This window comes from Oryctolagus cuniculus, chromosome 20 (assembly GCF_051225735.1).
Source record: "Oryctolagus cuniculus isolate XC-2025 breed Fujian yellow rabbit chromosome 20, ASM5122573v1, whole genome shotgun sequence".
In the NCBI taxonomy this organism is placed as follows: domain Eukaryota; kingdom Metazoa; phylum Chordata; class Mammalia; order Lagomorpha; family Leporidae; genus Oryctolagus; species Oryctolagus cuniculus.
In genome coordinates, this window is record NC_142886.1 from 54,345,760 (window position 1) to 54,417,848 (window position 72,089).

General features: G+C 46.4%; 2 pseudogenes and 1 gene segment (V, D, J or C); all 3 read right to left on the reverse strand.

Annotated features, from left to right (window-relative positions):
* Window positions 1-23,074: 23,074 nt before the first annotated feature.
* Window positions 23,075-23,617, reverse strand: LOC103345984 (immunoglobulin heavy variable 3-11 pseudogene; annotated as a pseudogene).
* Window positions 23,618-29,126: 5,509 nt separating this feature from the next.
* On the reverse strand, window positions 29,127-34,175 carry LOC138843116 (immunoglobulin heavy variable 3-66 pseudogene; annotated as a pseudogene).
* Window positions 34,176-60,972: 26,797 nt separating this feature from the next.
* LOC149120234 (immunoglobulin heavy variable 3-66-like) lies at window positions 60,973-70,221 on the reverse strand. The segment is given in 4 exon segments: window positions 60,973-61,086; window positions 64,484-64,666; window positions 69,750-70,072; window positions 70,176-70,221. Coding segments are annotated over 4 exon segments (666 nt in total).
* Window positions 70,222-72,089: the final 1,868 nt, after the last annotated feature.

Here is a 72,089-nt window from a genome sequence, read left to right on the forward strand (position 1 = left end):
GAGTGTGGATCACCCACATGTAAAGTCAAAGGTTGGTTCAGTGCACACTTGCTGGTTGTGGCAGGAGAGGGCTGAGTGGAATAGTTGCTGTTTAACAGATCAACGGCCCTGTCTCAGCTGTCCCTGGTTATACAGGGAAAACTGAAACTGTCCAAAGCTTTCAGTGCACTGAGGGTGCTGTCCGGAGTCAGGTTGGAAGAGATTCAATAGTGTCCTCAATATTCCCACATCTCTGATCCTGGTGAGCACAGTTGCTGTCCAGGTACTAAATCGTTCAATTAGGACTTCTTCCTTTTACATCAAAGTTTCTCCCCGTCATTGAAGTTGGGAGGGACAGAATCAAAAAGTAGAATTCTTCCCTCAAAACTGTTACAGGAGAGCAAACCCCAATTCCTGACAGGAAACCAGGACTTCATCTCCCTCTGCGCCTGTGCAGGACCAGAATCTGCGCTCAGTGCGTCTTGTGCGCCCCTGGTGGAGCCGCGCGCCCTGCAGGAGTTTGGTGTTTTGGCTCAGTGTGAGGGCCCCTCACTGTGTTTCTTGCACAGAAATAGGTGGCCGTGTCCGAGGCTGTCAGACTGGTCATTTTCAGATCCACCGTGCTCGAGGTTTTGGAGATGGTGAATCGACCATTCACCCAGCTCGCGTAGTATGCGCTACCACTACTACTAATGTATCCGCTCCATTCCAGCCCCTTCCCTGCAGCCTGGCGGACCCAGCTCACTCCATAGCTACTGAGGGAGAATCCAGAGACTGTGCAGGTGAGTGTCAGGGTTCCTCCAGGCGTGACCAGGCCTCCCCCGGACTCCTCCAGCTGCTCCTGACACTGGACACCAGCAAACACAGACGTCCTGGTCAGGAAGCTGTCACTCACACTCTCTGTGTTTCTCACTCATGTCCTCTCCCAGACTCAGTGCCCCGCGTTCTCCATCATTACCTTTGAGCACAGTGACCAGGAGAAGCCAGCACAGCCCAGTCTCCATGGTGAGTGTCTGTGTTCAGTGTGATCACTGAGTCCTGGGGCTGGAGCTCCTGTGCCAGAGCTGCAGGGTGAGGGCTGGGCTGGTTTTCATGGGCAGAGGGAGCCCTATTTGCATGTGCTGCCCCTAGATAGCAGGCATGGGGTCAGATGCCTCAGATAGGACAGGGCCCAGGGCAGACGTCGTGTCCTAGGTTTGTAGGCTGATGGCTATGATATGATTCAGATCATATGAATGTTTATGTTATCATAATTTTAAAAGATTGAAGGCAATGACCTTGTCTCATTCTAATATGTGTGTACCCTTAATATCCAGTGCTAGCAATATCATGTCCCTCATTTATTTAAATAACCATTAGTTCTTTATCATCTATATGAAAGACATTGGTACAGTGATAGAGAGAGAAGGGGTGAGAGAGACAGAAATGTAGAGATGGACAGAAAAGGTGACAATGGGAGATTTCTGCCTTTGGGTTGACAGCCCCAGACATCCCAAATACCTATGACCCCTAGGAGTTAGTCTTTCTGAACCCTGAAGCAAGAAACTGTGTTTGTAATTCAAACATCAGTGGTAGGGGCTCCTTTGCTTGTAGCATCATCTACAGTTTCCCATGATGCATTATCAGGAAAAAGTGTGGGAAGCCGTGAGGCTGGGCTCAGTCAGTTCTCTGATGGGAACACGGGTGACCCTAGTGGGGACTTAGCCAATTTTGTCCTAATGCCTGTCACCCACTTTTAAACAGATGAAGGACTTCAAGTGTATTTTTTTAATGTTAACTGTGTTTTGTTTCCTTATTCATCCATTGCCTTAAAGTTTAAAAACTATTTAAACTGTTTAAAACTGTTCCTGAACACAGAACACTGTACATGGTAGTGGGGTTTGTGTGCTATTGGAATGTGCATGGTAGAAATGGGCACAGATGAACTCACTGTCATTCACATTTCCACCTCCTTTCCATGACTATGTTGGGAGGCCTGGAGACCTCAGTTCTAGTTATTTGTGGAACCTGTCATGGGTTGTGGTGAACTGAGTCAGCCCACTGTGGTGTGGGCAGAATTTTTCCTGCCTTTGGTGGTGTTTGTGTCCTAGTATCAGCCGTACCCTGTTCCCCCCTCTTCCCTGTGTCTAGTAATAATGACTCTGGTTGAGGCCAAGCACTGGGTAGAAGTCACTATGTCACAATTCACCCCCAGTCCTGTGTTCAGGTTGCAGCTTTGTTCCCAATAGTTCAGTTTACAAAGAACAAGTGTGCATAAAACAGTGAATGGATTCTTTCCCATTTGGACATGGAATATTATTCAGTATTAAGAAGGAGGTTGTTCTGTCATTAGGAAATGTGGGTCAACCTGGAGCATACATACTAAAAGAAATGATCCAGGTACATGTGGACACACAGTATGTGACATTAGTTATATATGCAGTCCACACGCTTGAACTCACAGAGGTAGGAAGTGCAATGGTGATCACTGTCAACCATGACCCAGGGGTTTGCCACCTTCCAGCCATGTGGGAATCTGGAGGAAGTTCCAGGCTCCTGATTTAGGCTGAGCCATCTCCAGTCTTAGAGACATTCATGAAGGAAACCTGTGGAAGGAAGATTCTCCCTCTATCTGTTTGTCTCTTCTTCTGTTGCTATAACACTGTCTTTAAAATAAAATAAATAGATACTTAAAATACATTGAAGATTAATTATACATATGATTAGGGGCCTATTTCCTAATGTTCAAAGATCTCAAGCAGCTGAATCCCAAGGGAAGAAATCAATTGTTTAAATGCAGTGATGATAAGGTGGTGACAGGAGCAGCACTGGAGTTAGCCAGAGGGATTCCTGCTCCTGTATCAGGATGCTTAGTGCTGCGTCCTACTTTGGTTCCAGTTTCAGATTCCTGCCTAAGCACACCTGGGTGGCTGTAGATGAGGTTCCAAGTAGTCCGACGTGGGAGACCTGGACAGAATTCCAAGCACCTGGCCGTCACCTGACTCAGCTGAATCTTTTGTAGCCATCGGGGAAGTGACGCAGGAATTAGAAGATCACTGTCAGTCTCAGTCTCTCTGTGGTTTCGGACAAATACATAAAGACAAGTTCTCAAATAAAATGATAAATTTTAAAATTTATATCATTTCTATAAATTATTAAAAGAAGATATATAAACAGACATATAAAATGCTATCAATTTGGGACCATCATGTATGTCCATGTTAGAAGCACATTGAGACATCGCATCGCTCCTGTTAGAATGGCTATTATCAGACATACCAGAGCTGACATGTTTTATGGAGGTAGAGAGAGATGATAACCCTGGTACAAGTCTGTGTCAGGTTAATTAGTAAAACCATATGGAAAAGCATCAAAAACGAGAACAATTATTACATGATCTTCAAACACCATTGGATGGTACAATGAATATGAAATCCCAGGGAGGTGTCCACGGAATCTGCAGTCAGTCGGAAACAAAAAAAAAGTAGAATTATTCCCTAAAAGTGTTAAAGGAGAGGAAACCTCAATTCCCTGACCTGAAACCAGGGCTTCATCTCCTTCTGCACCTGTGCAGGACCCAAATCTTGGTTCACTGCATCTTGTGCGCCCCCTGGTGGAGCCTCACGTCCCTGCAGGGAGGTTTTTGTCTGGGCTCAGCCTGAGGACCCTCACTGTGTCCCTTTCACAGAAATAGACTGTTCATTTGCAGAGAAACCGTGTTCTGGGCGTGTTGCTGGAAATGGTGGATCGGCTTCTCGCCCAGCTCGCGTAGTATGTGTTACCACCACTACTAATGATTCTGATATATTCCAGCTCCTTCCCTGTAGCCTGGCGGACCCAGCCCATGCTATAGCTACTGAGGGAGAATCCAGAGGCTGTGCAGGTGAGTGTCAGGGTTCCTCCAGGGTTGACCAGGCCTCCTGCGGACTCCTCCAGCTGCTCCTGACACTGGACACCAGCAAACACAGACGTCCTGGTCAGGGCACTGTCACTCACACTCTCTGTGTCTCTCACTCACGCCCTCTCCCAGACTCAGTGCCCCGCATTCTCCATCATTACCTTTGAGCACAGCGACCAGGAGAAGCCAGCGCAGCCCAGTCTCCATGGTGAGCGTCTGTGTTGAGTGCGATCACTGAGTGGACACCTGGGAGTGCTGGGGCTGGAGCTCCTGTGCCAGAGCTGCAGGGTGAGGGCTGGGCAGGTTTTCATGGGCAGAGGGAGGCCCTATTTGCATGTGCTGCCCCTAGATAGCAGGCATGGGGTCAGATGCCTCAGACAGGACAGGGCCCAGGGCAGACGAGGGTGTCTGGCGTCTTAAGTAGCCGATTAATGCCATGAGACCTGGAAATTGTTGTGAGATAATGGACAGAAAAGCATTTCATTCATCTTTTTAAAATTTTTATAAATATATATTTCTTTATTTGGAGGTAGAGTTATAGACAGTGAGAGAGAGACACAGAGAGAAAGCTCTTCCTTCTGTTTATTCCCTCCCCAAATGGCAGCTACAGCCAGTGCTGTTCCAATCCGAAGAGATGAGCCAGGTGCTTCTTCCTGGTCTCCCATGTGGGTGCAGGGGCACAAGAACCTGGGCCATCCTCCACTGCCCTCCTGGGCCACAGCTCAGAGCTGGACTGGAAGAGGAGCAACTGGGACTAGAACCTGGCACCTGTATGGGATGCCGGCACCCCAGAGAGAGGATTAGCCAAGTGAGCCCTGGCTTGGGCCCTTAATTTATATTTTGAACATTTATTTATTTATTTGAAAGTCAAAGTTACACACAGAGAGAACTAGAGGCAGAGAGAGAGAGAGAGAAAATGAGAGAGAGAGAGAGAGAGAGAGAGAGAGAGATGGAGAGAGACACAGAGTGAGAAAGTGCAATCGTCTTTCCTCTGGTTCACTTTCCAATTAGTCACAACAGCTAGACCTTAGCGACTTGGAAGCTTGGAGCCAGGAGCTTCTTCCAGATCCCCATGCGGGTACAAGGAACCAAGGACTTGGGCTGTCTTCTACTGCTTTCCCTGGCTGTAGCAGTGAGCTGGAATGGAAGTAGAGAAGCTGGGACTTGAACCGGTGCACATGTGGGACGCCAGTACTGCAGATTTGGTCTGCAACATACTATGTCCCAGCACCGGCCCCACCTTTACGTTTTTACCCTCCGGACACAGGGCCTGAAGTGGAGAGGCTGGTTCTTGAGCCATCACTCCAACACAGTGTGTGGGCTCCCAACAAGGGCTCAGCTCACTGCACAACAGTGCCTGCCCCTGTGTTGTGTCTGCACAAGCACAGAAATGTGATATTGGCATGAGTGATACCTCCCTTGAACACGTGCAGAGTTACTGAAGGAATCACAGACAGGCTGTGCTGTGTCCAGGGGCTCTAGTCTGGTAGGAGGCACCTCCACACTCTACACCTCTGTTCCTCACACAGGACTTCCTACTCCACCTAACAGCTCCAGGAGCGATGTGCGCTCTGTACCGTCATTGGTTGTGGTTGTCCAGTTTACCTAATGAATTTGTTAATGTGCTGTGAAGGGTTGAAATAGTGAGTTATTCGTGTATATGATGTTAAATTGTGACTGGGTAGGATTTATGTAAGAGCAGTCTTTGAAGATAGTGGCACATGAATGTGTTTCTTCCAAATTTGAAGTCGAATGTCATTGAAATATCTTTTTTTTAAAAAAAGCAATGCATGGCTTTTTAGGTTTTTGTGTGTGTGTTAAGAATTGAGTACACATCAAAACACCTGTGTGCTGGATATTAACACCAATGAAATATCAGTTATGGACAAAAAAGTGCCAGTCCGTGAACTCCCACCCCAAAAGTTCACCAGTCTCATACTTTAGCTGGTGTGTGGCACATTGGGTGAAAGCCCTGGCCTGAAGTGCCGGCATCTCAAATGAGTGCCGGTCTAGTCCTGGCTGCTCCTCTTCCCATCCAGCTCTCTGCTATGGCCTGGGAAGCAGTAGAAGATGGCCCAAGTCTTTGGGCCCCTGAATCTACATGGGAGACCCCAAGAAGCTCCTGGCCCTTGCCTTCGGATCGAAACAATTTTGGCCATTGTGACCAACTGGGGAGAGAACCAGTGGATGGAAGACCTCTCTCTGTGTGTTTCTACCTCTCTCTGTAACTCTGTCATTTAAATAAATGAAGTAAATAAAATAAATCTTTTTTTTAAAAATTGCCAAATCCTGCTTTTGCTTACAGGGAATACGAAGTCTGAGGGATGTGCCCAAGCGATCTGAGGGCGCCATGTCTAGACATTTGCAGTCCCATCTCCAACTACAGTGACCTCATTCACAAGTTAGTTCATGAACATGGAGCACTTTTGCTGGATTCTGTTTTTGACAGAGAGTTGCACAGGGGACCAGGTTTCATGCAGGTGTATATCAGTGTGGTGTTCCACGTGCTGGTGTCTGTCTGTCTGTTCTTCACAATTTCTCTGCTGGGCAATTTGCTTCCCAATGCTGTCGAGTTGTGATAGATACAGAGGCAGCCCCACATGTTGAAAGTGTGTGGTGAGTGCGACTCACCTGTGCCTCTCTCACTCTTCATCACAACTATGCCAAGAGCAAATATCACATCCCACGGTGCTGCCCACTGTCCCTGTGTCACCCTGCCCTGGCCCACCTCCTCCAGTCACATTAAGGCCTGAGCCCCTTTGGGCTCCTTCACAACAGATTTCATCCAGTTCAGCTCTGAGCGACATGCAGGTTTGCCAGGGGCAGAAGTTGAAGGCACTGAGTTTGCAGGTCCTGTAGGGCACAGGTGAATGAGGGTTTCTTAGTTTTTAACCAAAATATCTGAAAATCTGATAAGAGTAAAACTGAAATAAATTAGAGTAAGTATATTGTATTTTGCACAAATGTGCAGCACATTAATCTTACCTCTGTTAGCAAATTTCATGGATATAAGGTTAATAATAAAATGAAAGTTGCATTGTTTAAGATGTGCACCTCCCCCAAGGGAGTAAAAGGGTCTCACATGTGACTCTGGCACCCAATACCAGATTCCTGTTCCTGCAGCCCCAGGAACCACAAATGTATGGGAGGGTCTCTCTAAGGTTCATAGTCCCTTCAATGCAGGCAGAACCTTCATGGACTTGTCCCCTCCCTAGAGCCCCTCTCAATGGGATCACTGGGTGGTGAGGTCCCCACATGCATTATGGGAGGCTCCATGCATCAAGTATGGAGGGTAAGTTCCACCTAACATGCAGCCTTCAGCTGCTCAGTTGGAGAGACCACACACACACACACACCAAGCAGTGCTGGCTCTGCTCACGGCTCTGCAGGAACAGCATCCTCAGCCTCAATACCCCAGACCCTGCTCCTCTGTGTCCACTGAGTAGGAAAGTGATTCACCTGCAGGAGGAAACCATCATGACCCATGTCCTGGTGGGATCCTGTAGAAATCTTAGTGAGCAGAGTCCACCCCAGACACTGTGCCAGCACTGATCCCCCAAGACACAGAAGTCTGCATCTTCAGGGGATGGCTCCACCCCCAAAGCTGAGGACTGGGGAGAAGAAGCATGGCATGTGGGGAAGTGACAGTTGGGGACGGGGTCCAGCAGCATAGAGAGAGAGGACCTGGTGGAGGGTTGGGCTCTTCCTCTGCAGGAGGGTAAGGACAGGTGGAAGGGCCACACTGCTGGGACCCAGTGCCTGCAGCAGAACACTGAGTCAGGAGTTCTGTTCAGGTCTCTTTGCCCCAGGGAGCCCCACACTGACCACCACTGAGTAAAACTAGCACAGGTGCCTGGGAGATGTGGAATGGTGTCGCCTCTGGGGAGTGCATCCAGTGATGACTCCCACCATGAGTAGATTCAACGTCAGGGCCTCATGGAGGAAGCTGAGGTCTCCAGTGCCCTGAACAGAACCACACGGCATGCTGGGAGCAGCTTGCTGGGGGTGGATGTGGTTTGTCCTCACAGCATCAGTGCTGAGCATGGCCCCAAAGTAACAGCACTGGCAGGGGGTGCACAATCTGGATGTTTACATGGAAAGCATGGAATAACCAGGATCTGACATCAGATGCAAAGTCCATTGTACAGCTACTGGAAGGAAACCTGGGCAGAATCTCCCTGATAGTGGTCTGTCCATAATTTCCCTTTTAGATCTCCAGAGTTCAGGCAACGTAAGAAAAACTTTTCAGAAGATGCTGCATAAACTACAGAGCTTCTCTACTGCAAGTGGACCGATGAGAAGTGAGCAGCCTACACACACATGGAAGTAACTATTTTCATATAGAACATATGATCAGTAGCCTGTATCCCAAAGGAACAAAAGGATTGTCTGCATGAGCTGTGTTTAAAACTGGCCCTGAGTCTTCTAAAGTCTCAAAATACCTGTTTTACACAACTGGCTTCATCCTGAACAACAGGTTCTGTGTCATCAGGCCTACAATGCGTGTGGAAGGAAACCTCCCTCCTCTGCCTGTGGCAGAGTGTGTCCTCAAAGGTGTGTGTGTTTTGGAGTGATTCCAGGGTGACCGTGGGAGAAGTGGGGGAGCTCTGCGAGTGAGGCCTTGTGGGATTTGTTCACTTCTGGGGAATCTGCTCTTGGAGGAGATCACAGTAGATCTCCTGGGTCCCCAGCTTCAGCACAGAGCACAGTGCTGCTAGAGTCAGCCCTGGTCTCGTCTGATGTCCTGTGTGGGGATGGGGTCCCTCCCATCCCTGTTCACAATATTAGGATGCCTGAACACTGTATGATGTTCACAATATTAGGATGCCTGAACATTGTATGATGTTCACAATATTAGCATGCCTGATGGCACAACATTCTCACTGTCTGATCCTGGATGTCAGCCTCTACGGCTGTGAGCTCCACACGCCTCCCCTCTGGGGTACTACATTTGGAACCAACATGTGGAAAAAAAAAACAGGTGCATAGCAACATACTAGCCACTCATCTGTTCCCACCTGAAACAGAGACTCTCCTTTGTCTCCAAATTTAGACAGAGCCACTCCAAATTAGTCATTTCTACTTCAGCTGAGAGAATTGCTTCAGTTTCTGTAAGAATCCTACATGAGAGAACAATTGCATTTTTGCAGGAGACATTTTGTAAACACATGGGGATGATGCAGTTATCCTGGTGAAGAGCAGAAAATTTGTTCATTCCTGATGATGATAAAGTTGAGAGTTGAAGGACAATTTTGCTTCCACAGAAGGAGGAGCATGGCTGAGAACAGGTGCGGGCAGTCCCTGGAGGAAGGAGTCGGGGTCTCTGGACACACAGTCTCTGAGGCAGGCCCTTCATGCAGCAGGGATGCAGCTCCAGGGTTGGATCATTGGTGGGCTCACAGGGACACAGTCCAGAACCACCTGGACTCTAGTGCAGACTTCACTGGGCTGTCCCACCTGCTGGTCTCCCTGAGATGGAGACAAGGCCAGCAGAGTGTGGGGAACAAGACCTCTCCACACCCAGTGTTTTCCATGAGTCTGACCCCTTGCACTACCAACGGCCACCTCTGCTTGCAAATGAGAGCAGGTCCGGGGATCCCAGGAGACGTGAGTGAGGAAGAGCAAGCAGGATTACTAGGAGCCACAGCCTGAGCCACCCCTGAGCTGCAGGTTAATCCCTGACCTGGGGTTTGGACCACGTGGACCTCAACCTGTGAATTCAGGGTGAGGAAGTGAAAGGGAGACGAGGGCACAGCTGCAGAGAATGGACATGGGAGCCCCAGGGACCAGGACCACGGGGTCAGCTCTGTCCCTCGGGGGCCCAGCTGTGCAGGAGGGAGGGCATGGATGTGAAACACTGCAGCATCCATAGCCCCTGACTGGCTCTACACTGCCCCTGGGCTCTCAGCAGGGTCCCAGATGACGTCATCAGAGAATTCCACGGAGAGCTCCTCTTTGATTTGGACAGGAAAAGACTCCCCGGGTGCCCAGAGCTTAGTCAGGTCTCAGATGCTGGGGACCCCAAAGATGTCATTCATTCTTCCAGAAACGACTCCATTTTCTTCATGTGACGTCTTCCCGTGATACCAAAACTTCTGCTCAGTGATCGGTTTTAGGGACAGAATCATCCTTCCAGATCGGAACGTAGGAAACAGTTACAGGACCACAAACCCCAATTTCCTCAGGAGGACCAGGGATTCACCTCCCACCACATCTGGGAATGGGTCTGAGTCTGCTCAGTGCGTCTTGTGCGCCCCCTGGTGGAGTTGCGCGCCCCTGCAGGCAGGTTTGTGTCTGGGCTCATCCTGAGGGCCCTCACTGTGTCTCTGGCACAGAAATAGGTGGCCATGTCCGCTGTTGTTGGACTGTTCATTTGCAGATTCACCGTGTTCTGGGCGTGGTGAATTGGCCATTCACGCAGCTCGCGTAGTAAGTGCTACCACTACCAGCATAAATGCATCCAATCCACTCCAGCCCCTTCCCTGGAGCCTGGCGGACCAAGCTTACTCCAAAGCTACTGAGGGAGAACCCAGAGGCTTTGCAGGTGAGTATCAGGGATCCCCCAGGCTTGAACAGGCCTCCCCCGGATTCCTCCTGTTGCTCCTGACATTGGACACCTGCAAACACAGATGTCCTGGTCAGGACACTGTCACTCACACTCTCTGTGTCTCTCACTCATGTTCTCTCCCAGACTCAGTGCCTCGCATTCCTCATCATTACCTTTGAGCACAGCGACCAGGAGAAGCCAGCGCAGCCCAGTCTCCATGGTGAGCGTCTGTGTTGAGTGCGATCACTGAGTGGACACCTGGGAGTCCTGGGGCTGGAGCCCCTGTGCCAGATCTGCAGGGTGAGGGCTGGGCTGGTTTTCATGGGCATAGGGAGGACCTATTTGCATGAGCTGCCCCTCTATAGCCAGCCCTGGAGTAGACGTCTCAGACAGGACAGGGCCCAGGGCAGATGTGCATGTCCTGTGGGTGTAGGCTATGATAGGATTCAGATCATATGAATTTTTTATGTTTTATTGTTTTTTTCATTTTAGTATGTGTGTACCCTTAGTATCCAGTGTTAGCAATATCATGTCCTTCATTTTTAAATAACAATTGTTTCATATCATCTATTGACCTCTCTATCATCTATATGAAAGACATTGGAATAGTGATAGAGAGAAGGGGTGAGAGAAACACAAGTGTAGTGATGGACAGAAAAGATGAAAATGGGAGATTTTTGCCTTTGGATTAACAGCCCCAAACTCCCCAAATGCCTACAACATCTAGGAGTTAGCTTTTCTAAAACCTGGAGCCCAGAACTGCATCTGTGTTTCCTTTGTCCGTTGTAGGGGCTCTATCGCTATAGCGTCATCTGTAGTTTACCACGTTGTGTTATCAGGAAAAAGTGTGGGAAGCCGTGTGGCTGGGCTCAAGCAGCACTCTGATGGGAACACGGGTGTCCCTAGTGGGGACTTTGCCAATTTTGTCCTAATGCCTGCTGCCCATATTTTCACAGATGAAAGACTGCAAGTGGATTCATTTAAGGATACTATGTCTTGTTTCCTTATTCATCCATTACCTTATTTTAAAACTGTTCATTAACACAGAACACTGTATGTGTTAGTGGGGTGTAGTGTGCTATTGGAATCTGTGTGTTGTAGAAATGGGCACAGATCAACTCACTGTCATTCACATTTCTACCTCCGTTCCATCACTCTGTATTGGGAGACCGGGTGTCCTCAGTACTGCTTATTTGTGGAACATGTCGTGGGTTGTAGTGAACTGAGTCAGCCCACTGTGGTGGGGGCAGAATTATTCCTTGCTTTGAGTGGTGCTTTGTGTCCTCGTATCAGCCATCCCCTGTGTTCCCCCTCTTCCCTGTTCTGTAACCATGACTCTGAGTTCAGCTCAAGCATTGGATAGAAGTCACTGTGTCACAATTCACCCACAGTCCTGGGTTCAGGTAATGCAGCTGTGTTCACAATAGTTCAGTCTACAATAAAGCCAAATGTGCATAAAATGGTGAATGCAGTCTGTTACATTTGACATGGAATATTACTCAGTGTTAAGAAGGAGGTTGCTCTGTCATTAGGAAATCATGGGTCAGCCTTGAGCATAATATGCTAACAGAAATAATGCAGGTACATGTGGACACATAGTATGTGACATTAGTTATATATGCAGTCCACAAGCTTGAACTCACAGAGGGAGGAAGTGCAATGGAGATCATTGTGTACCATGACCCAAGTGTTTGTCTCCTTCCAGCCCTGTGGGAAACTGCAGGAAGTTCCAGGCTCCTGACTTCATGCTTTTGCAGCCCCAACATTGTAACTATTCAGGAAGTGAAGCAACGGATTGAGATTCTCTATCTGTTGGTCTCTTCCTCTCTTGCTATAACACTGACTTTAAAATAAAATAGATACTTAAAATAATTGAAGATTAATTATACATATGATTAGGAGCCTATTTGCTAATGTTGAATGATCTCAAGCAACTGAATCCCAAGGGAAGAAATCAATTGTTTAAATGCAGTGATGATAAGGTAGTGACAGGAGCAGCACTGGAGTGAGCCTGTGGGATTCCTGCCTCCCCTGTCAGGATGCTGAGTGCTGTGTCCTAGTTTGGTTCCAGTTTCAGTTTCCTGCCTAAGCACACTCTGGGAGGCCATAGGTGAAGTTCCAAGGACTCCCACGTTGGACACCTGGACAGAATTCCAAGCACCTGGCTGTCACCTGACCCAGCTGAATCTTTTGTAGCAATCGGAGAAGTGACCAGGCATTGGAAGATCACTGTCAGTCTCAGTCTCTTTTTGGACACATACATAGATACAAATTTTAAAATAAGTGAAATAATATCTATAAACTTTTAAAGACGTTATATAAAGGGAAACATACAAAATGCTGTAAACCTGGGAACAGCATGCATATCCCTGTTAGAAGCACAATGAGACATCCCATCCCTCCGGATAGAATGAGAATTATCAGACAATCCAAGGCTGACAATTCTTGGGGAGGCAGAGTGAGACGACAACCCTGGGACAAGGCTGGGGTCAGGAAAATTAGTCAAAATGTTATGGAAAATCGTCAAAAACTGACAAGTACAATTACCACAGGATCTACAAACACCATTTCTGGGTAGAAGGAATATGATATCCCTGGAGGTGTCCACTGGATCCACAGTCACTGTGGCAAAGACATCTGCAGTTCCATGTTCAATTAAAGCAGCGCCAATCTCAATAGTTCACACATATAATCCATGGAATTTTCATGGAAGAAAGAATCAACAATGGAACAAATGTACAAAGCTACATTTTACCAGGAGTTTATATGGCAGTAAAGTGGAAGAAATTCTGTATTTTGGACAACTTGGATGATCCTAGAGAATAATGTCCAGGGATAATGTGTCAGGATAAGTACACTCTGAAAACCATCAAGGCCAAGAAGACAAATAATATGAGATGCTGGTTACATGAGATAAAAAGGATGAACTCACAGAGGCAGGATACAATGGTGAGACCAAAGTCTGAGCGAGGGAGGAGCAGAGGAGACGCTGTTCAAGGTCAGAGTTTCAGCCCGACAGGGTCCACACATTCAGTGATCTATTGCACAGGATGGTGACAGCAGTGAAGGGAATATTGTGTCTGTGGAATTCCAAAACAGGAGACAAATGCCATTCTACCATGGAAACAGGGTTTTCTGATGAGCTTGTCAATAAATCTGTGCTCTGGGCGTTGTTTCTGGAGACAATGACTCGGCCATTCACGGAGTTTACATAGTATGTGCTACCACCATTATAACTATTAGCTGCGATCCACTCCAGCCCCTTCCCTGGAGCCTGGCGGACCCAGTCCATTGCATGGTTAGAGTGTGAATCCAGAGGCTTTGCAGGAGACTACTAACAGAAACAAACTGCCAACTACAGGGCTCACAGCACGTGCAACAAATAATGGAGAAAAATATACTCCACTACTACATGCCATTTATGAAAAATCACTGGTGCATTTATACACTGAGAACAAATTTGCAGAAAATGGAGAAAACATCACAGTGGTTTAGCATGTGAATCTTCCACCTGTGATGCCTGCATCCCATACTGCTGTCTGTTCTTATTCCAGCTGCACTTCCAATCATCTCTTGTTGATGCACCTGGGAAAACAGACAAGCATGGTCCAAGTGATTGGGCCTCTGCACCCATGTGAGGACTGGGAAGAAACTCCTGGATCTAGGTGTCAATGTCATTTTGGGGAGTAAACCAGCAGATGGGAGAGTTTGTCTCTGGGTCTTTCCCTCTCTGTGTGTAACACTGACTTTCAATAAATAAATAAGTCTTTTCTAAAAGATTGCATATGTAGTATCAACAAACTTTTAAAGTCCTGGAGGAAATTTATCAACAGGCTGAATGATGTCCACATAACAATATTATTGTTTTTCAATTTTGAATTTATTTTGTATTTTTTAAAATTTATTTTTAAGGAATAAAAATGTCATAGTACAACTTTAGGAATATAGATATTCTTCCCAGCATTTCTGCCCTCCCACTTACATTCCCACCACCTTTCTCATCCCTCTCCACTTGTCAGTTCAGTTTTCCAATAAGACTCACTTTAAGTTGGTACTCAGATTCAAGATCAAGATTCATCATCAAGATTCACTTGTATTGCTACACAGAAAACCAGCTCTGTACTATGTAAAGATTTAAATACACACACACACACACACACACACACATCCAAGAACTGTTTGAGAACTGGTTTACAGTTAACTCTCATAATAGAACTCATTGAGGATGGAGGTCCTGCATGGGGAGTTAGTGCACAGTGAGACCAGTTGTTAATTTAACAATAAACACTCTTACGTATGATGTCAGTGACCACCTGAGACTCTTGACATGAGCTGCTTAGGCTATGGAAGCCTTTTGAGTCCACAAACTCTGATAGTGTTTGGACAAGGCCATGAGCAAAGTGGAAGTTCTCTCCTCCCTTTAGAGAAAAGTACCTCCTTCTTTGAGGCCACTTCTACTGCCTGAGGTCTCAGTCACAGAGATCCTTTAGGCAGAACATTTTTGCCACAGTGTCTTGGATTTCATGCCTGAAATGTTCTCATGGGCTTTTCAGCCAGACCAGGAAGTCTTAAGGGCTGATTATCAGGTCAGAGTGTTACTTAAAGGGATTATCATTCTATGAGTCTGCTGTGTAGACTTCTCCTCATGTTGGAACATTCTCTCCTTTTAAATTCTATCTCTTCTTATTACCAGGCACTTGATCCTATTTATATGATCACTTTAACACTTAATCCTATCTATGTGTTCACCTTACACTTAATGTAATCACTTTAATTAAGCTTAATGTGACTTGGAGTCCCACAACAAAATTTTAAATTGTGTGTTTAGAAGTAAGTCCATAGGAATGTATGCACTTTACAGTTAAAAAATTCCTCCTCCTGCTCTTACTCCCATTCCTATTTTTTACTGAGATCAATTTTCATTTGACTGTATGTGCATACGATGGACTGAATGTTACATAAATTCTTCAACAAATAGTAGGAAGAAAAATAAACAAACAAACAAAAAACAAACAAACAAAAAACTGTCCCTCGAGAGTCAAGAGAAGGGCAGCTCAAGTCTTCCCTTCTCGAAGTGTCAATTTCACTTACATAGGTTTCCTTTTGGGTGCTCTATTAGGTCTCACCTATCAGGAAGAACATGTGGTATTTGTCCCCGGGATACTGGCCTTTTTCACAAAGTATGATCTTTTCCAGATTCATGCATTGTGTTGCGAATAACCGGATCTTATTGTTTTTACCACTGTGTAGTATTCCATAGTGTACACATCCCATAATTTCTTTATCCAGTTTTTGGTTGATGAGCATTTAGTTTGAATCCATATCTTAGCTATTGTGAATAGAGCTGCAATAAGCATGGAGGTACAGGTATCTCTTGTGTGTAGTGAATTCATTTCCCTTGGGTAAGTTCCCAGGAGTGGGATTCCGGGGTCATATAAGGTAGGACTATATTCAGATTTTTGAGGTATCTCCATAGTGTCTTCCATAGTGGCTTTACCAGTTTGCATTCCCACCTACAGTGGATTCAGGCACCTTTCCCCACAACCTCGCCAGCGTTTGATGTTTGTTGATTTCCGTATGAAGCCATTCTAGCTGGGGTGATGTGAAACCTCCTTGTGGTTTGATTTGCATTTCCCTGACAGCTAGTGATGCTGAACATTTTTTCATGTGTCTGTGTTGGCCATTTGGACTTCCTCTTTTGAAAAATGTGTAAGTCCCTGGCCCATCTCTTAACTGGGTTGTTTGTTTTGTTTTTGGAATTTCTTCATCTCTTTGTAAATTCTGATTATTTATCCATATCCATTGCATAGCTTGCAAATAATTTCGCACATGCTGTCAGATGCCTCTTCACTTGCCTGAGTGTTTCTTTTACCACACAGAGAATTCCCGATTTGATCTAATCCCATTTATTAATTTTGGCTTTGACTTCCTTTGTCTCTGAGGTCTTTTCCAAGAACTCTTAACGTGTGCCAGTGTCTTCAGGGCTTCCCTAACGTTCTCTACTAATTGGATGGTGTGGGATCATAGGTGTTTATCTTTAATCCTTGTTGAGTGGATTTTTGTATAAGGTGTAAGATAGGGGTCTTAGCCGGCACTGTGGCTCACTAGGCCAATCCTCTGTCTTGCAGCGCCGACACACCGGGATCTATTCCCGATCAGGGCGCCGGATTCTTGTCCCGGTTGCCCCTCTTCCAGGCCAGCTTTCTGCTGTTTCCAGGGAGTACAGTGGAGGATGGCCCAAGTGCTTGGGCCCTGCACCCCATGGGAGACCAGGAGAAGCACCTGGCTCCTGCCATTGGATCAGCGCAGTGTGCTGGCCACAGCACGCCTGCCAAGGTGGCCATTGGAGGGTGAGCCAACGGCAAAGGAAGACCTATCTCTCTGGCTCTCTCTCTCTCACTGTCCACTCTGCCTGTCAAAAAAATAAAAATAAAAATAAAAATAAATAAAAAGTGAAAAGGAATCTGAAGATTACCTGTACATTTTAATGACATAGTTGTGGTATGAAAAAATGATCTTGCTAAAATAGCCAAGCTACCATGTGATTCACAGATTCAATGCATTTCCTGTCAAACACCCTGTATTCTTCACAGGAAGAGGAATAAAATTCTGGAATTCACAAGAAAATTTCAGGGTAATGATGACTGAACAGTCTTGAGAAAAATAGCAAAGCAGGAGGCTTCATCCTAGCTGAGCTGAAATCAGACCTGGTGCTGGGATAACATAGACACCCACAGCCGTGGAGCACAACAGAAACTTAGAAACAAAAAAAAAAAAACACATTCTCAGAAAACTGATTGTATGCATGGTGCCACACACAGAATGGGGGATGGGTATTCTGTCATACATGGGGTTGGGGAAACTTGAATGCACTTGAAAATAATTCAACTATGTGGTCATCTCACACCAGATACAGAAACAGAGTGAGCTTGAAAAATACCTAAGAAGCAAGACCTGAGACTGTAAAGTTCTAGAAGAAAACACTGGACAAAAGCAAGCTGACATTGGTTTGGGCAATGACATTTTGATAATCTCCAAAGTACAGGCAACCAAGCAAAAATAGGCAAAAGATAATGGATCCAACTACAGAGCTCCTGTGTAACAAAGAGAGTGATTGAAGAACCAGGAGTCGCCTGCAGTTGGGCAGAAAGTATTTTCCGATCACACCCATGGGGGCCAATGTTGTGGCCCTGCAGGTTAAGCTGCCATACCTACTATGCATGCATCACACAGGAGCATGGGTTCAGATTCTGCTTGCTCCACTTCAAATCCAGCTCCCTACTAATGGATCTGGGTCAAAGATGACCCAAGTGTTTGTCCCCTTCAAGCCATGTGGGAAACCTAGAGAATGTTCCTGGGTCCTGGCTTCAGCCTCAGCCATTTCCAGCCTTTGCAGCCATTCAGGAAGGAAACCAGTGGATGGAAGATTCTCTCTTCATCTCTTTGGGTGTTTCTCTCTTGCTATAAACTGCCTTTGAAATAAAAGATATTTAAAGTAAAAGACAGATGCTTACACATATGCTTAGGAGCCTAGATCCAAATGTTGAATGACATCTTACAACTGAATCACAAGGGAAGAAATCAATTGTTTAAATGTAGTGACTGATTGGCTGTCGATGCAGCTCACTAGGCTACTCCTCCACCTGCTGTTCTGGCATTCCGGGTTCTAGTCCCGGTCGGAGTGTCAGATTCTGTCCCGGTTGCTCCTCTTCCAGTCCAGCTCTCTGCTGTGGCCAGGGAAGACAGTGTAGGATGGCCCAAGAGCTTGGGCCCTGCACCCGCATGAGAGACTGGGAGGAGGCGCCTGGCTCCTGGCTTCAGATCGGCACAGCACGCTGGCTGTAGCGGCCATTTGCGGGGTGAACCAATGGAGGGAAGACCTTTCTCTCTGTCTCTCTCTCTCTCACTGTCTAACTCTGCCTGTCTAAAAAAAATGTAGTTACTGATAAAGTGGGTGACAGGACTGGCCTTGAAGGTATCACGTGGGATTCCTGCCTCCCGTTTCAGGATGCTTAGGTTTATGTCCAAATTTTGGGTCTATTTCAGACTCTTGCCAATGTGCACTCTGGGAGGCAGTACGAGAAGTCTGAGGTAATCCCATGTGTGAGACCTGCACTGAAATCATGCACCTTGCTGTGATCTGACCGAATCCAGCTTTTATGGGCATCTGGGAAGTTACCCAGGATTCAGTAGATCACTGTCTGTCAGTCTCTGTTGCTTTGTCTTTTTGGACAAATAAACACATACAAGTTTTAAAAGAGGTAAAAGTATATCTGTAATTTTTTGAAGAAAATATACAAAGGGAAATGTATAAAAATGCTTTAAATCTGAGATCATCATGCATGTCCATGTTAGAAGCACAACGAGACAGCCCACCCCTCCTGGTAGACTGAGTATCATCAGACATACCAGAGCTGACAAGTCTTGTGCAGGAATAGAGAGAAGAAAACCCTGGTACAAGGCTGGAGTCAGGTAAGTTAGTAAAGCTTCCATGGAAAACATCAAAAGCTGAGAAATACAATTATCACAGGATCCTCAAACACTGTTGCCTGGTAGAAGAAACATGAAATCCCAGGGAGGTGCCCAGGGGATCCACAGCCACTGTGGCAAACACCTCTGCAGTTCCATGTACAATTAATGCAGCATAATTCACGAGAGCTCACACATATAATCCAGTGAAATTTCCACTGAAGATGGAATGGATAATGGGACAAGTGGAAAGGGTTATACTTTAACAGGAAGTTTATATGGCAGTAAAGAGTAAGAAGGACAGAGCTTCAGGCCGGCAGGATCCACACGTTGAGGGATCTGCTGTACAGCATGGTGACAGCAGTTAAGGGAATATTGTATCTACAGAATTCCAAAACAGGAGACAGATGCCATTCTACATGAGACATGTGCGTGTGGGGAGCAACCGAGACTAGACTAAATTACTGGAACTGCTAAGACTAATTCTATGCATCTGATCTCCCACCATATGGCGCTGAGAGAGAATAAACAACTACCACACAGCTGCCTCACCAATTCGACTAACAAGCTGCAGAAGCTGATCCCGCTCCTGATTGGAGGAGAGCAGCGTGCTCAGCGCATGGGGAGAGAACGCCAGCAGAGTTGGGATTGGTGGAAGAGGACTATAAAGGAGGAGAGAGAGACAACATGCAGGAGGAACATCTGAGCAACCCCTGAGAGAGCCAGCCGGCGGTGTGCTGCTCCTTCCCGGAAGCAGGGGGGAGCGGCAGCAAACCCAGGAAGGGCCGGGAAAAGACAACAGCGCAGGGTCCGGTGTCGTTCCTCCACAAGTGGGGGAGCGACAGTGCGTTTTGCGATGAGCATGTCAATAACTCTGACTTCATAATTCCACTCAATTTGATACATTCATTTTTCAACACATATCATTGTACCTCATATGTCTATATTCACTTATTATTCATCAAACAGTCATGACAGGAAAGGGAAGAATGGCAAATAGTGAAAATTCTGTTCTCTAAAACTGAATCATCACCTACTGTCTTCCAGGGTGCATTGTCAGTACAAGTGTGGGAAATGTGTAAATGGGCTCTGTCCAGGACTCTGATATGCAGCCTGGGTGTCTCCCTCTCTAAAACTGATCTAAGACTGCAAATGGATTGATGACGCCAGTGAGCATAGACATGGAGTGAAGAGCAGGGACTCTGGACACATGGTTGCTGGGACTGGCTCTTCCTGCAGCTACGATTCAGCCTCAGGACACTGGGCATCATGCTGGAGCCACAGACACAGCTCCCCCTGATGTGGACTCCAGCCCCAGAGTGCACAGCCACTGTGTGTCCCACTTTCTGCTCTGCTGAACCACAGCAGGTGCAGGGGGTCCCATGACACTGGAGCAGAACCAGATCAGCTGGAAGTGCACACCCAACACTTTCCATTCAGTGATGACCTTGACTGCTATTGTCCAGTGCATTTCCCTTCTGAGTTCAGGCAGGGAGCCCACAGGAGGGTCCCATGACCTAGAGGATGAGGAAGTCCCTGTAGGCTTCCCAGGTGCCTACAGAAGCTCAGCCTGAGACACAGCTGAGCTGCAAGTACATTCCTGAGTGCTGTGACATTCACATAGGGACCACGGGCTGTTTCAGGATTAAAGGAAAAATGGAGATCGGGTATAAAGACTGTGGAACCTGTGAAACAGCTACCTTTTAAAATAAGATGGTTGGTTCATTTTAGCACACAGGCTACTCTGACAGGAGCAGTTTGATGACATATACAATTGAGGTTAACAAATCAAGTCTCTGGCTCAGCTCTCTCTGAGTTTTAAGGGAAAACTAAAATTGTCCTAAAGTCGGCAGTGTTTGAGGGCACTGTCCTGAGTCAGACTTGAACACACTCATGAGGTCCTCAGAGAGTCCCACATCTCTGACCCTGGTCACCACTGTCATCGTTCACGAACCTGAATTTGTTCATATAGGACTTCATCCTGTCACATCAAACTTCTCTATGTCAGTGAAGTCAGTGGCGGGGACAGAATCATAAAAGTAGCAGTCTTCCGTCAGAACTGTAGGAGAGGAAACCACTAATGGTGCCGTGACTCGGATAGGAAACCTAGGCAGGGTTTAGTGTCGTTCCTTCATGAAGACGGGGAGCGACATAATGGTGCTGTGACTCGGATAGGAAACCTAGGAGGGAAGAAGCAGGAAAATACCAGAGAGAGAGACTAGAAGAGCCTAGGTGAAAGCCGGATGGAAAAGGTGCCGGAAGAAGCTATTGAAAGCCTAGGCATAGACTCGGATACGGACTGTGGGAAAGAAGTTAGGATTTAAAGTGAAAGCAAGAAGAAACTTAGACTCAGATACGGACTGCAGGTTGAAAGTGAAAGTGAAACCTATAAGAAACTTAGACTTGGATACGGACTGTGGGGAGAGGCCAGGAGAAATGAGGGAGGAATATTGTTGGAAGAAAACTTAGGGAAACATACCGGGTAGAAAAAAATGTTAGGGAGGATGAAGCCGCGAGTGCAGGCCGAGGCGGAGACATAAGCCAGCTTGGAATTCTTCAAGTCAGCCTGGGGAGCAAAAGGCGAAAATCTGGAACCAGAGGCAGAGACGTGGGCCGCCAGGTTGGAATTCGCCAGGCTAGTCCAGGGAACTTGGACTGAAAGCCGGTGGCGGAAATGTGAGCTACGCTGTGTGATTTGCGGAAGCCGCCACGTGCAGAGAGAGCACGGGGCATGAATAGATAGGGAATGTGGGGCTAGTGCGAGGCCGTGGTGTGGGCGCGAAGGGGCGCAGAGACCACGGAGTGCACGCGCGAAGCCGGCAAGCCACGCAGATGAGAGAAGTGCAGGCTGAAGCAGCTCAGAGCCGGGAAGCCGCCGAGAGGCAGCCTCGGGGCGGGTGCCGGGAAGCCGCGGGGACAAGAGAAACAGAAGTTTTAGAAGTAAAATGAGAGAAATAGGAATGCTGGTAGATAGAAGTAAAATGGGAGAAATAGGAATGTCCGGAGACAGAGAAATAGAGAAAAATAAGGCCTCCCCACAACACAGCAATGAGAGAGCTTGGATTCGGTCTGCCTGATTAGGAAGGCGGTGAGCACCTGCGGGCGGCTAGCACCTTATGCGCCGCAGGTCACCGAAGACAGGCACGAATTAACATCAATAAGTCTCCCCACAATACCACAATGAGAAGGCTTGGATTTGGTCTGCCTTATTAGTAAGACGATAAGCACCTTTGGGCGGCTGCAGGTCACCGAAGACAGGCACGAATCAACATCAATAAGTCTCCCCACAATACGGCAATGAGAAGGCTTGGATTCGGTTTGCCTGATTGTTAGGGCTTCTAAGCACCTGCAGGCAGTTCTAGCAGAGCAGAGCATGCGCTGCAGGGCACCGAACACAGGCACGCATCAGCGCCTAAAAACCTCCTCACAATGGCGAAGAGAGGACCCGGATTCGGTTTGCCTGATTGATAGGACTTGTAAGTACCTGTGGGCAACTCTAGCAAGCAGAGCAGAGTGTGTGCCATGGGGCACTGAAGACAGGCGCGTATCAATGCCAAAAATAAAAAGAAAGGGGGATCTGTGGGGAGCAACTCTGACTAGACTAAGTTATTGGAATTAAGACTTATTCTATGCATCTGCTCTCCCACAATATGATGCTGAGAAGGGAGAAACAGCTTGTACACAGCTGCCTCCATTTCAACCAATAAACTGTAGGACCTGCTCCTGATTGGAGGAGAGCAGCGTACTCGGCGTGTGGGTAGCAGAGTTGGGATTTGTGGAAGAGGACTATAAAGGAGGAGAGAGACAACATGCAGCAGGAACATCTAAGGGGAACATCTACCTGAAGGAACACCTGTGCAGCCCACGAGAGAGCCGGCCGGCGGTGTGCCGCTCCCCTGCGGAAGTGGGGAAAGTGGCCAGGGGGAACCGCTTTCCACGGAGGTGGAAGGGACGGCATCCAACCAGGGAAGAACCAGCAGCAAACCAGGGGAGGGTCAAGCAGACAAAAGAACAGCACAGGTTCCTGTGTCGTTCCTCCACGAAGAGGGGGAGCGACATAATGGTGCCGTGACTCGGATATGAATCCTAGGCAGGGTTTAGTGTCGTTCCTCCATGAAGATGGAGAGCGACAAACCACAATTCCCTGACAGGTAACCAGGGCTTAATTTCCCTCTGCACCTGTGCAGGACCATATTCTGAGCTTAATGCATCGTGTGCACTCCCTGGTGGAACTGTGCATCCCTGCAGGGAAGTTTGTGTCCGGGCTCAGCCTGAGGGTCCCTCACTGTGTCTCTGACACAGAAATACATGGCTGTGTCCTCGTCTGTCAGACTGTTCATTTGCAGAAACACCGTGTTCTGGGCGTTGTCGCTGGAGATGGTGAATCGGGTCTTCACGGAGTTCACGTAGTTTGTGATACCAAACCAAGATAAATGTATGCGATCCACTCCAGCCCCTTCCCTGGAGCCTGGCAGACCCAGCTCATGCCATAGCTACTGAAGTAGATTCCAGAGGCTTTGCAGGAGTGTTTCAGGGATCCTCCGGCTGGAACAGACCCCCTTCCAGACTCCTTCAGCTGCTCCTGACACTGGACACCTGCAAACACAGACGTCTTGGTCAGGACACTGTCACTCACACTCTCTGTGTCTCTCACTCACGTCCTCTCCCAGACTCAGTGCCCCGTGTTCTCCATCATTACCTTTGAGCACAGCGACCAGGAGAAGCCAGCGCAGCCCAGTCTCCATGGTGAGCGTCTGTGTTGAGTGCGATCACTGAGTGGACACCTGGGAGTCCTGGGGCTGGAGCTCCTGTGCCAGAGCTGCAGGGTGAGGGCTAGGCTGGTTTTCATGGGCAGAGGGAGGCCCTATTTGCATGTGCTGGCCCTGTATAGCAGGCATGGGGTTGTGCACTTCAGATAGGACAGGTTCCTGGCAGAGCACAGTGTCCCCTGGTGTTTGGTAGCACAGGTAACGACACAGAACATATGATTCTTTCCATGATTCTGTGCAGTTATGATTTCAGGACATCTTTGTTTTGATGCAGGTCATTGTGCCTAGTGACATCAGCCAGGGCATGAAGGATGGGTGCCTCTTGTATTTCTCATGTGTGGAAGCTCACACGCAGGATAAGAAGTTGGTGTTGTGTGTTCCTTGATGTAACCACTGGGTCCTGTTGGCCATGATGGAATGTCGTGAAAGGGGGAAAGTTCTAGCAGTAACAAACTGCCAACTGCAGGGCTCACAGCATGTGCAAGAAATGATGGATAATAATATACTCCACCACTAGGTGCCATTTATGAAACATCGGTGCTGCATTTGTACACTGAGAATGAATGTGCAGAAATGGAGAAAGCATCACTGTGGTGCAGCAGGTGAATCCACTGCCTATGATGCCTGCATCCCATAGTGCTGTGTGTTCCTGTTCCAGCTGCGGCACTTCCAATCGTCTCTTGCTGATGCACCTGGGAGAGCAGAAAAGCATGGTCCTAGTATTTGGCCCCTGCACCCACGTGGGAGACCCTGAAGAAACTCCTGTCTCCTGGTGTCACTGTCATCTGGGGGATGAACCAGCTGATGGAAGAACTTGTCTCTGTGTCTTTCCCTCTCTCTGTGTAACACTGACTTTCAATAAATAATAAAACTTTTTCTTAAATATTCCATATGTAGTATCAACAAATCTTTTAAAATCTTGGAGAATATTTAGGAACATAACAATATTATTGTTTTTTTAATTTTAATTTTTTAAAATTTATTTTTTAAGGAATACAAATTTCACACGTACAGCATTAGAATTATAGTGATTCTTCCCAGCATTCCCACCCTCCCATCCACTCTCTCACCCCTCCTCCTCCTCTCACCTTGCCATTCCCATTGTCCATTAAGATTTATTTTCAATTAACTTTGTACACAGAAGACCAACTCTATACTATGTAAAGATTTAAACACACACACACACACACACACACACACACATATCCAAGAACTGTTTGAGAACTGGTTTTACAGTTAACTCTCATAATAGAACTCATTGAGGATGGAGGTCCTGCATGGGGAGTTAGTGCACAGTGAGACCTGTTGTTAATTTAACAATAAACACTCTTACATATGATGTCAGTGACCACCTGAGACTCTTGACATGAGCTGCTTAGGCTATGGAAGCCTTTTGAGTCCACGAACTGTCAGTATTTGGACAAGACCATAAGTAAAGTGGACATTTTCTTCTCGCTTTAGAGAAAAGTACCTCCTTCTTTGAGGCCACTTCTTTCCCCTGGGTTCTCACTTACAGAGATCCTTTAGGCAGAACATTTTTGCCACAGTGTCTTAGATTTCCATGCCTGAAATGCTATCACGGCTTTTCAGCCAGACTAGGTTGACTTAAGGGCTGATTCTGAGGTCAGAGTGTTACTTAAAGCGATTGTCATTCAATGAGTCTGCTGTGTGGACTTCTTCCCATGTTGGAACTTTCTGTCCTTTATAATTCTATTTATATTATTACCAGGTATTGATCCTATTTATATGATGACTTTCACAATTTATCCTATCTAAATCTTCATGTTAACACTTAATATGACCACTTTAACAATTATGATGACGTTTTTACGACTAAGCTATTGGGACTTGGAGTCCCACTCATGTTTTTAAACTGCACCCTCAGAAGTAAGTCTGTAGGAAAGTATGCAGAACTATACAGCTTTGCAGTTACCAAATTCCTCCTCCCATGCTTATTTCCATCCTTTTTTTTACTGGGATCAATTTTCAATTGACTTTATGCACGTATGATTGACTCTATGTTAAGTAAAAGTTCAAAAAATAGTAGGAAGAAAAATAACCAAAAACCAAAACAAACAAACAAAAAAAAAAACCTGTTCCTCGACAGTTAAGACAAGGGCAGTTCTAGTTATCCATTCTTAAAGTATCTATTTCACTTCTCTAGATTTCCTTTTAGGTTCTCTGTTAGTTCTCACCTATCAGGAAGAACATGTGGTATTTGTCCCTTTGGGACTGGCTTATTTCACCAAGTATGAGCTTTTCTTGATTCATCCATTGTGTTGCAAATAACTGGATTTCATTGTTTTTACCACTGTGTATTATTCCAGGTATAAATATCCCATAATTTCTTTATCCAGTTTTTGGTTGATGGACATTTAGGTTGATTCCATTTCTTAGTTATTTTGAATTGGTTGCAATAAACACGGAGGTACAGATAACTTACTTTGGGTAGTGAATTCATTTCCCCTGGGTAAATTCCCAGGAGTGGGGTTCATGGATCATATAGTAGGTCTATATTCAGAGTCTTGAGGTATCTCTATACTGTCTTCCATGGTGGCTTTACCAGTTTGCATTCCTACCAACAGTGGATTAGGGCACCTTTTTCCACACATCCTCATCAGCATTTGTTGTTTGTTGATTTCTGTATGAAGCTGTTCTGGCTGGGGTGAGGTGAAACCACATTGTAGTTTGGATTTGCATTTTCCTGACAGCTAGTTATCCTGAACATTTTTTCATGTGTCTGTTGGCCACTTGGACTTCCTCTTTTGAAAAATGTGTAAGTCCTCGGCCCATCTCTTAACTGGGTTATTTGTTATGTTGTTGTGGAGTTTCTTAATCACTTTGTAGATTCTGGTTATTAATCTATATCAATTGCATAGCTTACAAATAATATCTCCCATTATGTAAGATGCCTCTTTACTTTCCTGAGGGTTTTTTTTTTTTTTTTGCTGTACAGAGACTTCTCAATTGGATGTAATCCTATTTATTAGATTTGGTTTTGACTGCCTATGCCCCTGAGTTCTTTTCCAAGAACTCTTTGCCTATTCCAATGTCTTGCAGCATTTCCCAAATGTTCTCTAATAATTGGATATTGTAGGGTCATAGATTTACACCTTTATTCTATGTTGAGTGGATTTTGTGTAAGGTGTAAGATAGGGGTCTGAAAATCTGATAAGAATAAAATTCAAAGTAAAATAGTGTAGGTATATCATATTTGACACAACTGTGAGTATATCAGTCTTAACTGTGTTATCAAATTTCATGGAAATACAGGAAATAAAACATTAAAATTTGCACTGTTTAAGATGCATTCATCCACCAAAGGAGAGCCTGTGTCTCATGTGTGTCACTGGCTCCCAATACCACTTTCCTGCTCCTGCAGCCCCAGGAATCAGAAGTTTATGGGAGGACATTTGGGCCCTGTCACTCTTGTGGATGTGCCGGATTGTTGTCCGGAAACTAGGTGAGGCTGGGAAGCAGAGCTGGCCAGAGTGACACTTGGGAAAGTGCAGTGCATGGGAGTGTCTCTCTCTCTTTTTCTTTGCCTCATATGGGAATAACTGAAAGTTAAAACTTGAGTTACTGAAGGGTCTCTCTAGAGGTCGTATTCCCCACATGCAGGCAGCAACCCTCATGGCCTTGTCCCCTCCCTAGAGCCCCTCTCAGTGGGATCACTGGGTGGTGAGATCCCTACATGCATGATGGGAGGCTCCGTGCATCAAGTATGGAGGGTAAGTTCCACCTAACATGCAGCCTTCAGCTGCTCAGTTGGAGAGACCACACAAGCACACCAAGCAGTGCTGGCTCTGCTCACGGCTCTGCAGGAACAGCATCCTCAGCCTCAATACCCCAGACCCTGCTCCTCTGTGTCCACTGAGTAGGAAAGTGATTCACCTGCAGGAGGAAACCATCATGACCAATGTCCTGGTGAAATCCTGTAGAAAATGTTAGTGAGCAGAGTCCACCCCAGACACTGTGCCAGCACTGATCCTCCAAGACACAGAAGTCTGCATCTTCAGGGGATGGCTCCACCCCCAAAGCTGAGGACTGGGGAGAAGAAGCATGACACGCGGGGAAGTGACAGTCGGGGACAGGGTCCAGCAGCAGAGGGAGAGGACCTGGTGGAGGAGTGGGCTCTGCTGTGCAGGAGGGTAAGGGCAGGTGGAAGGGCCACACTGCTGGGACCCAGTGCCTGCAGGAGAACACTGAGTCAGGAGGTCTGATCAGGTGTCCTTGCCCCCGGCAATCCCCACACTGACCACCACTGATTAAAACCAGCACAGGTGCCTGGGAGCTGTGGAATGGTGTCGCCTCTGGGGAGTGCATCCAGTGAAGACTCCCACCATGAGTAGATTCAACGTCAGGGCCTCATGGAGGAAGCTGAGGTCCCCAGTGCCCCTAACAGAACCACACGGAATGCTGGGAGCAGCCTGTGGGGGTGGATGTGGTTTGTCCTCACCCCAACGTAACAGCACTGACAGGGGGTGCATGGTCTTGATGTTTACATAAAAAGCATTGAACAACCAGGATCTGACATCAGATGCAAAGTCCATTGTACAGCTACTAGAAGGAAACATAGGGCAAAATCTCCCTGATAGTAGTCTGCCCTTGATTTTTCTTTTAGATCCCCAAAGTTCATGCAATGTAAGAAAACATTTTCAGATGATGCTGCATAGACTACAGAGCTTCTGCACTGTAAGTGGACCGATGAGAAGTGAGCAGCCTACACACAAGGGAAGTAACTATTTACATATACCATATGTATGATGAATAGCCTTTATCCCAAAGAAATAAAAAGGAAATCTCTGTAAGCGCTGGATAAATAAAATGAGCTGTAAAAATAAAATGAACCGTCTGTATCAGCTGTTATATATATATAAATAAAAAAATTGTCTGTGTGTTTAGAACTGGTCCCAAGTCTTCTGCAGTCTCAAATAACTATGATAGACAATTAGCTTCTTCATCCTGAATGACAGGTTCTGTGTCATCAGGCCTACAATTGGTGTAGAAGCAAACCTCTCTGATCTGCTTGTGGCTGAGGTGTGTGTTTTAGGTGAGCTCCCAAGATGACCACAGGAGAAGTGTGGGGAGCTCTGCGAGTGAGGCCTAGTGGGATTTGTTCATTTCTGGGGAATCTGCTATGGCACAGATCACAGTAGATCTCCTGGGTCCCCAGTGCTCAGCCTGAGGGTCCCTCACTGTGTCTCTGGCACAGAAATAGGTGGCCGTGTCCGCGGCTGTCAGACTGTTCATTTTCAGATCCACCGTGTTCTGGGCATTGTGGCTGGAGATGGTGAATCTGTCATTCACCGAGCTCACGTAGTCTGTGCTACCATAATCAGGATAAATGCATCCGATCCACTCGGGGCACTTCCCTGAGCATGGTGGACCCAGCAAATCCAGTAGCTACTGAAGGTGAATCCAGAGGCTTTCCAGATGAGTTTCAGGGATTCCCCAGGCTGGACTAGGCCTGCCCCGGACTCCTCTAGCTGCTGACACTGGACACCTGCAAACACAGACGTCTTGGTCAGGACACTGTCACTCACACTCTCTGTGTTTCTCACTCACGTCCTCTCCCAGACTCAGTGACCCGCATTCCCCATCATTACCTTTGAGCACAGCGACCAGCAGAAGCCAGCGCAGCCCAGTCTCCATGGTGAGCGTCTGTGTTGAGTGTGATCACTGAGTGGACACCTGGAAGTCCTGGGGCTGGAGCTCCTGTGCCAGAGCTGCAGGGTGAGGCCTGTGCTGGTTTTCATGGGCAGAGGGAAGCCCTGTTTTCATGTGCTGCCCCTATATAGCAGGCATGGGGTCTGATGCCTCAGACAGGACAGTGCCCAGGGCAGATGTGGTGTCCTGTGGTGTAGGTTGATGGCTATGATAGGATTCAGATCATATAAATCTTTACATTATCATTGTTGTTTAAACAATTGAAGGCAATGACCTTGTTTCATTTTAATATGTGTGTATCCTTAATAATCCAGTGTTATCATGTCCTTCATTTTTAAAATAACCATTGGTTCATTTTTAACTATTTGAATAACATTGGAATAGTGACAGTGAGAGAAGGGGTGAGAGAAAGAGAAATGTAGAGATGGACAGAAAAGGTGACAAAGGGAGACTTCCACCTTTGATTGACAGCCCCAAACATCCCAAGTGCCTACAACACCGAGGACTTAGCCTTTCTAAAACCTGGAGCCCAAAACTGCGACTTTGTTTCCCACATCAGTGGTAGGGGCTCATTCTCTGTAGTGTCATCTACAGTTTTCCAAAATGCATTATCAGAAAAAGTGTGGGGAGTCGTGTGGCTGAATGATTCATTCTGATGGGAACACGGGTGTCCCTAGTGGGGACTTTGCCTATTTTGTCCTAATGCCTGCCTCCCACTTTTAAACAGATAAAAGACTGCAAGTGGATTCTTTTAAGGTTAACTATGTTTTGTTTCCTTATTCATCCATTGCCTTATTTAACACTCGTCATGAACACAGAACACTGTACATGGTAGTGGGATGTAGTGTGCTATTGGAATCTGTGTGTTGTAGAAATGGGCACAGATCAACTGAATGTCATTCACATTTCCACCTCCTTTCCATCACTCTGAGTTGGAGGGGCCTGGAGGCCTCAGTTCTCATTATTCATGGAATCTGTCGTGGGTTGTGGTGAACTGAGTCAGCCCACGGTGGTGTGGGCAGAATTATTCCTTCCTGTGAGTGCTTTCTGCCCTGGTATCAGCTGCCCTGTGTTCCCCCTCTTCCCTGTGTCTAGTAACCATGACTCTGAGTTCAGCTCAAGCACTGGATAGAAGTCACTGTGTCACTATTCACCCGCAGTCCTGGGTTCAGGTAATGCAGCTTTGTTCACAATAGTTCAGTCTACAATAAAGTGAAATGTGCCTAAAACAGTGAATGCAGTCTGTTACATTTGACAGGGAATATTATTCAGTGTTAAGAAGGAGGTTGTTCGGTCGTTAGGAAATCATTGGTCAGCCTGGAGCATAATATGCTAACAGAAATAATGCAGGTACATGTGGACACATAGTATGTGACATTAGTTATACATGCAGTCCACAAGCTGGAACTCACAGAGGCAGGAAGTGCAATGATGATCACTGTGTACCATGACCCAAGTGTTTGTCCCCTTCCAACTCTGTGGGAAACTGGGGGAAGTTCCAGGGTCCTGGCTTCAGGCTCAGGCATCCCAGCCTTTGCAGTCATTCAGGAAGAAAAGCAGTGAATGGAAACTTCACTCTCCATCTGTTGATAGCTTTCTCTCTTGCTATAACACTGCCTTTCAAATAAAATAAATACTTAAAATAAATGAAACATTAATTATACATATGGTTAGGAGCCTATTTCCAAATGTTGAATGAACTCAAGCCACTGATCCCAAGGGAAGCAATCAATTCCTTAAATGCAGTGATGATAGGTGGTGACAGGAGCAGCACTGGAGTGAGCCTGAGGGATTCCTGCCTCCCATGTCAGGATGCTGAGTGCTGTGTCCTAGTTTGGTTCCAGTGTCAGATTCCTGCCTAAGCCCTTCTGGGAGGCAGTAGATGAAGTTCCAAGTACTGCCATGTGGACACCTGGACAGAATTCCAAGCACCTGGCTGTCACCTAACCCAGCTGAAGCTTCAGTAGCCATCTGAGAAGTGACCAGGAATTAGAAGATCACTGTCAGTCTCAGTCTCTTTGCCTTTTTGAAAAAATATGTAAATACAAATATCAAAATAAGTGAAATAGTATCTTGAACTTTTTAAAAAAGATATAAAGGCAACATATAAAATGATATATTGGGCCCATCATGCATGTCCATAATAGATGCACAATGAGACATCCCATCCTTCCTGTTAGAATGAGTATTATCCTACAATCCAGAGCTGACAATCCATGTGGAGGAAGATGGAGATAACTCTGGTGCAAGAATGGAGTCAGGTAAACAAGTAAAATTATTATGGAAAATCATCAAAACTGAAACAGAATTATCACAGGATCTTCAAACACCATTTTTGAGTAGAAGGAATATGAAATCCCAGGGAGGTGTCCAGGGGAACCACAATCAATGTGGCAAACACCTCTGCTCTTCCATGTTCATCTAATGCAGCATCATTCACAAGAGTTCACACATATAATCCAGTGAAACATTCATGAAGAAAGAATCAACAATGGAACAAATGGACAAAATTATATTTAACAGGAAGTTTATATGGCAGTAAAGATGAGGAAATTCTGTATTTTGGACAACTCGGATGATCCTGGAGAATAATGTCCAAGGATAATGTGTCAGGGTAAGTACACTCTGCTAACCATGCAGGACAAGAAGACAAATAATACGTGATGCTGGATACATGGGATAAAAGGATGAAGTCACAGAGGCAGGAAGTACGATGGTGAAGACCAACGTCTGAGCAAGGGAGAAGCAGAGGAGACGCTGGAGCAAGGTCAGAGTTCCAGTCCCACAGGATCCACACACTGAGGATCTACTGTACAGCATGGTCACAGCAGTGAAGGGAATATTGTGCCTAAAGAATTCCAAAACAGGAGACAACTGACATTCTACCATGGAAACATGTGGTTTTCTGATGAGCATGTCAATAAGTCTGACTTCATAAAAACTCAATTTGATACATTTATTTATCAACACATATCATTGTACCTCATATGTCTATGTTTTGGTATTATATATCAAACACTTATGTAAAGGAAATGATTAAATGATCAAAAATGGAGATTCAACACTCTGAATACTGGTGTAGTGCTTTCCAGTATTTTCCAATATTTTGTGGAGATGATAAATAAATTCCAGTGGACTCAAGCTTGGCAGCTGGAACCCAGGAGCTTGGAACTGCATCAGTGTTCCCACCTTGGTGATGGGGCCTCATAACACATCCATCATCTACTGACTTCCAGGGTGCACTGTCAGTTACCTGTCTGGGAAAGTGTGCAAATGGGCTGTGTCCATCACTCTGATATGCAGCCTGCGTGTCTCCCTCTCTAATACTGATGGAAATCTCCAAATGCATTGATGACCCCAGTCAGCATAGACATGGAGTGAAGAGCAGGGACTCTGGACGTATGGTCTCCGAGACTTGCTCTTCCTGAAGCTGTGATTCAGCCTCAGGACACTGGTCATCATGCTGGAGCCACAGACACAGCTCCCCGTGATGTGGACTCCAGCCCCAGAGTGCACAGCCACTGTGTGTCCCACTTTCTGCTCTCCCTGAACCACAGCAGGTGCAGGGAATCCCACAACACTCAACAGAATCAGATCAACTAGAAGTGCACACCCAACACTTTCCATTCAGTGATGACCTTGACTGCTGATGTCCAGTGCATTTCCCCTCTGAGTTCATGCAGGGAGCCCCCAAGGAGGGTCCCAGGACCTAGAGGATGAGGAAGTCCCTGTAGGCTTCCCAGATGCTTGCAGAAGCTCAGTCTGAGACACAGCTGAGCTGCAAGTACATTCCTGAGTGCTGTGACGTTCACACAGGGACCACAGATTGTTCCAGGATTAAAGGTGGCCACATTCTGTGGAAAGTGAGTGTGCATCACCCACAATTTAAAATAAAATGTCAGTTCAGTTCCGCACACAGGCTACTTTGACAGGAAGAGAGGGAAATTGTTCAGGTTTAACAGACCAGAGACCCTGGCTCATCTGTCTCCAGGATATAAAGGGAAAAGTAAAATTGTCCTAGAGTCGGCAGCGCCCTGAGGACACCAGCACGAGTTGGACTGGAAAAGACTCATGAGGTCCTCACAGATCCCCATGATATCTGATCGCAGTGAGGACAGTTGTCAGTCATGAACCCGAAATTGTCACGTAGGACTTCTTCCTTCTATTCAAAGTTTCTATCCGTCAGTGAAGTCAGTGGCAGGGACAGAATCGTAAGAGTAGAACCATTTCTTCAAATGCGTTAGAGGAGAGGAAACCCCAATTGCCTAACAGGAAACCAGGGCTTATTGTCCCTCTGCATCTACCCATGACCAGAATATATATTCAGTGCATCTTGTGTGCCTCCTGGTGGAGCCGTGTGGCCCTGCAGGGAGGTTTGTGTCTGGACTCAGCTTGAGGGCCCCTCACTGTGTCTCTGGCACAGAAATAGGTGGCCATGTCCGCGGCTGTCAGACTGTTCATTTCAAGATCCACCATGTTCTGGGCGTTGTCGCTGGAGATGGTTAATCGGCCATTCACCCAGCTCGCGTAGTTTGTGCTACCATAACAATCAATACATGCCATCCACTCCAGCCCCTTCCCTGGAGCCTGGTGGACCCAGCACATTGCATTGCTACTGAGGGTGAATCCAGAGGCTTTGCAGGAGAGTTTCAGGGATCCCCCAGGCTTGTCCAGGCGTCCCCCGGACTCCACCAGCTGCTTCTGGCACTGGACACCTGCAAACACAGACGTCCTGGTCAGGACACTGTCACTCACACTCTCTGTGTCTCTCACTCACGTCCTCTCCCAGACTCAGTGCCCCGCGTTCCCCAACATTACCTTTGAGCACAGCGACCAGGAGAAGCCAGTGCAGCCCAGTCTCCATGGTGAGCGTCTGTGTTGAGTGCGATCACTGAGTGGACACCTGGGAGTCCTGGGGCTGGAGCTCCTGTGCCAGAGCTGCAGGGTGAGGGCTTGGCTGGTTTTCATGGGCAGAGGGAGGCCCTATTTGCATGTGCTGCCCCAGTATAGCAGGCATGGGGTTGTGCACTTCAGATAGGACAGGTTCCTGGCAGAGCACCATGTCCTCTGGTGTTTAGTAGCACAGGTAACGACACAGAACATATGATTCTTTCCATGATTCTGTACAGTTATGATTTCAGGACATCTTTGATTTGATACAGGTCTTTGTGCCTAGTGACATCCGTCAGAGCAAGAATAATGGGTGCCTCTTGTGTCTCATGTGTGGATGCTCAGATGCAGGATAAGAAGTTGAGGTTGTGTGTTCCCTGATGTGGGCACTAGGTCTGGGTGGCAGCGAGTGAATATCATGAAGAGGGAAGTTCTAATAAAAACAAACTGCCAAGCTCAGGGCTGAGAGCCCATGCACGAAATGATGGAGAATTATATACTCCACCACTAGGTGCCATTTAGGAAACATCAGTGCTGCACTGAGTTCACTGAGAACAAATGTGCAGAAATGGAGAAAGAATCACTGTGGTGCAGCAGGTGAATCCACTGCCTGTGATGCCTGCATCCCATAGTGCTGTGTGTTCCTGTTCCAGCTGCAGCACTTCCAATCGTCTCTTGCTGATGCACCCGGGAGAGCAGAAAAGCATGGTCCTAGTATTTGGCCCCTGCACCCACGTGGGAGACCCTGAAGAAACTCCTGTCTCCTGGTGTCACTGTCATCTGGGGGATGAACCAGCAGATGGAAGACTTGTCTCTGTGTCTTTCCCTCTCTCTGTGTAACACTGACTTTCAGTAAATAAATAAATCTTTTCTAAAAAATTGCACGAGCAGTTTCAACAACTTTTAAAACCTTGGAGGAAATATAGGAACTGCATGCATGATGTCCATGTAACAATATTATTTAAAATATTTAAATCTTTTTAATTTTTAAATTTATTTTTTTAACTTTTATTTATTAAATATAAATTTCCAAAGTACTGCTTTTGGATCACAGTGGCTTTTCCCCCTCATAACTTCCCTCCCTCCCGCAACCCTCCCATCTCCTGCTCCTTCTCCCATCACTTTTTTTTCTGTTTCTTTATTTTTTTAACTTTTATTTAATGAATATAAATTTCCAAAGTACGACTTATGGATTACAATGGCTTCCCCCCCATACCGTCCCTCCCACCCGCAACCCTCCCCTTTCCCACTCCCTCTCCCCTTCCATTCACATCAAGATTCATTTTTGATTATCTTAATATACAGATCAGCTTACTATACATTAAGTAAGGATTTCAACAGTTTGCTCCCACACTGAAACATAAAGTGAAAAATAATAGATGATTTTTTAAATGATGATGAAATCAGATCAGACCTATTGTCATGTTTAATCCCAGTGAGAGACAAGTTGGGAATTGATAATTTCTTTCTTTTTTTTTACAGAAGATCAGTTTAGTATGCATTAAGTAAAGATTTCAACAGTTTGCACCCCCATAGAAACACAAAGTGAAATATACTGTTTGAGTACTCGGTATAGCATTAAATCTCAATGAACAGCACATTAAGGACAGAGATCCTACATGAGGAGTAAGTGCACAGTGACTCCTGTTGTTGACTTTACAAATTGACACTCCTGTCTATGGCATCAGTAATCTCCCTATGCTCCAGTCATGAGTTTCCAAGGCTATGGAAGCCCTCTGAGTTCTCCGACTCTTATCTTGTTTAGACAAGGTCATAGTCAAAGTGGAGGTTCTCTCCTCCCTTCAGAGAAAGGTACCTCCTTCTTTGAAGACCTGTTCTTTCCATTGGGATCTCACTCACAGAGATCTTTTTGCCAGAGCGTCTTGGCTTTCCATGCCTGAAATACTCTCATGGGCTTTTCAGCCAGATCCGAATGCCTTTAGGGCTGATTCTGAGGCCAGAGTGCTATTTAGGACATCTGCCATTTTATGAGTCTGCTGAGTATCTTGCTTCCCATGCTGGATCACTCTCCGCTTTATTTATTCTATCGGTTAGTGTTAGCAGGTACTAGACTTGTTTATGTGCTCCCTTTGACTCTTAGTCCTTTCATTATGATCGATTGTGAACTGAAATTGATCACTTGGAATAGTGAGATGGCATTGGTACATGCCACCTTGATGAGATTGAATTGGAGTCCCCTGGTATGTTTCTAACTCTACCATTTGGGGCAGGTCAGTTTGAGCATGTCCCAAATTATACATCTCTTCCCTCTCTTATTCCCACTCTTATGTTTAACAGGGATCACATTTCAGTTAAATTTCAACACTTAAGAATAACTGTGTGATAATTACAGAATTAAACCAGTCATATTAAGTAGAACAGACAAAAAAAATACTAAGAGGGATAATGTATTAAGTTGTTCATTAACAGTCAGGGCTATGCTGATCAAGTCACCATTTCTCATAGTGTCCATTTCACTTCAGGAGGTTTCCTTTTTGGTGTTCAGTCAGTTGTCACCGATCAGGGAGAACACATGGTATTTGTCCCTTTGGGACTGGCTTACTTCACTCAGCATGATGTGTTCCAGTTTCCTCCATTTTGTTGCAAATGACTGGATTTCATTGTTTCTTACTGCGGTATAGTATTCTAAAGAATACATATCCCATGATTTCTTTATCCAGTCTACCGTTGATGGGCATTTAGGTTGGTTCCAGGTCTTGGCTATTGTGAATTGTGCTGTGATAAACATTAGGGTGCAGACCTCTTTTTTGTTTGCCCATTTAAACTCCTTTGGGTAAATTCCAAGGAGTGGGATGACTGGGTCGAACAGTTCCCTCTCCCATCCCTTTCACATCAAGATTCATTTTCAATTCTCTTTATATACTGAAGATCAGTTTAGTATATATTAAGCAAATATTTCAACAGTTTACACTCACACAGAAACAGAAAGTGTAAAGTACTGTTTCAGTACTCGTTATAGCATTAATTCACATTGTACAACACATTAAGGACAGAGATACTACATGGGGAGTTAAGTGCACAGTGACTCCTGTTATTGACTTAACAACTGACACCCTTGTTTATGGCATTAGTAATCACCCTAGGCTCTTCTCACGAGTTGCCAAGGCTATAGAAGCCTTTTGAGTTCTCCAACTCTGATCTTATTTAGACAAGGTCATAGTCAAAGTGGAAGTTCTCTCCCCCCTTCAGAGAAAGGTATGTCTTTCTTTGATGGCCTATTTTTTTTTTTTCCGCTGGGATTTCACTCACAGAGATCTTTCATTTAGGTCAGGTTTTTTTTGCTAGAGTGTCTTGGCTTTCCATGCCTGAAACACTCTCATGGGCTTTTTACCCATATCCGAATGCCTAAAGGGCTGATTCTGAGGCCAGAGTGCTGTTCAGGACATCTGACATTCTATGAGTCTGCTGTGTATCCCACTTCCCATGTTGGATAATTCTCTCCTTTATAATTCTATCAGTAGTAGCAGACACTAGTCCCAATCCTATCATTATGATAATTATGAACTGAAACTGATCACTTTGACTAGTGAGATGGCATTGGTACATGCCACCTTGATCGGATTGAGTTGGAATCCCCTGGCACGTTTCTAAATCTACCATTTGATGCAAGTCTGATTGAGCATGTGCCAAACTGTACATCTCCTCCCTGTCTTATTCCCACTCTCATATTTAACAGGGATCACTTTTCAATCAAATTTAAACACCTAAGAATACTTGTGTGTTAATTAAAGATGTCAACCAATAGTATTAGTAGAACAAAAAAAATACTAAATGGGATAAAATATTAAGTTGTTCCTCGACAGTCAGGACAAGGGCTGATCAAGTCGCTGTTTCTCATAGTGTCCATTTCACTTCAACAGGTTCCCTTTTTGGTGCTTGGTTAGTCATCACCGATCAGGGAGAACATATGATATTTGTCCTTTTGGGACTGGCTTATTTCACTCAGCACGATCTTTTCCAGATCCCTCCATTTTGTTGCAAATGACCGGATTTCATTGTTTTTTTACTGCTGTATAGTATTCTAAAGAGTACATGTCCCATAATTTCTTTATCCAGTCTACTGTTGATGGGCATTTAGGTTGGTTCCAGGTCTTAGCTATTGTGAATTGAGCTGCAATAAACATTGAGGTGCAGACAGCTCTTTTATTTGCCAATTTAATTTCCTCTGGGTGAATTCCAAGGAGTGGGATGGCTGGGTTGTATGGTAGGGTTATATTCAGGTTCTGAGGAATCTCCAAACTGACTTCCATAGTGGCTTTACTAGTTTGCATTCCCACCAACAGTGGGTTAGTGTCCATTTTTCCCCACAACCTCACCAGCATCTGTTGTTGGTAGATTTCTGTATGTGAGGATTCTATCCGGAGTGAGTTGAAAACTCACTGTGGTTTTGATTTGCATTTCCCTGATGGCTGGTGATCCTGAACATTTTTTCATGTGTCTGTTGGCCATTTGGATTTCCTCTTTAGAAAAATGTCTGTTGAGGTCCTTGGCCCATCTCTTAAGTGGGTTGTTTGTTTTGTTGTTGTGGAGTTTCTTGATCTCTTTTTAGATTCTGGTTATTAATCCTTTATCTGTTGCATGGTTTGCAAATATTTTTCCCATTCTGTTGGTTGCCTCTACACTTTCCTGGTTTTTGTTTTTGTTTTTGTTTTTTGCAGTACAGAAACTTCTCAACTTGATGTAATCCCAGTTGTTAATTTTGGCTCTGACAGCCTGTGCCTCTCAGATCTTTTCCAAGAAGACTGTGCCCGTGCGTATATCTTGCAGGGTTTCTCCAATGTTCTCTAATAATTTGATGGTGTCGGGTTGTAGAATTAGATTTGAATCCAGTTTGAGTGGATTTTTTGTAAGGTGTAAGGTAGGAGTCCTGCTTCATACTTCACATGGAAATCCAGTTTTCCCAGCACCATTTATTGAATAGATGTCCTTGCTCTTGGAATTGGTTTTAGATCCTTGATCAAAGATAAGTTGGCTGTAGATGTTTGGGTTGATTTCTGGTGTTTCAATTCTGTTCCATTGGTCTATCCATCTGTTTCTGTACCAGTGCCATGCTGTTTTGATTAAAACTGCCCTGTAGTATGTCTTGAAATCTGGTATTGTGATGCCTCCAGCTTTGGTTTTGTTGTACAGTATTACTTTAGCTATTTGAGGTCTCCTGTGCCTCCATATGAATTTCTGCATCATTTTTTTTACAGATTTGCAAAGAATGTCTTGGTATTTTGATTGGTATTGCATTGAATCTATAAATTGCTTTTGGGAGAATGGACATTTTGATGATATTTATTCTTCCAATCCATGAGCATGGAAGATTTCTCCATTTTTTGGTATCCTCTTCTATTTCTTTCTTTAAGATTTTGTAATTCTCATTGTAGAGGTCTTTAACATCCTTGGTTAAGTTTATTCCAAGGTGTTTGATTGGTTTGTAGCTATTGTGAATGGGATTGATCTTAGAAGTTCTTTCTCAGCTGTGGCATTGCCTGTGTATACAAAGGCTTTTTTTTGATTGGCAGAGTCGACCGTGAGAGAGAGAGACAGAGAGAAAGGTCTTCCTTTTTCCATTGGTTCACCCTCCAATGGCTGCTGTGGACAGCGCGCTGCAGCCAGTGCACCGTGCTAATCCGATGGCAGGAGCCAGGTGCTTATCCTGGTCTTCCATGGGGTGCAGGGCACAAGCACTTGGGCCATCCTCCACTGCACTCCCTGGCCACAGCAGAGAGCTGGCCTGGAAGAGGAGCAACCGGGACAGAATCTGGCGCCCCGACCGGGACTAGAACCCAGTGTGCCAGTGCCGCAAGGCGGAGGATTAGCCTAGTTAGCCGCAGTGCCGGCCAAGTCTGTTGGTTTTTGTGCATTGATTTTATAACCTACTACTTTGCCAAACTCTTCTATGAGTTCCAATAGTCTCTTACTAGAGTTCTTTGGATCCCCTAAATAATCATACCATCTGCAAAGATGGATAGTTTGAGTTCTTCCTTCCCCATTTGTATCATTTTAATTTCTTTTTCTTGCCCAGTGGCTCTGGCTAAAACTTCCAGAACTATATTGAATAGCAGTAGTGAGAGTGGGCATCCCTGTCTGGTACCGGATCTCAGTGGAACTGCTTCCAACTTTCCTCCATTCAATAGGATACTGGCTGTGGGTTTTTTATAAGTTGTTTTGATTGTATTGAGGAATGTTCCTTCTATACCCAATTTGCTTAGATTTTTCATCATGAAGGGGTGTTGTATTTTATTGAATGCTTTCTCTGCATCTATTGAGATAATCATATGATTTTTCTTCTGTAGTTTGTTAATGTGGTGTATCACATTGATTGATTTGCAAACATTGAACCATCCCTGCATACCAGGGATAAATCTCATTTGGTCTGCATGGATGATCTTTCTGATGTGTTGTTGCATTCTATTGGCCAGAATTTTATTGAGGATTTTTGCGTCTATGTTCATCAGGTATATTGGTCTTTAATTTTCTTTCAATGCTGCATCATTTTTAGGCTTAGGGATTAAGGTGATTCTGGCTTCATAGAAAGAATTTGGGAGGATTCCCTCTTTTTCCATTGTTCTGAATAGTTTAAGAAGAATTGGAGTTAGTTCTTCTTTAAATGTCTGGTAGAATTCAGCCGTGAATCCATCCGGTCCTGGGCTTTTCTTTGTTGGGAGGGACTTTATTACTGATTCAATTTCTGTCTCAGTTATGGGTCTGTTTGGGTTTTCTATGTATTCATGGTTCAATTTAGGTAGGTGGCATGTGTCCAGGAATCTATCCATTTCTGATAGATTTCCCTGTTTGCTGGCACACAGCTCCTTGTAGTAATTTCTGATGACTATTTTTATTTCTGTGGTGTGTGTTGTTACATCCCCTTTTTCATCTCTGATTTTATTGATTTGGGTCTTTTCTTTTTTTGGTTAGATGGGCCAATGGTTTGTCAATTGTGTTAATTTTTTCAAAAAATCATCTCTTTGGCTGATCTTTTGTAATTATTTGAATTCAATCCTGTTGACTTTTTCTCTGATTTTAATTATTTCTCTTCTTCTACCTGTTTTGGGTCTGGTTTGCTGCAGATTTTCTAGATCCTTCAGATGCATTGAAAGCTCATTTATTTGGTGCCTTTCCAATTTCTTGATGGAGGCACCTATTGCTGTAAACTTTCCGCTTAACATTACTTTTGCTGTATCCCATGAGTTTTGATATGTTGTGTTGTTATCCTCATTTACTTCCAGAAAGTTTTTGATTTCTCTTTTGATTTCTTCTATGACCTAGTGTTCATTCAGGAGCATGTTGTTCAGTCTCCATGTGTTTGCATATGTTCTAGGAATTCCTGAGTTGCTAATTTCCCGCTTTATTCCAATTCTTTTGAATTTGCTGAGACTTGCTTTATGGTCTAGTGTGTGGTCAATCCTAGAATAGGTTCCATGTACTGCTGAGAAGAATGTATATTCTTTAAGTGTAGGATGAATAGTTCTGTAGATATCTGTTAGATCCATTTGGGCTATAGTGTCGATTAAATCTGCTGTTTCCTTGTTGAGCTTCTGTCTGGTTGATATATTTCTGAAAGTGGAGTATTGAAGTCCCCCAGTACTATTGTATTGGAGTCTAAGTCTCCCTTTAAGTCCCTTAACAAATCTTTTAAATAAACTAGTGTCCTCTAATTAGGTGCATATACATTTATAATAGTTACATCTTCCTGTTGAATTGATCCCTTAATCATTATGTAGTGCCCTTCTTTGTCTCTCTTAACTTTTTTGTGTTGAGGTTTATTTTGTCTGATATTAATATGGCTATGCCAGCTCTTTTTTGGTTTCTGTTGGCATGGAATATCTTTTCCAACCTTCCACGTTCAGTCTGCATGCACCTTTGTTGGAAAGATGTGTTTCTTGTAAGCAGCAAATAGGTGGGTTTTGTTCCTTAATCCATTCAGCCAGTCTGTCTTTTAACTGGAGATCTGGGGCCATTAACATTCAATGTGATTATTGATAAATAGTAACTTTGCCCTGCCATTTTCCCAAAGATATTTCTAATATAGGCTTTGAACTTCCTGTGATCTTTTACTGGGAGTTTTTCTTCCTTTACCTTCTTTCGTATTGATGGTTGTGTTTCTGTGTTTCTGTGTGTAACACATCTTCAAGGGTCTTTTGCAGGGCTGGACTAGTGGTGAGAAATTATTTCAATTCTGTTTGCTATGAAAAGTCTTTATTTCATCTTCATTCACAAATGAGACCTTAGCAGGATATAATATTCTGGGCTGGCATTTTTTTTCTCTTAGTACCTGGGCTATGTCTCGCCATTCTCTCCTAGCCTGTAGGGTTTCTGATGAGAAGTCTGCTGTGAGTCTAACTGGAGATCCTCTGAGAGTAATCTTACGTTTCTCTCTTCCACATGTTAGAATCTCTTCTTCATAATTCACTGTGATGAGTTTGATTACAACGCGTTGTGGTGAGGATCTCTTTTGGTCACGTTTATTGGGGGTTCTATGTGCTTGGATGTCTCTGTCCTTCTCCAAACCTGGGAAGTTTTCTGCTAGTATCTCATTAAAAAGGCCTTCTAATCCTTTTTTTCTCTCTCTATGCCTTCAGGAACTCCTAGAACCCAAATGTTGGGTTTTTAATAGTATCCAGTAGATTCCCAACAATATTTTTTTTAATTTCTGATTTCCCCTTCTTGCCTTTGGTTTGACTGTATACTTTCCTGTGCTCTGTCTTCTAAGTCCGATATTGTCTCTTCTATATCACTGATTCTGTCTTTAAGGCTCTCAAGTGTGTTTGTCATTAGTTCCATTGAATTCTTCATTTCATTTTGATTTCTCTTCAGTATCACAATTTCAGGTTCTACTAGATTCTTCATTTCATTATGATTCCTCCTTAAGATTTCATTTTCATGAGAGAGATTTTCTATCCAGTAAGGATTTCTGTAGTTCATGAATTTGTTTTTGATAACTTCTAAATATTCTTATCATAAATTTTTGAAATCTGTATCTTGCATTTCTTCTATCTCATCATCTTCATAATCTTGAATTGGAGTGTCATGTTCATTTGGGGGCATCATAATGTCTTCCTTGTTCTTGTTTCCTTGGTTTCTGCATTTGTTGTTTGGTATTGGGAAATATTCTTTGGTTTCTTCTTCTTTTTTTTTTCCTTGCTGTGTTGGCTTTTCTCTTTATACTATGACCCTAGATTAAGTGGACTGTCTGCTTTTGGTAAATCTCTAGAGGCTTGCGGTGGGTGTGTCCAGAGGGCTCTGTGCAGTTCTTTATGGTAAGGGTGTGCCAACGGTGACACACCCAGGTTTGGCATGGTAAAGCTTCTCTCTCTTTTATTCAGAATGGAAGTAATTCTGCACAGATGAGCTATTCTCCTTGAAGGCAACCAGTGCCTGAGCACTAGCCCCAGTGGGTATAATATTTGTCCACTCTGTCCCAAGGACCACACAAAGGATCTGTGCAGCCCTCTGTGTAAGCTCAGATTCCCCTGCAATGTCTCCCACCGTTTGGCCAAGGTTACTGAGTTTGTGGTGTCTCCCGAGAGTACTCATGTCTCAGGTACTCTGTGAGTTCCCTCACACACCCTCAGTTTTTTCTTTTTTCACAGTCCCAGTTCATAAGCTGCACACATTCACTAGGTCTTAACCTCCTGGTATTTCTCCCCACCAGAGTCATTTTTTTCTGCTTGGCTGAGGGTGGGCACAGCCCTGAGCTGGTGCAGCTGTTATGTATGTCCAAATGGCACCTGCTCTTTGTCTTGCTTGCCTTTGTAAGGTGAGTGGAGAGAGGGAATCGTGTCCGTACTGGTCCATTTTATTTTTTCTCTCTCCTCTAGTTAGCATGGTGAATTTTCCCCCATGGGGCTTCAAGCCTCATTCCCTGTAGGCTTTTCTGCCGCTTTCCCACCAGTGTCTTGGGCTACTGCAGTTTCACCTCACCTCCCTTTCCAGCGCTGGTGTGTAGACTCAGCACTGGGGTCCTGAGCCATGGATGCTCATGCCCTCCACGTAGGTCCATTGTATCCCACTAGTTCCAGAACAGTTTCCTTTGCAGGTTTTTCCCTAACTCTTCCCTGAGACTACAGTATCTCCACTTTTATTAAACTATCTTTCCCCGGGCTACCAGTGTGCTCCCTCCCTATTCCACCAACTTGGAGCAGTCTAAATTTATTTTTTAAGGAATATCAAATTCAATGAGTACAGGTATTATTCAAAAAACACATATGTAAAGATTAACAAAAGTGCCCAACTGCAGATCAGTTCTCTGAATACTGGCATTGTGTTTCCCAATGTTTTATTGAGATGATAAATTAGGCCATTGTACTCAAAATATGGCAGCTGGGAACGTATGAAGGAGTATGAAGCTGTATCAACGTTCCCACCTTGGTGACGGGACCTCATAATGGATCCATCATCTACTGTCCTCCAGGGTGTACTATCAGGTACAAGTACGGGGAGGAGTGTAATGGGCTCTGTCCAGCACTCTTATATGCAGCCTGGTTGTCTCCCTCTCTAAAACTGATGAAAGACTAAAAATGGATTGATAATGCCAGTCAGCATAGATGTGGAGTGAAGAACAGGGACACTAGACACATGGTCTCTGGGACTGGCTCTTCCTGCAGCTGTGATTCAGCCTCAGGACACTGGTCATTATGCTGGACCGACAGACACAGCTCCCCATGATGTGGACTCCAGCCCCAGAGTGAACAGCCACTGTGTGTCCCACTTTCTGCTTTCCCTGAACCACAGCAGGTGCAGGGGTCCCACAACACTGGAGCAGAACCAGATCAGCTGGAAGTGCACACCCAACACTTTCCATTCAGTGATGACCTTGACTGCTGATGTCCATTGCATTTCCCTCCTGAGTTCATGCAGGGAGCCCCACAGGAAGGTCCCAGGACCTAAAGAAGGAGGAAGTCCCTGTAGGTTTCCCAGGTGCCTGCAGAAGCTCAGCCTGAGAGCTGAGCAGCAAGTACATTCCTGAGTGCTGTGACGTTCACACAGGGACCACAATGTGTTTTCAGGATTAACGGGAAATAGAGGTCGGGTATAAGTCTGTAGAAAGTGAGTGTGGATCATCCACAGATTAAAAAAACATTATGTGGCCGGCAATGGGTCTCAATAGACTATAATGCTCCACCTGCGGTGCCGGCACCCCAGATTCTAGTCCCGGTCAGGGCGCTGGATTCTGTCCCAGTCGCTCCTCTTCCAGGCCAGCTCTCTGCTGTGGCCCGGGAGTGCAGTGGAGGATGGCCCAACTCCTTGGGCCCCTCAAACACATGGGAGACCAGGAGAAGCACCTGGCTCCTGGCTTCAGATCTGTGAGGTGTGCTGCCTGCAGTGCGACTGTCGCAGCAGCCATTGGGGGGCAAACCAACGGAAAAGGATGACCTTTCTCTCTGTCTCTCTCTATCATGGTCCACTCTGCCTGTCAAAAAAAATGTAGGTTCAGTTCGGTACACATGCTCATTTTGATGGGAGGAGAGGGATGACTTAGGTAGTTGAGGTTTACCAGAACAAAATCCCTAGCTCTACTGTCCCTGGTTCTAAAAGGAAAACTAAAATTGTCCTAAAGTTAGCAGTGCCCTGAGGGCTCTATCTGAGTCAGGTTGGAAAAGAATCACCAGGGTCCTCAGAGATTCCCAGGATCTCTGATCCTGGTGACTGCTGTCCTTGTTTATGAACCGAAGTTGTTCATTAACGACTCCTTCCTTTCACATCAAACTTTATCACCATCACTGAAGTCATCGGTAGGGTCAGAACAACAAGAGTAGAATTAATTCCTCAAAACGGCTACCGGAGAGGAAACCCCAATTCCCTGACAGGAAACCAGGGCTCATCTCTTCCTGCACCTGCTCAAGACCAGAATGTGCTCTCGGTACCTCTTGTGCGCCCCCTGGTGGAGCCGCGCGCCCCTGCACGGAGGTTTGTATCTGGGCTCAGCCTGAGGTCCCCTCACTGTGTCTCTGGCACAGAAATAGGTGGCCGTGTCCGCAGCTGTCAGACTGTTCAGTTGTAGGCAAACTGTGCTCTGGGCGTTGTCTCTGGAGAGAGTGAATCAGCCATTCACCCAGCTCGCGTAGTGTGTGCTACCACTACCAGCATAAATGCATCTGATCCACTCCAGCCCCTTCCCTGGAGCCTGGCGGACCCAGCACATGTAGTAGCTACTGAAGGTGAATCCAGAGGCTTTGCAGCAGAGTTTCAGGGATCCTCCAGGCTGGACCAGGCCTCCTCCGAACTCCTCCAGCTGCTGACACTGGACACCTACAAACACAGACGTCCTGGTCAGGACACTGTCACTCACACTCTCTGTGTCTCTCACTCACGTCCTCTCCCAGACTCAGTACCCCGCGTTCTCCATCATTACCTTTGAGCACAGCGACCAGGAGAAACCAGCGCAGCCCAGTCCCCATGTGAGCGTCTGTATTGAGTGCAATCACTGAGTGGACACCTGGGAGTCCTGGGGCTGGAGCTCCTGTGCCAGAGCTGCAGGGTGAGGGCTAGGCTGGTTTTCATGGGCAGAGGGAGCCCTATCTCATGTCTGCTCCTATATAGCAGGCATGGGGTCAGACGCCTCAGACAGGACAGACCCAGACTGAGTAGTGTTACCGGGGCCGTCTGTAGTGCACACTTATGGAACCAGTGATAACTTTGTGCTCTGATTGCACTTTGAACCCTGTCTTAGTCCTTTTATGTGAATGGAACCATAACCTGTATCATGGGTTCACTTAGCTATGGTTCCAGATCAGTGTTACAGGAGAAATCATCAGTAGACTCTGTATGTGTCTCCAACTCCATGTGCTAACAGGAGTCCAGCATCTGGATCTGCCCCCTCACCACAGGACTCAGCTCTGCCCGAGTCCACCCTCAGCACTCACGGGGGCTTCCTGGTGAGGTCTGCAGAACTCCCTGCCAGCAGCAGAACATGGAGCATTTTGCTGGATTCCGTTTTTGACAGAGAGATGCACAGGGGACCAGGTTCCACGCAGGTGCATCTGAGTGTGGTGTTCCATGTGCCAGTGTCTGTCTGTCTGTCCTTCACAACTTCTCAGATGGTAAATTTTGCTTCCATGGGCAATGCTGTTGAGCTGTGATAGATACAGAGGCAGCCGCACATGTTGAAAGTGTGCCTGTGTTGAGTGCAATTCAGCTGTGCCTCTCTCACTCCTTATCACAACTTGCCAAGAGCAAATATCACATCCCATGGTGCTGTCCACTGCCCCTGTGTCACCCAGCCCCCGGCCCACCTCCTCCAGTCACATTAAGGCCTGAGCCCCTTTGGGTTCCTTCACAATGGATTTCATCCAGTTCAGCTCTGAGCGACATGCAGGTTTGTTGGGGGCGGAAGGTGAAGGCATTGAGTTTTCAGGTCCTGTGGGGCCCAGGTGAATGAAGGCTTCTTAGTTTTTAAACAAAGTATCTGAAAACCTGATATGAATATAACTTTAAATAAAGCAGAGTAAGTATATGATATTTTCCACAACTGTGCAGTACATTCGTATTAACTGTGTTATTAAATTTCATGGAAATAATAAATTAAAATTTTCACTGTTTAGGTTGCGCTCACCCCTCAAGGGAGTGCCTGCATCTCATATGTGGCTCTGGCACCCAGTACCAGATTCCTACTCCTGCAACCCCAGGAATCAGAAGTTTATGGGATGATATTTGGGCACTGTCACTCTCGTGGATGCACCTGATTGTTGTCCCGAAACTGGGTGAGGCTGGGAAGCAGACCTGTCCAAGCAACACTTGGGAAAGTGCATGCATGGGAGTGTCTCTCCCTTTTCCTTGCCTCATGTGGAAATAACTGAAATTTAAAACTTGAGTTACTGAAGGATCTCTCTAAGGGTCGTATTCCCTTCATTGCAGGCAGCAACCCTCATGGTATTTTCCCCTCCCTAAAGCCCTCTCTCAATGGGATCACTGGGTGGTGAGGTCCCCACATGCATGATGGGAGGCTCCGTGCATCAAGTATGGAGGGTAAGTTCCACCTAACATGCAGCCTTCAGCTGCTCAGTTGGAGAGACCACGCACGCATACCAAGCAGTGCTGGCTCTGCTCACGGCTCTGCAGGAACAGCATCCTCAGCCTCAATACCACAGACCCTGCTCCTCTGTGTCCACTGAGTAGGAAAGTGATTCACCTGCAGGAGGAAACCATCATGACCCATGTCCTGGTGAAATCCTGTAGAAAATGTTCGTGAGCAGAGTCCACCCCAGACACTGTGCCAGCACTGATCCCCCAAGACACAGAAGTCTGCATCTTCAGGGGATGGCTCCACCCCCAAAGCTGAGGACTGGGGAGGAGAAGCATGGCACGTGGGGAAGTGACAGTGAGGACAGGGTCCAGCAGCAGGAAGGAGAGGACCTGGTGGAGGGGTGGACTCTACTGTTCAGGAGGTAAGGACAGGTGGAAGGGCCACACAGCTGGAGCCCCAGTGCCTGCAGGAGAGCACTGAGTCAGGAGGTCTGATCAGCTGTCCTTGCCCCCGGCAACCCCCACACTGACCACCACTGAGTAAAGAAGCACAGGTGCATGGGAGACGTGGAATGGTATCGTCTCTTGGGAGTGCATCCAGTGACGACTCCCACCATGAGTGGATTCAACGTCAGGGCCTCATGGAGGAAGCTGAGGTCTCCAGTGCCCTGAACAGGACCACACAGAATGCTGGGAGCAGCCTGTGGAGGTGGATGTGGTTTGTCCTCACACCATCAGTGCTGAGCATGGCCCCAACGTAACAGCACTGACTGGGGTTCACGGTCTGGATGTTTACATAAAAAGCATTGAATTAACCAGGATCTAATGTCAGATATAAAGTCCTTGTAAAACTACCAAAGGAACCATTGGGCAAAATCTTCCTGATATGATCTGTCCATGATTTTCCTTTCAGATCTTCAAATTTTGAGCAACCTAAGAAAACATTTTTAGATGATGCTGCATAACTACAGAGCTTCTGCATTACAAACAGACTGACTGAGAAGTGAGCAGCCTACACACAGATTGGAAGTGACTATTCTCATATCAAATGTATGATCAATAGCCTGTATCCAAAAGGAATAAGAAGGAACTATCTGTATGAGCTGTGTTTAGAACTGTTCTGAGTCTTCTGCAGTCTCAAAATAACTGTGATACACAATTGGCTTGTTCATCCTGATCGACAGGTTCTGCGTCATCAGGCCTACAATGGGTATAGAAGCAAACCTCTGTGATATGTGTGTGGCTCAGTGTTGCTATGGATTCATTCTGGTGGGGGCAAGAGGCGTGGAGTCACCACACAGACCCCAGGAGTTGGGTGAATGCAGGCCAGAGGCAAGCAGCCCACAGACTCATTTATTTCAGTTGGTACCACAGCTCATATAGCTGAGGCAGCCAATCCGGTCAAGGGGCGGTTTATGCCTAACCAATCACAGCCTGTTGCCAGGCAGTATCTGAAGCCATCCAATCACAGCCTGTTGCCAGGCAGGCTCTGTTGCCAGGTGGCGTTGAAGCCATCCCTGAGTAACTGATGCTCAGTTTCCAGCAGCCATCTTGGCATGGCCTTCTCATTCCACCACAGCTCAGTGTGTCCCAAAGGTGTTGTGTTGTAGATGTGCTCCCAGGGTGACCATGGCAGAAGCGCTGAGTGCTCTGGGAGTGAGGCCTAGTGGCATTTGTCCATTCCTGGGGAATCTGCTCTTGGAGGAGATCACAGTAGATTTCCTGGGTCCCCAGCTTCAGCACAGAGCACAGTGCTGCTAGAGTCAGCCCTGGTTTCATCTGAAGTCCTGTGTGGGGATGGGGTCCCTCCTGTCTGTGTTCACAATATTAGGATGCCTGAAGACTGCCATGGTGTTCACAATATTATGATGGCTGACAGCACAACATTCTCACTGTCTGATCCTAGACTTCTAGCCTCTACAGCTATGAGCTAATAAACCTTTTTGCTCCATACACCTCCTATCTGGGGTACCTCATTATGGAGCCAACAAGCAGAATAAAACAGTTGATGAGCCCCACTCCTTTGTTCCTACCTCAAAGACTCACCTGTGTCTCCAGATTTAGTTGGAACCACTCAGAATTCCAAGCACCTTGCTATTTCTTGACCCAGCTGAAGCTTTTGTAGCCATGTGGGAAGTGACCAGGAGTTAGAAGATCACTGTCAGTCTCAGTTTCTTTGTGTTTGTGGAAAAATATGTTAATATAAATTTTAAAATAAGTGATATAACAATATAAATGTTTAAAAGAAGATATGAAAGTAAACATGCAAATGCTACAATCTGGGTTCACCATGCATGTATATGTTAGAAGCACAATGAGACATCCCATCCCTCCTGTTAGTATGAGAATTATCAGACAAGCCAGAGCTGACAATTCTTTGGGAGGAAGCAAGAAATGACAACACTGGTACAAGGCTTGAGTCAGGTAAATTAGTAAAACCATTATGGAAAATCTTCAAAAACTGAGAAATCGGATTATCACAGGATCCTCAAACACCACGTGTGGGTAGAAGGAATATGGTATCCCAGGGGTGTGTCCACAGGATCTGCAGCCACTGTGGGAAACACATCTGCAGTTCCTTGTCAGTTAAGAAGCGCCATTGTCGCTCCCCCTCTTCACAGAGGAATGACACTAGACCCTGCGCTGTTCTTTTGTCTGCTCGGCCCTTCCCGGGTTTGCTGCTGGTTTTTCCCGGGTTGGCTGCCGATCCTTCCACTTCCGTGGAAGGGCGGCACCCCCTGCCACTTTCACCACTTCCATGGGGGAGTGGCACACCGCCGGCCAGCTCTCTCGAGGGCTGCTCAGCTGTTATCCGGATGTTCCTCTTAGATGTTCCTGGTGCATGTTGTCTCTCTTCTCCTTTATAGTCCTCTTCCACCAATCCCAACTCTGCTACCCACACGCCAAGTATGCTGCTCTCCTGCAATCAGGAGCAGGATCAGCTCCTGCAGGTTATTGGTCAAACTGGAGGCAGCTGTGTAGAAGTTGTTTTTTCCTCTCCCAGTGCCATATTGTGGGAGAGCAGATGCATAGAATAAGTCTTAATTTCAGTAACTTAGTCTAGTCCGAGTTGCTCCCCACAGTTCCCCCTTTCTTTTTATTTTTTGGCATTGATACACGCCTGTCTTCGGTGCCCCACAGCACACACTCTGCTCTGCTTGCTAGAGTTGCCCATAGGTGCTTACAAGCCCTACCAATCAGGCAAACCAAATCCGGGTCCTCTCTTCGCCATGTTGTGAGGAGGTTTTTAGGCACTGATGCGTGCCTGTGTTCGATGCCCTGCAGTGCACGCTCTGCTCGAGCTGCCTGCAAGTGCTTATTGCCTAACCAGGCAGACCGAATCCAAGCCCTCTCATTGCCATGTTGTGGGGAGGCCTTATTTTTCTCTATTTCTCTGTCTCCGGGCATTCCTATCTCTCCTATTTTACTTCTATCTGCCAGCATTCCTATTTCTCTCATTTTACTTCTATACTTCTGTTTCTCTTATCCCCGGGCTTCCCAGCGCCCACCCCAAGGTGGCTTCTTGGCGCCTCACCCCGTGGTGGCTTCCTGGCTCTGCGCGGCTTCAGCCCACGCCTCTCTCATCTCTGCGGCTTCCCGGCTTCGCGTGCGCTCCGCGGTCTCCGCACCCTTCGCGCCCGCACCACGGCCTCTGCGCCAGCCCCGCACTTCCTATCTACTCGCACCCTGTGCGCTCTTTCCGCTTGTGCCCCGCGCGCTTTCTCTGCGCGGGGCGGCTTCCACGAATCAGGGCCTAGCTCACGTTTCCACTTCTCGGTTTTCAGTCTAAGTTCCCTGGGCTAACCTGACGAAATCCAACCTAGCTTACGTCTCTGCCTTTTGGTTTGGCTTCCTGTCTTTTGCTCCCCGGGCTAATCTGACAGATTCCAACCTAGCTTACATCTCCGCTTCTGGTTTTAGTTTTTCACCTTTTGCTCCCTGGGCTGACTTGACGAATCCCACCTAGCTTACATCTCTGCTTCGGCCTGCCCCCGCGGCTTCATCCTCCCTAACATATTTTTCTCTACCCGGTATGTTTCCTAACTTTTCTTCCAACAATATTCCCCTCTCATTTCTCCTGGCTTCTCCCCACAGTCTGTATCTGAGTCTAAGTTTCTTCTAGCTTTCACTTTCGCTTTCAATCCTAACTTCTTTTGGCACTTTTTCCATCCGGCTTTTCCCTAGGCTCTCTCTAATCTCTCTCCAGTATTTTCCCACTTTTTCCTGCTTCTTCCCTCCTAGGTTTCCTATCTGAGTCAAGGCACCATTATGTCACCTAGGCTTCCTATCCGAGTCACGGCAACATTATGTCACTCCCCCTCTTCGTGGAGGAACGACACTAGACCCTGCGCTGTTCTTTTGTCTGCTCGGCCCTTCCCGGGTTTGCTGCTGGTTCTTCCCGGGTTGGCTGCCGATCCTTCCACTTCCGTGGAAGGGCGGCTCCCCCTGCCACTTTCCCCACTTCCGCGGGGGAGCGGCACACCGCCAGCCGGCTCTCTTGGTGGCTGCTCAGATGTTATCCGGATGTTCCCCTTAGATGTTCCTGGTGCATGTTGTCTCTCTTCTCCTTTATAGTCCTCTTCCACCAATCCCAACTCTGCTACCCACACGCCGAGTACATTGCTCTCCTCCAATCAGGAGCAGGATCAGCTCCTGCAGGTCAGTCAATCAAATTGGCATGAAGAGCTGTGTAGAAGCTGTTTACTCCCTTCTCAGTGCCATATTGTGGGAGAGCAGATGCATAGAATAAGTCTTAATTTCAGTAACTTAGTCTAGTCCGAGTTGCTCCCCACACGCCATTATCAAGAGTCCACACATATAATCCAGTGAAATCTTCATGGAAGAATGAATGGATAATGGAACCAATGGAAAAAAATATAAATCAAAAGGGAGTTTATATGGCAGTAAAGTGGAGGGAATTCTGTTATTTTTACAACTTGGATGATCCTGGAGTATAATGTCTAAGGATAATGTGTCAGGATAAGTATACTCTGCTAACCATCCAGGCCAAGAAGACAAATAATATGTGATGCTAGTTATGTGGGATAAAAGGATGAACTCACAGAGACAGAAGTACAATGCTGAAGACAAAAGTCTGAGTATGGGAGGAACAGAAGAGACACTGGAGCAAGGTCCGAGCTTCACCACGACAGGATCCACACATTGAGTGATCCACTGTACTGCATGGTGACTGCAGTTAAGGGAATATTGTGGGATCAGCGATGTGGTGCAGCGGATTAAAGCACTGGCCTGAAGTGCCGGCATCCCATGTGGGTGCCAGTTCTAGTCCTGGCTGGTCCTCTTCCAATCCAGCTCTCTGCTATGGCCCGGGAAAGCAGTAGAAGAGGACGAAGTGCTTGGGGCCCTGTACCCATGTGTGGGACCCGGAAGAAGCTCTTGGCTCCTGGCTTCAGATGGGCACAGCTCAGACACTTATGGCAATCTGGGGAGTGAACCAGCAGATGGAAGAACTCTCTCTCTGTCTCTACCTCTTTCTGTAACTCTGTCCTTCAAATGAATAAAATAAGTCTTTAAAAATAAAAGAGAGAGAATATTGTGTCTATGGAATTCAAAAACAGGAGAAAATTGACATTCTACCATGGAAACATGTGGGTTTTGTGATGAGCATGTCAATAACACTGACTTCATATTTCCAATCAATTTTTATCAATTTGATATGTTAATTTGATCAACACATAGCATTGTATATCATATGTTTATGTTCAGATATTATTTATCAAACATTTATGAAGGGAAAATGACAAAAATGGCCAGTTGCAGATTCAGTTCTCTGAATACTCGTGTTGTGTTTGCCAATGTTTATGGAGATGATAAATAAAGGCAGTGTACTCAGGCTTGGAAGCTGGAACCCAGGAGCATGGAACTGCATCAATGTTCCCACCTTGGAGACGAGGCCTCATAACACATCCACCATCTACTGTCTTCCAGGGTGCATTGCCAGATACAAGTGTGGTTATCATGCTGGACTCACAGACACAGATCCCTGTGATGTGGACTCCAGCCCCAGAGTGCACAGCCACTGTGTGTCTCACTTTCTGCTCTCCCTGAACCACAGCAGGTGCAGGGGCTCCATGACACTGGAGCAGAACCAGATCAGCTGGAAGTGCACACCCAACACTTTCCATTCAGTTATGACCTTGACTGCTGATGTCCAGCGCACTTTCCTCCTGAGTTCATGCAGGGAGCCCCCCAGGAGGGTCCCAGGACCTAGAGGATGAGGAAGTCTCTGTAGGCTTCCCAGGTGCCTGCAGAAGCCCAGCCTGAGACACAGCTGAGCTGCAGTACATTCCTGAGTGCTGTGACGTTCCCACAGGGACCACAGACTGTTCCAGGATTAAAGGGAAAATGGAGTTGTGGGAATAATCTGTAAAAAGTGAGTCTGGATCACCCACAGATTTAAAAAACTGTAGGTTCAGTTTGGTACACATGCTTATTTTGATGGGAGGAGAGGGATGACTTAAGTAGGTGAGGTTTAACAGAACAAAGACCCAGTAAAATGATCTTTTAAGTGATTGGTTGGTCCTTATGTCCTGCCCCAATGACTCTGCAATTTTGTGTTTAAAAAGGCTTTGTTACAAGCACAATAAACCAGTTCTTGCTTGACTTGACTCCCCACTGCATCTGATTATACCCAGGATCGCAAGGCTGGGAAAAGGATGAGCAGAATGCTTACCTTTCCTTGGGCCCAGTCCGTCCTCATATGGGTGAAATGAGACCCTGCACAAGTGTACATGAAACAGTGAATGGATTATTTCGCATTTGGTCAAGGATGTTATTCAGTATTAAGAAGGAGGTTGTTCTGTCATTAAGAAATCGTGGGTCAGCCTGGAGCATAATATGATAACAGAAATAATCCCGGTACGTGTAGACACATCATATGTCACAGTAATTATATATGAAATCAAGAAGCTTGAACTCACAGAGGCAGGCAGTGCAATGGAGATCACTGTCTACCATGACCCAAGTGTTTGTCCCCTCCCAGCCCTATGGGAAACTGGGGGAAGTTCCATGTACTGGCTTTAGGCTCAGCCAACCCCCAGCCTTTAGAGTCATTCAGGAAAGAAACCAGTGGATGGAAGATTCTCTCTCCATCTGTTGGTCTCTTCCTCTTGGTCATAACACTGCTTTTCAAATAAAATAAATAGACACTAAAAATAAATGAAAGACTAATTATACATATAATTACTAGCCTAGATCCTTACGTTGAATGAACACAGACAACTGAATCCCAAGGGAAGAAATCAATTGTGTACATGCAGTGATGATAAGGTGGTGACAGGAGCAGCACTGGAGTGAGCCTGAGGGATTCCTGACTCCCGTGTCAGGATGCTGAGTGCTGTGTCCTAGTTTGGTTCCAGTGTCAGATTCCTGCCTAAGCCCCTCTGGGAGGCCATAGTGAAATTCCAAGTACTGCCATGTGGACACCTGGACAGAATTCCAAGCACCTGGCTGTCACCTGACCCAGCTGAAGCTTTTGTAGCCATCTGGGAAGTGACCCAGGAGTTAGAAGATCACTGTCTGTCTCAGTCTCTTTGTAAATGCAAATATCTAAATAAGTGAAATAATATCCATAAATGTTTAAAAAAGATATAAAGGCAACATATAAAATATCTGGGACCATCACGCATGTCCATATTAGATGCACAATGAGACATCCCATCCTTCCTGTTAGAATGAGTATTATCCTACAATCCAGAGCTGACAATCCATGTGGAGGAAGCTAGAGACGATAACTGTGGTACAAGATCGAAGTCAGGTAAACAAGTAAATCTATTATGGAAAATCATCAAAACTGAGAAACAGAATTATCACAAGATCTTCAAACACCATTTTTGAGTAGAAGGAATATGAAATCCCAGGGAGGTGTCCAGGGGAACCACAATCAATGTGGCAAACACCTCTGCTCTTCCATGTTCAACTAATGCAGCATCATTCACAAGAGTTCACACATATAATCCAGTGAAATATTCATGAAGAAAGAATCAACAATGGAAAAAATGGACAAAATTATATTTAACAGGAAGTTTATATGGCAGTACAGATGAGGAAATTCTGTATTTTGGACAACTCAGATGATCCTGGAGAATAATGTCCAAGGATAATGTGTCAGGGTAAGTACACTCTGCTAACCATGCAGGACAAGAAGACAAATAATGCGTGATGCTGGATACATGGGATAAAAGGATGAAGTCACAGAGGCAGGAAGTATGATGGTGAAGACCAACGTCTGAGCAAGGGAGGAGCAGAGGAGATGCTGTAGTAGGGTCAGAGTTTCAGTCCCACAGGATCCACACACTGAGGATCTACTGTACAGCATGGTCACAGCAGTGAAGGGAATATTGTGTCTACTGAATTCCAAAACAGGAGACAACTGACATTCTACCATGGAAACATGTGGTTTTCTGGTGAGCATGTCAATAAGTCTGACTTCATAACTCTACTCAATTTGACACATTCATTTTTCAACACATATTATTGTACCTCATAAGTCTGTGTTCAGGTGTTATTTATCAAACATTTATGATCAAAAATGATCACAAATGAAGATTCAACACTCTGAATATTGGTGTTGTGTTTGTCAATGTTTATGTAGATGATAAATAAAGGCAGTGCACTCAAGGCTTGGCAGCTGGAACCCAGGAGCATGGAACTGCATCAGTGTTCCCACCTTGGTGATGGGGCCTCATAACAGATCCATCATCTACTGTCTTCCAGGGTGCACTGTCAGTTACTAGCCTGGGAAAGTGTGTAAATGGGCTCCATCCAGCACTCTGATATGCAGCCTGGGTGTCTCCCTCTGTAATATTAATGAAAGACTCCAAATGGATTGATGACCCCAGTCAGCATAGACATGGAGTGAAGAGCAGAGACTATGGACACATGGTCTCTGGTACTGACTCTTCCTGCAGCTGTGATTCAGCCTCAGGACACTGGTCATCATGCTGGACTCACAGACACAGCTCCCTGTGATGTGGACTTCAGCCCCAGAGTGCACAGCCACTGTGTGTCCCACTTTCTGCTCTCCCTGAACCACAGCAGGTGCAGGGGTTCTCACGACACTGGAGTAGAACCAGATCAGCTGGAAGTGCACACCCAATGCTTTCCATTCAGTGATGACCTTGACTGCTGGTGTCCAGTGCATTTTCCTCTTGAGTTCTGGCAGGGAGCCCCCCCAGGAGTGTCCCAGGACCTAGAGGATGAGGAAGTCCCTGTAGGCTTCCCAGGTGCCTGCAGAAGCTCAGCCTGAGACACAGCTGAGCTGCAAGTACATTCCTGAGTGCTGTGATGTTCACCTTAGGGACCACAAATGGTTTTAGGATTAAAGGTAAAAAGGAGTTTGGGCGTAAGTCTTTAGAAAGTGAATGTGGAACAACAACAGCTTAAAATAAGACTGCTGGTGCTATTTGCTTACATGCTCATTTTGATAGGAAGAGGGATGACTGAAATAATTGAAGTTAAAAAAAACAAGTCTCTGGCTTGACTCTCTCTGGGTTTGAAGGGAAAACTAAAATTGCCCTAAAGCCGGCTGGGCCTTGAGAACGCATCCTGTGTCAGACTGGACAACACTCACAATGTCCTCAGATAGTCCCACATGTCTGATCCTGGTGACCACTGTCATCGTTCACGAACCTGAAACTGTTCATATAGGACTTCTTCCTGTCATATCAGACATCTCCAGGTCAGTGAAGTCAGTGGCAGGGACAGAGTCATAAAAGTAGACTTCTTCTCTCAAAACTGTTACAAGAGCGGAAACCCCAATTCCCTGACAGGAAACCAGGGCTTGGTTTCTCTGCACCTGCTCATGACCAGAATCTGTGCTCAGTGCGTCTTGTGCGCCCCCTGGTGGAGCAGTGTGCCCCTCAAGGAGGTTTGTGTCTGGGCTCAACCTGAGGGCCCCTCACTGTGTCTCCCACACAGTAATAGGTGGCCGTGTCATCCTCTGTAAGATGGTTCATTTGCTGAGACACCGTGTTCTGGGTGTTGTCGCTGGAGATTGTGAATCGGCCCTGCTACCACTACCAGGATAAATATATGCGATCCACTCCGGGACCTTCCCTGCAGCCTGGTGGACCCAGCTCATGCTGTAGCTACTGAAGTCTAACCCAGAGGCTTTGCAGGAGAGTTTCAGGGATCTCCCAGCCTGGACCAGGCCTCCCCCGGACTCCTCCAGCTGCTCCTGACACTGGACACCTGCAAACACAGATGTCCTGGTCAGCACACTGTCACTCACACTCTCTGTGTCTCTCACTCACGTCCTCTCCCAGACTCAGTGCCCCGTGTTCCCCATTATTACCTTTGAGCACAGCGACAAGGAGAAGCCAGCACAGCCCAGTCTCCATGGTGAGCGTCTGTGTTGAGTGCGCTCACTGAGTGTACACCTGGGAGTCCTGGGGCTGTAGCTCCTGTGCCAGAGCTGCAGGGTGAGGGCTGGGCAGGTTTTCATGGGCAGAGGGAGGCCCTGTCTGCATGTGCTGCTGCTATATGGCAGTCATGGGGTCAGACGCCTCAGACAGGACTGGGTCCAGGGCAGACGTGGGTGTCTGGCGTCTTAAGTAGCTGATTAATTCCATGGGATGTGAAGATCATGGTCAGAAAAGCATTTCATTCACCTTTTTAAAAATTTATATATATATATATATATGGCAGTTATATAGAGTTATAGACAGTGAGAGAGACACAGAGAGAAAGGTCTTCCTTCCATTGGTTCCCTCCCCAAATGGCATCTACAGCCAGAGCTGTTCTGATCCAAAGCGAGGAGCCAAGTGCTTCTTCCTGGTCTCCCATGCGGGTGCAGGGGCCTAAGCACTTGGGCCATCCCTCACTGACCTCCTGGGCCATAGCAGAGAGCTGGACTGGAAGAGGAGCAACTGGGACTAGAACTTAGCACCCGTATGGAATGCCGGCACTTAAGGCAGAGGATTAGCCAAGTGAGCCCTGGCTCGGGCCCTTAATTTATATTTTGAACATTTATTTGAAAGTCAAAGTTACACACACAGAGAGAACTAGAGGCAGAGAGAAAGAGAGAGCGAGAGAGAGAGCACGCAATTGTCTATCCTCTGGTTCACCTTCCAATTAGTCGCAACAGCTAGAGCTTAGCGGCTTGGAAGCCAGGAGCCAGGATCTTCTTCCAGATCCCCATACGGGTACAAGGAACCAAGGACTTGGGCTGTCTTCTGCTGCTTTCCCTGGCTGTAGCAGTGAGCTGGATTGGAAGTAGAGCAGCTGGGACTTGAACCGGTGCACATGTGGGACGCCAGTACTGCAGATTTGGTCTGCAACATACTATGTCCCAGCACCGGCCCCACCTTTACGTTTTTACCCTCCGGACACAGGGCCTGAAGTGGAGAGGCTGGTTCTTGAGCCATCACTCCAACACAGGGTGTGGGCTCCCAACAAGGGCTCAGCTCACTGCACAACAGTGCCTGCCCCTGTGTTGTGTCTGCACAAGCACAGAAATGTGATACTGGCATGAGGGATACCTCCCTTGAACACGTGCACAGTTACTGAAGGAATCACAGACAGGCTGTGCTGAGTCCAGGGTCTCTAGTCTGGTAGGAGGCACCTCCACACTCTACACCTCTGTTCCTCACGCAGGACTTTCCACTCCACCTAACAGCCATCATCAGTTGTGGTTGTCCAGTTTTCCTAATGATTTTGTTAATGTACTATGAAAGGTTGAAATAGTGAGTTTTTCATGTATACTATGTTAAATTGTGACTGGGTAGGATTTATTAAGAGCAATCTTTGAAGATACTGGCCCATGAATGTGTTTCTTCCAAATTTGAAGTCGAATGTCATTGAAATAACTTTTTTCTTTTTCAAAAAAAGCAATTCATGGCTTTTTAGGTTTTCATGTGTGTGTTAAGAATTGAGTACACATCAAAACACCTGTGTGCTGGATATTAACACCAATGAAATATCAGTTATGGACCAAAAAGTGCCAGTCCGTGAACTCCCACCCCAAAAGTTCACCAATCTCATACTTTAGCTGGTGTGTGGCACATTGGGTGAAAGCCCTGGCCTGAAGCGCCGGCATCTCAAATGAGTGCTGGTCTAGTCCTGGCTGCTCCTCTTCCCATCCAGCTCTCTGCTATGGCCTGGGAAGCAGTAGAAGATGGCCCAAGTCTTTGGGCCCCTGAATCTACATGGGAGACCCCAAGAAGCTCCTGGCCCTTGCCTTTGGATCGGAACATTTTTGGCCATTGTGGCCACCTGGGGAGTGAACCAGTGGATGGAAAACCTCTCTCTGTGTGTCTCTACCTCTCTCTGTAACTCTGTCATTTAAATAAATAAAGTAAATAAAATAAATCTTTTTTAAAAAATGCCAAATCCTGCTGTTGCTTACAGGGAATATGAAGTCTGAGGGATGTGTCCAAGTGATCTGAGGGCACCATGTCTAGACATTTGCAGTCCCATCTCCAACTACAGTGACCTCATTCACAACAGTTAGTTCATGAACATGGAGCACTTTTGTTGGATTCTGTTTTTGACAGAGAGATGCACAGGGGACCAGGTTTCATGCAGGTGTATATCAGTGTGGTGTTTCACGTGCTGGTGTCTGTCTGTTCTTCACAATTTCTCTGCTGGGCAATTTGCTTCCCAATGCTGTCGAGTTGTGATAGATACAGAGGCAGCCCCACATGTTGAAAGTGTGTGGTGAGTGCGACTCACCTGTGCCTCTCTCACTCCTCATCACAACTACACCAAGAATAAATATCACATTCCACGGTGCTGTCCACTGCCCGTGTCACCCTGCCCTGGCCCACCTCCTCCAGTCACATTAAGACCTGAGCCCCTTTGGGCTCCTTCACAACAGATTTCATCCAGTCAGCGCTGAGCATCATGTAGGTTTCCAGGGGCAGAAGTTGAAGGCCCTGAGTTTGCAGATCCTGTAGGGCACAGGTGAATGAGGGTTTATTAGTTTTTAACCAAAATATCTGAAAATCTGATAATAGTAAAATTGAAACAAATTAGAGTAAGTATATTATATTTTGGAAAATGTGCAGCACATTAATCTTAACTCTGTTATCAAATTTCATGGATATAAGATAAATAATAAAATGAAAGTTGCATTGTTTAAGATATGCACCTCCCCCAAGGGAGTGCAAGGGTCTTACATGTGACTCTGGCACCCAATACCAGATTCCTGTTCCTGCAGCGCCAGGAACCACAAATGTATGGGAGGGTCTCTCTAAGAGTCGTATTCCCTTCATTGCAGGCAGCAACCCTCATGGTATTTTCCCCTCCCTAAAGCCCTCTCTCAATGGGATCACTGGGTGGTGAGGTCCCCACATGCATGATGGGAGGCTCCGTGCATCAAGTATGGAGGGTAAGTTCCACCTAACATGCAGCCTTCAGCTGCTCAGTTGGAGAGACCACACACGCATACCAAGCAGTGCTGGCTCTGCTCACGGCTCTGCAGGAACAGCATCCTCAGCCTCAATACCCCAGACCCTGCTCCTCTGTGTCCACTGAGTAGGAAAGTGATTCACCTGCAGGAGGAAACCATCATGACCCATGTCCTGGTGGGATCCTGTAGAAAATGTTCGTGAGCAGAGTCCACCCCAGACACTGTGCCAGCACTGATCCCCCAAGACACAGAAGTCTGCATCTTCAGGGGATGGCTCCACCCCCAAAGCTGAGGACTGGGGAGGAGAAGCATGGCACGTGGGGAAGTGACAGTGAGGACAGGGTCCAGCAGCAGGAGGGAGAGGACATGGTGGAGGGGTGGGCTCTTCCTCTGCAGGAGGGTAAGGACAGGTGGAAGGGCCACACAGCTGGGGCCCCACTGCCTGCAGGAGAACACTGAATCAGGAGGTCTGATCAGGTGTCCTTGCCCCCAGCAACCCCCACACTGACCACCACTGAGTAAAACTAGCACAGGTGCATGGGAGACGTGGAATGACATCGTCTCTTGGGAGTGCATCCAGTGACGACTCCCACCATGAGTGGATTCAACGTCAGGGCCTCATGGAGGAAGCTGAGGTCTCCAGTGCCCTGAACAGGACCACACAGAATGCTGGGAGCAGCCTGTGAGGGTGGATGTGGTTTGTCCTCACAGCATCAGAGCTGAGCATGGCCCCAACGTTACAGCACTGGCAGGGGGTGCACGGTCTGGATGTTTACATGAAACTCATGGAATAACCAGGATCTGACATCAGATGCAAAGTCCATTGTACAACTACTAGAAGGAAATATACGGCAGAATCTCCCTGATAGTGGTCTGTCCATAATTTCCATTTTAGATCTCCAGAGTTCAGGCAACGTAAGAAAACCTTTTCAGATGATGCTGCATAAACTACAGAGCTTCTCTACTGCAAGTGGACCAATGAGAAGTGAGCAGCCTACACACACATGGAAGTAACTATTTTCATACAGAACGTATGATCAGTAGCCTGTATCCCAAAGGAACAAAAGGACTGTCTGCATGAGCTGTGTTTAAAACTGGCCCTGAGTCTTCTAAAGTCTCAAAATACCTGTTTTACACAACTGGCTTCATCCTGAACAACAGGTTCTGTGTCATCAGGCCTACAATGCGTGTGGAAGGAAACCTCCCTCCTCTGCCTGTGGCAGAGTGTGTCCTCAAAGGTGTGTGTGTTTTGGAGTGATTCCAGGTTGACCGTGGGAGAAGTAGGGGAGCTCTGCGAGTGAGGCCTAGTGGGATTTGTTCATTTCTGGGGAATCTGCTATGGAGGGGATCACAGTAGATCTCTTGGGTCCTCAGGTTCTGCATAGAGCACAGTGCTGCTAGAGTGAGCCCTGGTCTCGTCTGACGTCCTGTGTGGGGATGGGGTCCCTCCCATCCCTGTTCACAATATTTGGATGCCTGAACTGTATGATGTTCACAATATTAGGATGCCTGATGGCACAACATTCTCACTGTCTGCTCCTGGAATTCAGCCTCTACAGCTGTGAGCTCCACACACCTCCCCTCTGGGGTACTACATTTGGAACCAACATGGGAAAAAAAACCACGTGCATAGCGACATACTAGCCACTCATCTGTTCCCACCTGAAACAGAGTCTCTCCTTTGTCTCCAGATTTAGAAAGAACCACTCAGAATTAGTCATTTCTACATCATCTGAGAGAATTGCTTCAGTTTCTGTAAAAATACTACACGAGAGAATAATTGCATTTTTGCAGGAGACATTTTGTAAACACATGGGGTTGATGCAGTTATCCTGGTGAAGAGCAGAAAATTTGTTCATTCCTGATGATGATAAAGTTGAGAGTTGAAGGACAATTTTGCTTCCACAGAAGGAGGAGCATGGCTGAGAACAGGTGCGGGCAGTCCCTGGAGGAAGGAGTCGGGGTCTCTGGACACACAGTCTCTGGGGCAGGCCCTTCATGCAGCAGGGATGCAGCTCCAGGGTTGGATCATTGGTGGGCTCACAGGGACACAGTCCAGAACCACCTGGACTCTAGTGCAGACTTCACTGGGCTGTCCCACCTGCTGGTCTCCCTGAGATGGAGACAAGGCCAGCAGAGTGTGGGGAACAAGACCTCTCCACACCCAGTGGACTACCAACGGCCACCTCTGCTTGCAAATGAGAGCAGGTCCGGGATCCCAGGAGACGTGAGTGAGGAAGTGCAAGCAGGATTTCTCGGAGCCACAGCCTGAGCCACCCCTGAGCTGCAGGTTAATCCCTGACCTGGGGTTTGGACCACGTGGACCCCAACCTGTGAGTTCAGGGTGAAGAAGTGAAAGGGAGACGAGGGCACAGCTGTAGAGAATGCACACGGGAGCCCCAGGACCAGGACCACGGTGTCATCTCACCCCTCAGGGCCCAGCTGTGCAGGAGGGGAGGGCATGGATGTGAAACACTGCAGCATTCATAGCCCCTGACCAGCTCTACACTGCCCCTGGGCTCTCAGCAGGGTCCCAGATGACATCATCAGAGAATTCCATGGAGAGCTCTTCCGTGACTCGGGCTGCAAAAGCCTCCCCGGGTGCCCAGAGCTCCCTCAGGTCTCAGATGCTGGGGACCCCAGAAATGTCATTCATTCCTCCAAAACGACTCCATTTTCTTCATGTGACGTCTTCCCGTGATACCAAAACTTCTGCTCGGTGATCGGTGTTAGGGACAGAATCATCCATGCAGAATTGGAACATAAGAAATGGTTACAGGACCACAAACCCCAATTTTCTCAGGAGGACCAGGGATTCACCTCCCACTGCATCTGGGAATGGGTCTGAGTCTGCTCAGTGCGTCTTGTGCGCCCCCTGGTGGAGCCGCGGCCCCTGCATGGAGGTTTGTGTCTGGGCTCAGCCTGAGGGCCCTCACTGTGTCTCTTGCACAGTAATAGAGGGACGTGTCCGCGGCTGTCAGACTGCTCATTTGCAGATCCAGCGTGCTCTTGACGTTGTTTCTGGAGACGGTGAATCGGCCATTTACCCTGCTCGCATACCATGTGCTACCACCATTAGGATTAATTTCTCCATTCCACTCCAGCCCCTTCCCTGGAGCCTGGCGGACCCAGCACATCCAGTAGCTACTGAGGTCGAACTCAGAGGCTTTGCAGGAGTGTTTCAGGGATCCCCCAGGCTGGACCAGGCCTCCCCGTGACTCCACCAGCTGCTCCTGACACTGGACACCTGCAAACACAGACGTCCTGGTCAGGACACTGTCACTCACCCTCTCTGTGTCTCTCACTCACGTCCTCTGCCAGACTCAGTGCCCCGTGTTCCCCATTATTACCTTTGAGCACAGCGACCAGGAGAAGCCAGCGCAGCCCAGTCTCCATGGTGAGCGTCGGTGTTGAGTGCGCTCACTGAGTGGACACCTGGGAGTCCTGGGGCTGGAGCTCCTGTGCCAGAGCTGCAGGGTGAGGGCTGGGCAGGTTTTCATGGGCAGAGGGAGGCCCTGTCTGCATGTGCTGCTGCTATTTAACCAGTCATGGGGTCAGATGCCTCACACAGGACAGGGCCCAGGGCAGAAGTGGGTGTCCTGGGAGAATAGTATGATATCTATATTTGGATTCAGATCAAGTGAAATTTTACATTAACTGTGGAAGGTAATTACCTTCCTTCATTTTAATATGTGTGTACATTTAATATCCAGTGTTAGCAATATCATGTCATTCATTTTTCAAATAACCATTAGATCATTATTAACTATTTGAATGACATGGGAACAGTGACAGAGAGAGAAGGTGGGAGAGAAACCGAAATGTATAGATGGACAGAAAGATGACAATGGTAAATTTCTGCCTTTGTGTTGACAGCCCCAAACATCCCAAGTGCCTACAACATCTAGGACTTAGCCTTTCTAAAACCTGGAGCCCAAAACTGTGTCTGTGTTTCCCGGGTCCGAGGTAGGGGCTCATTTGCTCTTAGCGTCATCTACAGTTTCCCATGATGCATTATCAGGAAAAAAGTGTGGGAAGCCGTGTGGCTGGGCTCAGTCAGTTCTCACATGGGAACATGGGTGATCCTAGTGGGGACTTAGCCAATTTTGTCCTAATGCCTGCCACCCATATTTAAACAGATGAAGGACTGCAAGTGGATTTTTTAAGGTTAACTATGTTTTGTTCCCTTATTCATTCATTGCCTTAGTTTAAAACTGTTCCTGAACACAGAACACTGTACATGGTAGTGGGGTGTAGTGTGCTATTGGAATCTGTGTGTTGTAGAAATGGGCACAGATCAACTGAATGTCATTCACATTTCCACCTCCTTTCCTTCACACTGAGTTGGGAGGTCTGGAGGTCTCAGTTCTAGTTATTCGTGGAACCTATCATGGGTTGTAGTGAACTGAGTCAGCCCACTGTGGTGTCTACATAATTATTCCTCCCTTTGAGTGGTGCCTTGTGTCCTGGTAGCAGTCGTCCTCTTTTCCCCCCTCTTCCCTGTGTCTAGTAATCATAACTCTGAGTTCAAGTCAAGCACTGGGTATGAAGTCACTGTGTCACAATTCACCCGCAGTGCTGGCTTCAGGTTGCAGCTTTGTTCCCAGTAGTTCAGTCTACAATAAAGCAAGTGTGCATAGAACAGTGACTGGATTCTTTCACATTTGGATATGGAATATTATTCAGTATTAAGAAAGGGGTTTTTCTGTCATTACAAAATCATTGGTCAGCCTGGAGCATAATATGCTAACAGAAATAATCCCGGTACATGTGGACACATAGTATGTGACATTAGTTATATATGCAGTCCACAAGCTTGAACTCACAGAGGGAGGAAGCACAATGGTGATCACTGTCTACCATGACCCAAGTGTTTGTCACCTTCCAGCCTTGTGGGAAACTGGAGGAAGTTCCAGGCTCCTGGCTTCAGGCTCAGCCATCCCCAGCCTTTGCAGCCATTCAGGAAAAAAAAAGCAGTGATGGAAGATTCTCTCTTCAGCTCCTTTTGTGTTCCTCTCTCTCTATTACACAGTCTTTCAAATAAACTAAATAGACATTTAAAATAAATGAAAGATTAATTATACATATGGTTAGGAGCCTATTTCCAAATGTTGAATGAACTCAAGCCACTGAATCCCAAGGGAAGAAACCAATTGTTTAAATGCAGTGACTGACAAGGTGGTGACAGGATCAGCACTGGAGTTAGCATGTGGGATTCCTGCTCCTGCATTAAGATGCTGAGTGTTGTGTCCTAGTTTGGGTCCAATTTCAGATTCCTGTCAATGTGCACTCTGGGAGGCAGTACGAGAAGTCTGAGTTTATCCCATGTGTGAGACCTGGACTGAGTTCCATGCACCTGGCTATGGTCTGACCCAACTCAGCTTTTATGGGCATCTGGGAAGTTATCAGGATTCAGTAGATCACTGTCTGTCAGTCTCTATCTCTGTCTTTTTGGACAAATAACCAAATACAAATTTGACAAGATGTAAAAGTATATCTGTATTTTTTAAAGAAAATATATAAAGGCTACCATGTAAAAATGCTTTAAATATGGAATCTTCATTCATGTTTATGTTGGAGAAACAATGAGACATCCCATCCCTCCTGTTAGACTGAGTATTTTCAGACATACCAGATCTGACAAATCTTGTGCAGGAAGAGAGAGATGATAACCTGGTACAAGGCTGGAGTCAAGTAAGTTAGTAAAGCCTTCATGGAAAACATCAGAGGCTGGGAAATAAAATTATCACAGGATCCTCAAACACCATTCCTGGGTAGAAGGAATATGAAATCCCAGGGAGGTGTCCACAAGATGCGCAGTCACTATGGGAATGAAATCTGCAGTCCCATGTTCAGTTAAGGCAGAATCATTTGCAGGAGTTCACACACATAGCCGGCGCCACGGTTCACTAGGCTAATCCTCCGCCTTGTGCCGCCGGCACACCGGGTTCTAGTCCCGGTCGGGGCACCAGATTCTGTCCCGGTTGCCCCCTTCCAAGCAAGCCCTCTGCTATGGCCAGGGAGTGCAGTGGAGGATGGCCCAAGTACTTGGGCCCTGCATCCCATGGGAGACCAGGATAAGCACCTGGCTCCTGCCATCGGATGAGCGTGGTGCACCGGGCGCAGTGTGCTGGCTGCGGCGGCCATTGGAGGGTGAACCAATGGCAAAGGAAGACCTTTCTCTCTCTCTCTCTCACTGTCCACTCTGCCTGTCAAAAAAAAAGAGTTCACACATATAAACCAGTGAAATTTACAGTGAAGAAGGAATGGATAAAGGGACAAGTGGACAAAGTTATATTTTAACAGGACATTTATATGGCAGTAAACAGGAGGAAAATCAGATATCTTGGAAACTTGTAAGATCCTGGAGAATAATGTCCAAGGATAATGTGTCAGGATAAGTACACTCTAACTAGCTAGCTAGCTAACTAACTAACTAACTGCTAACCATCCAGGCCAAGAAGGTAATAATAGGTGATGCTAGCTACGTGGGATAAAAAGGATGAACTCACAGAGGCAGGAAGCACAATGGTAAAGACCAAAGTCTGAACATGGTAGAAACAGAGATGATGCTGGAGCATGGACAGATGTTTAGTCCGACAGGATCCACATGTTGTGTGGTCTACTGTACAGCATGGTAACAGCAGTTAAGAGAATACTGTGTCTACCGAATTCCAAAACGGGAGACAACTGACACTCTATCATGAAAATAATGTCCATTTAGTGATAAACATGTCACTAAATCTGAGAACATTATTTCTCACAATATACATTCATTTTGTCAGCACATATCATGGTACCTCATATCTCTATGTTCAGGTATTATTTACCAAACAGATAGATTCAGAACTCTGAATACTGGTGTTGTGTTAGCCATGTTAGCCAACGTTTTTGGAGATGATAAATAAAGGCAGTGTACTCAAGGCTTGGCAGCTGGAACCCAGGAGCATCGAACTGCATCAGTGTTCCCACCTTGGTGATGGGGCCTCCTAACAGATCCATCATCTACTGTCTTCCAGGGTGCACTGTCAGTTACTAGTCTGGGAAAGCGTGCAAATGGGCTCCATCTAGCACTCTGTATGCAGCTTGGGTGTTTCCCTATATAATACTGAGGAAAGATTCCAACTGCATTGATGATGCCAGTGAGCATGACATGGAGAGAAGAGCAGGGACTTTGGACAAATGGTCTCTGAGACTGGCTCTTCCTGCAGCTGTGATCCAGCCTCAGGACACTGGGCATCATGCTGGAGCCACAGACACAGCTCTCCATGATGTGGACTCCAGCTCCAGAGTGCACAGCCACTGTGTGTCGCACTTTCTGCTCTCCCTGAACCACAGCAGGTGCAGGGGGTCCCACGACACTGGAGCAAAACCAGATCAGCTGGAAGTACACACCCAACACTTTCCATCCAGTTATGACCTTGACTGCTGATGTCCAGTGCATTTCCCTCCTGAGTCCAGGCAGGGAGCCCCACAGGAGGGTCCCAGGACCTAGAGGATGAGGAAGTCCCTGTAGGCTCCCCAGGTGCCTGCAGAAGCTCAGCCTGAGACACAGCTGAGTGGCAAGTACATTCCTGAGTGCTGTGACATTCACACAGGAACAATTAAATGTTTTAGGAATAAAAAGAAAATGGCGATGTGGGCACAATCTGTAGAAATATGGATCACCCACAGATTAAAAAAAATGTAGGTTCAGTTCGGTACACATGCTCATTTTAATGGGAGGAGAGGGATGACTTAGGTAGTTGAGGTTTACCAGAACAGAAACCCTAGCTCTACTGTCCCTGGTTCTAAAGGGAAAACTAAAATTGTCCTAAAATCGGCACTGCCCTAGGGCGCTGTCCTGAGTCAGGTTGGAAAAGAATCACCAAGGTCCTCAGATTCCCAGGATCTCTGATCCTGGTGACTGCTGTCCTTGTTTATGAACTGAATTTGTTCATTAACGACTCCTTCCTTTCACATCAAACTTTCTCACCGTCACTGAAGTCATCGGCAGGGTCAGAACAACAAGAGTAGAATTAATTCCTCAAAACGGCTACCGGAGAGGAAACCCCAATTTCCTGACAGGAAACCAGGGCTTCATCTCTTCCTGCACCTACTCAAGACCAGAATGTGCTCTCGGTACGTCTTGTGCGCCCCCTGGTGGAGCCGCGCGCCCCTGCACGGAGGTTTGTGTCTAGGTTCAGCCCTAGGGCCCCTCACTGTGTCTCTCGCACAGTAATACATGGCCGTGTCCGCAGCTGTCAGACTGTTCAGTTGTAGGCAACCTGTGCTCTGGTCGATGTCTCTGGAGAGAGTGAATCGGCCATTCACCCAGCTTGCGTAGTAAGTGCTACCACTACCAGCATAAATGCATCCGATCCACTCCAGCCCCTTCCCTGGAGCCTGGCGGCCCCAGCATATCCAGTAGCTGCTACTGAGGGAGAATCCAGAGGCTTTGCAGCAGAGTTTCAGGGATCCCCCAGGCTTGACCAGGCCTCCTCCGGCTCCTCCTCCGGACTGCGTCAGCTGCTGACACTGGACATCTGCAAACACAGATGTCCTGGTCAATACACTGTCACTCACACTCTCTGTGTCTCTCACTCACGTCCTCTCCCAGACTCAGTGCCCCGCATTCTCCATCATTACCTTTGAGCACAGCGACCAGGAGAAGCCAGCGCAGGCCAGTCTCCATGGTGAGCGTTTGTGTTGAGTGCAATCACTGAGTGGACACCTGGGAGTCCTGGGGCTGGAGCTCCTGTGCCAGAGCTGCAGGGTGAGGGCTGGGCTGGTTTCATGGGCAGAGGGAGGCCCTATTTGCATGTCTGCTCCTATATAGCCAGCCCTGGAGTAGACGTCTCAGACAGGACAGGGCCCAGGGCAGATGTACATGTCCTGTGGGTGTAGGCTATGATAGGATTTGGATCATATGAATTTTTATGTTTTATTGCTTTTTTATAACAGTTGAAGGCAATGACCTTGTTTCCTTTTAATATGTGTATACCCTTAATATCCAGTGTAAGCAATATCATGTCCTTCATTTTTAAATAACAATTGTTTCATATCATCTATTGACCTCTCTATCATCTATATGAAAGACATTGGAATAGTGATAGAGAGAAGGAGTGAGAGAAACACAAGTGTAGTGATGGACAGCAAAGATGAAAATGGGAGATTTCTGCCTTTGGATTGACAGCCCCAAACTCCCCAAATGCCTACAACATCTAGGAGTTAGCTTTTCTAAAACCTGGAGCCCAGAACTGCGTCTGTGGTTCCTTTGTCAGTTGTAGGGGCTCTATCGCTATAGCGTCATCTGTAGTTTACCACGATGTGTTATCAGGAAAAAGTGTGGGAAGCCGTGTGGCTGGGCTCAAGCAGCACTCTGATGGGAACACGGGTGTCCCTAGTGGGAACTTTGCCAATTTTGTCCTAATGCCTGCCGCCCATATTTACACAGATGAAAGACTGCAAGTGGATTCATTTAAGGATACTATGTATTGTTTCCTTATTCATCCATTACCTTATTTTAAAACTGTTCATTAACACAGAACACTGTGCATGTTAGTGGGGTGTAGTGTGCTATTGGAATCTGTGTATTGCAGAAATGGGCACAGATCAACTCACTGTCACTCACATTTCTACCTCCGTTCCATCACTTTGTGTTGGGAGACCGGATGTCCTCAGTACTGTTTATTTGTGGAACATATCGTGGGTTGTAGTGAACTGAGTCAGCCCACTGTGGTGGGGGCAGAATTATTCCTTGCTTTGAGTGCTGCTTTGTGTCCTGGTAGCAGCCGTCTGCTGTTCCCTCTCTTCCCTGTGTCTGGTAATCATGACGCTGAGTTCAGCTCAAGCACTGGGTATGAAGTCACTGTGTCACAATTCACCCACAGTCCTGGGTTCAGGTAATGCAGCTGTGTTCACAATAGTTCAGTCTACAATAAAGCCAAATGTGCATAAAACGGTGAATGCAGTCTGTTACATTTGACATGGAATATTATTCAGTGTTAAGAAGGAGATTGTTTTGTCATTAGGAAATCTTGGGTCAGCCTTGAGCATAATATGCTAACAGAAATAATGCAGGTACACGTGGACACATAGTATTTGACATTAGTTATATATGCAGTCCACAAGCTTTTACTCACAGAGGTAGGGAGTGCAATGGAGATCACTGTCTACCATGACCCAAGTGTTTGTCCCCTTCCAGCCCTGTTGGCAACTCGGGGAAGTTCCAGGCTCCTGGCTTCAGGCTCAGCCATCCCAGCCTTTGCAGCCATTCAGGAAGGAAACCTGTGGAAGGAAGATTCTCTCTCCATCTGTTGGTCTCTTCCTCTCTTGCTATAACACTGCCTTTCAAACTAAATAAATAGATATTAAAATAAATGGAAAATTAATGTTATATATCATTAGGAGCCTATATGCATATGTTGAATAAACACAGAAAACTGAATCCCAAGGGAAGACATCAATTGTTTAAATGCAGTTACTGCCAAGGTGGTGACAGCAGCAGCACTGGAGTTAGCAATGGGATTGCTGCTCCCGCATCAGGATGCTGAGTGCTGT